This window comes from Cinclus cinclus, chromosome 4, assembly GCF_963662255.1.
Source record: "Cinclus cinclus chromosome 4, bCinCin1.1, whole genome shotgun sequence".
Taxonomy (NCBI): Eukaryota; Metazoa; Chordata; class Aves; order Passeriformes; family Cinclidae; genus Cinclus; species Cinclus cinclus.
The window spans coordinates 69604919-69677007 of NC_085049.1; the positions used below are offsets into that span (position 1 = coordinate 69604919).

General features: G+C 39.2%; 1 protein-coding gene across 1 annotated transcript; it reads left to right on the plus strand.

Annotated features, from left to right (window-relative positions):
- Positions 1–20057: 20057 nt before the first annotated feature.
- On the plus strand, positions 20058–53295 carry SYT10 (synaptotagmin 10). The gene is made up of 7 exons (XM_062491515.1): positions 20058–20208; positions 31895–32252; positions 38381–38945; positions 49869–49989; positions 50330–50501; positions 52000–52129; positions 53224–53295. Exons 1-7 carry the CDS (start codon positions 20058–20060, stop codon positions 53293–53295), a joined length of 1569 nt encoding a protein of 522 aa, XP_062347499.1.
- Positions 53296–72089: the final 18794 nt, after the last annotated feature.

The following is a 72089-nucleotide window of genomic DNA, read 5'->3' on the forward strand; positions in this document are numbered from 1 at the left end:
CACACAGCAACGACCTGTGGACTTTCTTGAAGAAAAGATAAACGAGAAACAAAACAAAATGAAAACCACATTTATATATATGAAAAAAATAGAAGCATTGAACTGCCCAGCACATAAAAAAAGACCACTACGCACTGACAACATCATTGCTTCAAATGATAAAAACATGAAATCAAGTCCTCTGTGAACAAAAGGAGCTAAAAAGCAAACAATTCCCAGTCCAACCAAAAAAAGGGCATGGTACTGAACAGATGTAGGGAAGCAGGTAGACTCTGAAAGTCAATAATAACTTTAGTACAATTTTGAAAATATTCGTTTCTAAATTGAAAATTTTACTCCGTTTTAGTAACCTTTTGTAGCCTATACTTCCACCCATATTTAACCCATTGTGTGCTATCTGATTCTGGGGCATCCCCTATATACCACTGTACATAAAAAGCAGCAGCAGGTCAATGTGAACTCTTCTGGTAAGTTTGGCACTTGGAGGTGAAACACTACACAACTGCCTGTGCTTCTCAGGAAAAGAAATCACCCAGGAGCAAATGGCAGCCCAAAGATGCCTTCCTTTCTTCAGCCTGGAACCGTCAGGGGAAGAGTTTTATGCGCAGACACATAAAGCAAAGTCTGCAAAGAGCTGCTCTTCCTGTAGCGGTTAGATTGGTAGGCAGCTTGTCCAGAGGATGATGCTGACCTGCAGCACTCTGCAGTGTCTGAAAAGACAGCAACCTGGTCACAGAGCTGCCAGAGAGTTCCTCGGGAGCCCTGCAGAAGGCTCTCAAAGCCAATCTAGACCCTGAAGAAGTGCCCTTGCTTGCTGGGTGGCACTTCAGAAGTTAATATGGTTAATGTGCCTTCCTGGCTGTTAGAAATATTTGAGTGCTCTTGCTTGCAGACAGTGCAGAAGGTAAGGACTCCCCTTCAGATCCTGCAGGTTGTCTCAGTGTGAGCAATTTTTCTGCCAAGAAGATCACCTTGCCACCATGAACTTCTAAATCTCCAGCGTTTAGCTATCTTCTGGGAAATCTCCAGATAATTAGTTATCTTGACATTCCAGGTTCTTTGTTCCACCCCAATCCTTCACAGAGAAGTCAAAGATCAGATCCCTGAACCACCTAACAAAGCTTTTTGTGGTTTTTGTGTTCAGACTTGGCTCCTTCACTTTTCTTACTGGAATTTTTAGGAAGTACTCTTTTTAATCCAATTATTAAAGTTATTTACTTGTTTATAAAACCTATTTCTATTTTAAAATTTAAAGTTTTCCAGCTTTGAAGAAATTAAATAGTAGAAGAATCAGTTCTTTATTAAAAGTCAGTCTGACATGTTAGGTATGTTCTGGACTGCTAGAAAGGCTTAACCATACAAAATTTATTTAATTCTTGTGTTTAATGCCTTACACAAGCTCATAGGTCTGTCTTTTCTCATCTCTGATAATACATTCTATTCTATCCTTATACTGCAAAATACAGATTACACTGCAGTTCTTTCATTACAAATCTAACAGGAACAGTTTTTAAAACTGTCACTTTGTTAGTCATTTTACAGAATCTATAGCAACTGAGCGAATACTTTTTGTTTCAGCTGATTGTGACAGATATTATATATTACCATTTATGTATAATCTTTTCATCATCAGTATCGCAGCAACTTCAAATCAAGTGATTTCCTATAACAGATTATCTAATACCTGTACCTGGGATTTTGGGCAAATCTGTACTGATCACTCATCATTTGTAGAAAGCCTTAGATGCAGAAAAGTTCCCAACTCAACTTTTTCCTGTAATCATGCATAGACTGAGCATAATTACTTGCTATTTCCGGTTAAAAGGATTTAGCCCAGATATGCAATTGCATCCTGGGCAAAAACAAAACAAAACAAAAACAAAAAGACAAAACAAAAAAACAAACAATCGAACAAAAAAAATTGCATAGTCTGCTCAGTAGGTGAAGAAATTTCACAACTGGCTAAAAGTTATTTTTTCTGGGTTTATTATACAGAAAGTGTAAATATTTTTGTAGCATTCATAAATCCTAATCAAATCAGGTCTTTTTTATACCGTTGCATAAACGCATTATACTACTCTTATCATTATTATTATTATTTTACTAATATTATATTACTTACATTACTTAGATGTAATTCAAATACTTAAATTACTTAAATTTAATTTTTAAAAAGTACTTAAAATTTGCCAAAATGTCTGATGAAGAAGAATGCAGCTATATTGGGTCTTCTTAGAGAAATTATATAATGAGGTTAAATCAATTTTTGCCAGTTCTACTTTTGTTTCCAAATACTCCTTATTGAAGCTCTCAATCTGCCACCATGTCCTATCTGTAATAGTTTCTTTTCCCACTGCAGGTCACAAGCAAACTGGTTCATAACGTGGTGTGATGGGCTGACCCTTACTGGGTACCAGCTGCCCACCAGAGCTGCTCCCCTTCCTTTGCTCAGGACATGGGAGAGAAATATCCAAATTTACCATGCATTTGCTCCCACTTGTTTTGTGTATGTTGTCCTGTAATTTCCTGCCAAATGCTGCAAGTGTTCTGGCAGTCTCATTTTCACAAGACAAGGTCATTACTCTTAAAATGGTCACATCTATTTCCTCATTGCCAAATCTGTACCTAAGGAGCTACAGAATGTGGTGCTTCGTATGAGTAACCAGGAGTAGCCTTTGTAGAAATCCTGCAGAATGGAACAATCATTCCTTCAGTCTGGAGCAAAACACTGGGGTGGAAGATGAACAGTGGAAAGCTGATGCTGTTTAATGGATTCATAGATAAATGGATTTTATAGTATTATTTAGCAGGTATTGCATTTGGATGGACCTAAATTTGGGGCAAAATTTGCACATTGGTATAACATTTGTCCAGGGATTTATATCACTGCCCTGGGGTGGGCAGGTCTAGTCCCAAATCAGAAGTCACAGGGCATCAAGGTCCCTGCTGGGCTCCTCAGAGCTGGTCTCAAAGCCAGTCTCACTCCTTGTTCCTGGCATTATGCACTCAACTACCTTTCAAAAATGTGATGACAGGCTTAGATTTTCGCTGCCTTAACTTGTTTGGTATTACATACTTATAACTGATTTATTCACTTCAGTGCACTCCTGTCTGTCCCTAACTGAAGTATTGTGACAATATTCTCTTTTCTAGCCACCCATGACTGGTGGTTCAGCTGTTTTGCTAAGCTGCTGTTAAGGTAAGCAGCCAGACAGCTCATGAAGCCACCAAGCTGCCAGTCTCCTCTAGTATTTATTCCAGCTGCAAAAGCCCTTACATGATTTCTTCATTGTGCCAAAAATGGGCAAGGAAATATTTTGCCCCACCAGAGTGAATTGGTTTGACTGGAGGTTAAGAAGCCCTCCAAAGCTGCTCACTTGCTCGCTCATGGTCCTCTCCTTGTCAACAACACTTTGCAAATGGAGACAGATCTACAGAGAGTCCTGATCATTGTAAGGCTCAGTGCAACAATACTCTTATTATTAAGGGACTTGGCCTACACTGAAGGATCAACAATTCTCCTTTATGCCCCCAAGTTCCACTTAAACAAAAAAAGGGAATCAAATGCAATAATTCCAATTTAAGTTATATAAATGTTTCCTTTAAAATTATTGTAAGGAAAATTAATTTTCCTTTTTGTGATGGAGATCTTCTGTGAAAAAGCAGGAACTAAAAAATTTTGAACTTTTAAGTGCTGCATTTGTAGGAGAGTTTTACTTTCTTCACATTTCTGAACTAGAAACTCCTGTATATGTCCACACTTCTGAAGGTATTGGAGGAATGCAATATTAATAGAGCTGGAAGTCTCTAGGTAAAGTAAAAACAAGTTTCAAGAGCAAAAACCTTGAAAACTTTTCTGTCCTGACTTTGGGAAAAATTAACCTCCTACAAGCACTGCCTAGCTCAGAACGTTCTCCTGCATCTATAACATGTTTTTACCCATGCAGGTGCACACCATTCTTGTCTCTTCTTTTCTGCAGCCTGATCAGGGTGGCATCCACCTGATCACTAGCAATAACAAGTACCTCACCTAGAAGAGCACATTTCGTTTCTCATTCTTTTAAGCATAGTAATTTGTTCCTGTATCAAATAGAACAGTGGAAACTCACGTGAAAAATCTTGCCATTTCTGTAAAAAGAAAATCTCATTCTATCTTGCCAGTATGCATAATAATCTTGCTTCATCAACCCAGAGCCAGAAGCAGTAATTTGACTACAATTGTCAGCAGCAGAAAGGATGGGCGAGCTTTGAAAGAACTTGCTGCACTAGTTTGAGGCATGACAATGCCTAAATATTTCACTCAGTCTCTTCTCTTTGCCTTACTGTTTTCTAGCCCCATGGCAGGGGGCTGGCCATGATTCCTATTCTTCCAGTCATTGTTTACCATGAGCACTGAGGGTGGCTTTGCACTCTGCCACCAGAGTGGGAAAAAAAACCAAAAAAAACAAGGAGCCAGGCTGTGAGCGCACAAGAGAGGGGTGACATTGCTCTGCACCAGGAAAAGGCTGCATTGCATTGCTTTGGTGCTGTGATTTAAAGTTTTATTTAGGAGATATGCAAAAAATAATGTATATTATAGATTCTGATTCTGAGCCAGAAATATGAGCTTCTGGAGAACAAAGGGTTTTGTTTTGTTTTGTTTTGTTTTGTTTTGGTTTGGTTTGGTTTGGTTTGGTTTGTTTGTTTGTTTGTTTGTTTGTTTGTTATTAGAGGTATGGTCCTACTGGTCTGAAAAATCCTGACTCTAGACCAGGAGAGAAATCTTCTGGCAACTATTAACACAATTAATTGTCTATAAATCAGGAAGGCTGTTAGAAGCTGGTGGATGGAGAAGGATCCTGCAGCCTTTTTCTGAAGAAAGTGCAAAGAACTCTCCATGTTTCTTGCACCCTTTTGAAAAGCACCAAATACTGCCCACTGTAGTAGATTAGGAGCAGGGTGGACATTGTCATTAAACAGTTTGACAACAACACTGTGAGTGTACTCCTTTGTTATCCTTATCAACCCTGTGCTGGCACCATTAGGCTAATATGAATTTGTACAAAACAATGTTGGGTTTGGGGCTTTTCTCCAGCTGAAGTATTTGCAGTAATCTGTGGAAGTAAAAACGTAAAATCTTACACCATGGTCAAATAGAATTCAACCAGAGCAAAGATTAGAAATGCCTAATAGCTACTCTGGAGGCATAAAAAACCTCAGCAGGCTCAACCCCTTGAATCATAGAGCTGTTTGGAGGGGGCCTTAAAGGTCATCTTATTCCAAAGCCCTGCCTCGGGCAGGGACACCTTCCACTAGAACAGGTTGCTCAGAGCCCCATCCAACCTGGCCTTGAACACTTCCAGGAATGGGACATCCAAACCTCCCTGGACAATCTGTTCCAGTGCCTCATCATCCTCACAGTGAAGAATTCATTCTCTCTTCTCCAGAGACAGTAAAAAGCATAAGCTTTTCTAGGACCAATGTTATTTTAATTCTGTTTTAGAAATTAGGAAACAGGACAACTAGTTTCCCATGCAACTGTTAGATAAAATTGAAAATAAGGTGCTTATTGGGATATATCTCATTTGAAATCTAATTTTTTTGACCAGTGAAAATGTCCTAAAAATCTTTCTTCCATAAACTGTTATTTTAAGGCAAGCTCTAAATAGAATTATAAAAGATAAGATTAGAAAATATATGTATATGAGTAATTAACATGCTCATTCATTACTCAAGAACTTAAGGTATGTATTTTCTTGAGGTGAATGTGAGCACAAATTTGATGTTATTAAAGTTCCATCTAAGCATGGGGAAATAAAAGGTGCCAGACAACACATGGCTGGTTTGCCTTAGCTTGGTGATTGTTCTTCTTTATGCTTGCCATAAAAACTGAGCCATTAAATCTCTAAATCTCCTAAATACAGATTGGATAAAGCAGTGCAAAGACTATAGTTCTGCAGATGGCTTTGTGCTGATGGTCTTCTGTACCAGCAACAAATCTCATGTAGAAAAATAAGCAGAGTAAAATTTTTCCTCTTTCACGATCATATTTTCTGTAAGAATTAGGATAAAAATAAAATTTACCATATAATGAGTGCTCTTTTCAAGTTCTGTAATTCTTTGGGAAGTCCAAAAAGCCCATGATGTTGGGGAATCCATCAAAGCTTGAGCACATTCAGAAACTTCTTTTAATGAAACTTGCAGGTAGAGTTTCTTCTACATTCACACTATTATTCATATATCTACACTGGTGTGGCATCTTGGTGTAAAAATCCACATAAGAGCATTTAGAGCTGTGCTTGGATGAGGGCAATGGCATATATATTTAAGTAGGAATAGACATCTTGAAAAATCATGTTTGCAGTAGTGTAAAATGTGTTTTGTTAATAAAAAATAGATAAAAGTCTTCTCTTTTGGTATTTTATTGTGTAGCTACAGTAGATGCTATTATGCAAAACAACGATTCCTCCAGTCATCATTAACATTTTATTTTTCAAGTGAAAATAATTAAGTTCCTTGTAGTTATTAATATTTTAATATTATAAATGTGTATTAAAACAATCAAAAACTATGTTATCTGCTGTTGAAAGAGATACAGACCAAATTAATCCTGGGCAAAGAGTGTAAAACCATTTCTAAGATTAATTTACTCTCACAATGCTTATAATCATGAACCTTTTTGTGTTTGACTTTTACAGCAAACATCCTTTTGGAAGAAATACATAAAACACTAAACTTTAAGTGACCACTGGAGAATATTTGTGAAAAACAAACTGAATCTATAAACATAAATATTCCAGTCCTATCCTCAGTTAATCAGGACACAAAGCTTCCCATGTGATCCAAATACACGTTTTAAATCAACCAACACAGTGCAGATTCCAGCTTTTGAATTCTCATGATAAACTGCTTCTTCATGGTTTATGGATCAAGAAATACTAATGAAAATTGTTAAGATATCTAAAGTACATAGATTTTGGGTTGTTTTTGCACTGCCTGTGTTACAAGTAGTAGAACACAAAAGAAGAAGGGCAGGATGAAACCATTGGTGTTGAGAGCCCCATGCCCCTGTGACATTTTTTATGAAGTTTAACATGGCTCCCTAATGAATGAATGAATGAATGAGTGAACAAATAATGAATAACCAATAGTGGATATAGGGTGTTAGGCACACTCCTGGATCTCTTCTTCAAGGTTCTTTTCCTTAGAATGGAATCCAATTCCTGACTCTGAGAGCACCCCAAGATGCAAAATAAAGCACAGAACAAGGGAGCACCTGGGATTTCATAGGTGATCTGAAACACAACCAGGGCTGCAGGTCTGTCCTGTGTGTCCAGTGCTTTTTGTCAGAATTTATACTGTAAGGTACTTCCATGAAATATGGAAAAGAGCACTCAGTGTTTCCATTCAGCATTTATATTTCTGAAGAAGTCCTAAGTATTATTGTAGGAGTCTAAAATGCTTGCACATAAACATAAATTACTATACACATATGGATGTTTCAAAGAGCATAACCATGTGCATGTATTCCTTTTTGGGTCGCAGTGTTCAAACATAACACATAATTTTATGAAACACATTTAAATTACTTTGTGATAAAGATTTCACACACACACCCCCTCCAGGTCAATACAGAGCAGGGATTATCTTCACTTTATGAGAAATAATGTGTTACTTTAATTTCACAGTATGTACTTTTCTGACATGGAAGAGAGATAATATAATAAAATTTCTCCTATGATGATCTTTAAAGTCAATATCTAAATCACCAGGGTTATATATTTGAAACAATAAAAGTCTTGAATTATGACACACAGCAAGAAAGGACTGGCTAAACTTTTTGAGTTAGCAGTATGGTAGATTAGTTTTCTAGCTTTTCACCTCTACAGCAGCAGCCTCATATCCTGGTGACAATTTAGCTGAGAAATAAAACGAGTTTGCAATTTTTCTGCTTATTTGCAGTGGTTAGTCCCAAAGAACTGGTGCCTGGCTCTGGATGATTACCATTGCTAGTTTAATAAAAATTTATCACTAGCATAGCAGGGGGAGTGCCATATTAATAACACACCAAATATCAGTGCTCCTCATCCCTTGGTCTCAAAAATAGTGTCAGGAGATTAACCTCAGCATGGTGAATTTTCAAGGAGTTATGCCCAATGAAGAATTAACATGCTGATGAAATTTCCTTCTTCTCCAGCCCATAAAATTTGAATCACACACTGGGAAAGCTATAAGAAAATTTGCTGTCTTGGTGTACATAATCTGTAGATAATCAGCAGTTTTAGCATTTTGCAAGGATTTTTTAAAATGGTAAAAATATGTATAAAAAGGTATAAAATTATCTTTGGAAGAAATAAGTAAAACTCTGTGATTCATGTCTCTTTCAATGAAGATACAGATAACACACCTCCATTTTTTGGGTTTGATCAGATGTAATAGATGGTAGACACACATTTCCATGTAATCATAGAAGACATTTGTGAAGAAAAACTAAGTGTACATGAAACACTTTATGTGTATAAATGTTGTGGGCGCATGTTACTAAGTATTAACTCAAAAAGTGCCCATTTTATAAAGTACAGATTCATAACCTAAGTTTAGATACCCGTATAGAAAAAAGAAAACAACCCAAACCCCAAGAAATATAGCTTTTCTTTCTATTTATTGACCAAAATGGAGGTCTTATATAACAATGAAAAATATCAAAATTTTCATGCCTTAAATTTGGTACATTTTTTTTGTTAATTGTAACATCGCCTTGTATGCCTTCTAAATGACACGGGTTGATTCTTTTCTTGAATTTTATTTAAAAGAAAGTTCATTCGAATCTGCATTTTTCATTATGAAAGTCAACATAATCAAATTGTTTTATCCAGATTTACACAGCGCTTCTCTTTCTATGATGGTGTGATAGCTGCATTCATTAGGGTTACTCTGGTATAAAAGTTAGATAAAGTTAGTGAGGAATCAGGACCCTTTTCTTATATACAGATCAGTTTCTGCTGGAAACAAAACTCGCATGTTTTCAACTTTGCATATTTTAAATTATGTCTACCAAAAAGGGGAATGATGCCTACTTCTAAGGCCTATACACACTATTCATTATATCAGGAAAGAGAGGACAGGCTTAGTTCATTACAAAGTTGTTAAATTTTTTATTAGACCCTGGCTAGTTAATCCATTAAATGGAACAAACTGCTTTTTCTCAAAGTTTAATAGCTTGCTTACATCATGCTGTGAAACACATAAGAATGTGCATAAGAGACAGCTCAAGTTTTGAAAAGTTTCATCTTTTCACAGAGTTGCTTATCATATGAAACAGATGTAAATATATAGTAGCCTTGTTTAAGACACAGGAGAGTTTTCAATGAATACTTTGCATTATGTTTAGTGTCTTTCATACATTATTTTGATCTACGATTTGTTCTGAGTGCCCTCTACTGAAAAGTAAGATGAAGTGATTAATTATTTAGTACGCAAAGATACAATGCGAACAAAAATCAGTAGAGAGTTGCACGTTCTTAAAAGACACATGTATTGATCCATCAAAGGCTTTAGAGAAAATTTACTGCTTCAGAGATCAATGCATTATGTGAATGTGTTTATGTGTGTATTAAAATGTGGTGCCTTTGTGCCTTCTGCTTCCAACACTCTGAACACATTTTTTATTATTATCATCTAATATTATATAACAGCAGAAATCCAGTGCCACCTGCTCCTGAATCACAGCTCAACGCTTCTGAACTTTATTGGCCACCTTCACCAATTCTCTCTGGAAACAATGTTCACAATGTTCTCTCTGGACACAATTCTCTCTGCTCACTAATATTGAGGTATCAGCCTCCCCTCCTGTTCTAGCCTGCTTTTCTTTTTTAGTTCCTCTCTTTTCTTTTAAGAAAGTTTTCTGCTTATTTGGGGGGATGTTTTGCTAGTCAGAGCAGGCATAACTTTGAACATTCACTTATCTTTTATTTCCCCAGTTTATCTATATTTTCTTTGATTTTAACTTATCCAGTATGTTTCCTTAGTTCCCCTGAAGAACTTCTTGTTAATTCTCACCACTCAAGTGACTACAACTCATATCAGGACAGTCTTCTTTCTATTTCAGACTCAATCTTCTTTAGATTTGTTCACCAAATATCTTATAAATATTTTGCACTGCAACTTTTTCTAATTTTCTTTTAATTGATCACTTAAATATCAGTCTATTTTGTCTTCATGGTCCTTCTTTCACAAAAACCACTTTCACCATCACTGCCATAAAATGTATTGACATAAAATGATTAGCTCACTAGCTCCCAGCCCTACTGTTCTCTTTAATGAGCTGAGATTACCTTCAGATTCATCTTCAGAATGTTATCTTGTTGATAATATAGAAAAATTGTTGCAAGTATAGTTGTTATTTAAGATTGTTCCTCATATGGAATGTGTATAATATATACAAGTGTATTTGCAAGTGTGCAGACACACACATTTACTTTATTCTTTTATGAAGCATGTACCAGTCCAGTCTATTTGAGTTCACTTTCTGAACAGATTTGCCACTTCACAGAGGGCACATCTGTATTCATTGTAAATAATTCCACACATCCACATAGCAATATCAGCTGGATCTGTGCATGTTTTGGGAGTCATATTCTCATGCAGGAGATCAGCAGAAGGGTCCTGGCTTCCCAGAAGATGAGTAGCTGAAGGAGAGGGTTCTACAAGGAGACTCCAAAAGTATTTTGAACTATGGCTTCCATCATAGATGATCCTCACAAAAAAAAATCCAAAAACTTCCATGACATCAGTCTGTGTGAGAACTGGAAGGCTAGTGAAAGGGGAATGACATTCCCTAGAACCTCTTTCTTCCATTGTTTCATGGAATATTACAACATCTTGATGTTTTCTGTGAGTGTCATTATCTTAGAAGATTGAAATTCTGAATCTGAGTTGGACTTATTCTCCTGCACTGCAATTCATGTTCCTGTTTGAGCTGGCCATCCTTCCACAGACAATGGAGAATAGGTATGCTAAAAGAAAAAATTATCTCATCTTAAGATAACAAGTAAGAGGGCTCAGATAATTCACAGTACAGTACTCACTTCTGTCCATAAGCTATGAAGAGATGGCAGGTAACACAGCTACACTGTAAATAGCTAAATGCAGGTAAGAGAAATAAATTCTTCTGCACTCATCTTTTATAGGCTAGGGCCTTCAGCACTCAAGAGCTCTGACTTCTAGCTGATTATAAGCTGATGGACAGACTCAATGGATTCACTATCTATTAGTGTATATTAAAAAAAAACTTTTAAGCTGCTCTGAAATAGAGCAAAAGTATCAAATCTTCATCAAAATGTGAATATAGTACTAGTCTCAGAGCTAGATCTAAAAGTGAGTTCTTTTTGAGCTTCTTTCCATTAAATCAAATGACAATTTGGTATGGAGAAGAGTGCAGTCGTATATTTATCCTTTTTGGACAGAAGAAACTGATGTTTACAGTGCTTGACACAGAATTTACGCAAAAGCTTTTAAATTTACAAAAAAGCTTGCTTTTATTTTTTTTTTCCACTTTTGCTTTAAAACCTGCATTTTTAAAGTTAATCTCAACTTTTCTCCCTTTTCACAGTAAGGAATATGAAACACTCCATGTTAGCAGTTATTTGGCAGTGATTCTCCCCTAAAACCATGTCTTGATTTCTGAATTTTACAGTAAATGGAAGATGCTGTAATTGCAGTACTCCAGAACTTAGCTCTCAGTAAGTTAATATATGACTGATTCAAAGCATCATTACATTATTTTATCATTTTATTTGCTGCCTTTGACTATGTACATTGTAAGCCATTCGGGAAAAACATTTTTATTAGAGAAAGTACTTGTGAGAACTAATTCTGAAAAACAAATGCAGCAATGCCATTTTGCAGGCATAGATTTTCTTTTGAAATGGTGAAGCATCCTCTACAGTGCTATCATGTTCCTTCTCAGATAGTTCTTTCTGGAATTTAAAAAAACACTGCAACAGCTCCCTGTAAGGACACAGAGACAAGATATCAGGAGAAACTTCCCATGAAAGTCAGTGAATCACATGTTTTAGAGACTCACATGTCCTACCAAGAATGATTGAAACTGCTTCCACCCCTTTCACTTTGTGCCTCACCAGAATTAATTTATTTATTTAAATATTGTTCCTATATATACACCATGATCATATGACAAGTTAGAGACCCATGGTATGAAATCTTGATGAAAAGATTCGTGATTTATTCACATTTGAGACATGATCTTTACATGTTTGGGCTGTTCCTGTGGGTATATTTCTCTATACCCTTATCCTTTTCAACATACACATATGAATCCCAGAACTCTTATCGATGTGGTGGGGTAATCTGAAAGCATTTTCAAACAAGCTGAAAAATATTTTCTTTCCATAAGCATTAAAAAAAAAGTATACTTAAAATAAAATAGCCCTAATACACCCTTTACAGTTATTAATCACTGTGACCTTTAGGCAGGTTCTGCTGCTCTCAATCTCCCCAGTGCTCACACACCAGATCAAGAAATTTGTGAATACTGTACTTTGTGATATGATTACTAACTCAAGATGCATAACCAGACTTTGTGGTGGGGTGGAAGGCATCACCATTCCTACCATTTATTTGTGCCATTTGCAAAGCCACAGTTGTTGTGGGTCTCCACCAGGAAATCTCACTTCCTCGAGGCTGAGGAAAAAAAATTGCAGCACACCTTTCCCAGCGTGGCAGACTTGCCAATTTTGTCAGCCTGTGCTGGAAAAAAGCCTGATGCCATGGCCCTGTGTGCTCTCTTCCCATCCCTTCTGGGATGCTTTGCACACTGCCAGCCCTCACCCCTTCTAAAGACTCCAGTCAGTAGCAGCCACACTCTGCTGATAGAAAACCCCATAAACAGTTCTCTGCATGATACCAATACATGCTCTTTGGGTATTGTGTCTGGCTTATTCCCCTGACTGTAAACAAAAGTGAGAGCAGTGATTCAGGGCTACAAAGAAATCCCTGAATTGAATGCTTATGCAAAATCGAAGTTGTGTTGATTAGAATTAACAGGGATTTGTTCCTTTCTGTCACTGCAAAAAAAAAAAAAAAAATAGAGAATGGAAAATGACATTTTAAACCTAACAGATTTTATTTACCAGGATCCGGGTGGGAAACTGGCTCTGTTAGAACCAGAACATGAGATATCGCTTTATGACTGGGCACATTGCTAAGGTTCCATGACCCAGCCTAAATATCATGCAACGGGAGTTATAAGTGCAAAAGGTATAGCAGGGACAATATGATCAGTTCTCAATTACCTAAGAGGACTGCTCTGGTTTAGGATGGTCAAGGAGTACTGTGCTCTTGCTGCCATTATCAGACCTTCCAAGAACACATCTCACTGTGCAAGCAGCAGACCTTGCTTGCAGGACGTGTCAGACACCCCTCAGGCAGCTCTGCCTGTCCCCCAGCAGAATGTGGGGCAGGTGACAATGACAGAAGGAAGGGAGCAGGGTGACACTCATCCGTAGATGTGTGAATGGCACCTTCTTACTCTAAAAGTTACTTTTTCTGTGTTTATTTTCCAGCACCTGTTGTGAACAAGGAAAGTGAACCATGAGCCATTGGTTAAGAGCTGAGAATTAAGCAAAGTCGTGATGCAACTGAACATAATTTCTCTTATGGGTAAATGACACTGTACACACTTAAGTCAAAGCTGAATTTGGCCAGTAACATATACCAAGCTCCAAACTAGTGATGACAGAGCTAATTAAGAAATAATGACAGTGGAATAGAACAATGTCACAGGATAAAGGTCTCCTGCTCTCAACGAATGCAGAAATGAGTCTCATTTATCATGAATGAATGTTGAGGCAGAGCTGCTATCTTCTAAAAGCATACAGCTTTACTCTTTTGACAATGCTGAGTAATAATTATTTGTTTCTTTTATGTAGAACTTAATGATTTATATATCTGTAATAATTTTATTATCTACATGTACATCTCTACAGTGGCTAATGATAGTGTGTAGGTGAGCCGGTGTTTATTCAATAATAGCTGATCTATTTTATTCTAATTATCTTAGGATATGAATTAAAAGTACTGCAGCAAAAGTTTTGCCCTTCAAAGCAAATGTTTTTGCTGCATCTGCACTACCACAAATTATTTCAATGAGTTCTGTGCTGTTCCATTAGGACCTAATTCTACATTCACTAAATAGTGTTGCTGTGAGAGAAGGATACAACCAAATGGGCCACAATAACCTTTATTTATCAGCATTTTTCTAATTAAATATTTTTAAGCAGAATAAATTTGGAGCTGTTATAGGAGGCACTCTACCATGAAAATCAAGCACAGAAGAACAAGACCAGAACAAAAATTATATTCACCAAACAGACTCCTTGTGTTTGCGTATAGGTTGATAATAGAGCTTGAAAATCATTAAGGAGCATGTTCACAGCCATCTCACTAGAAGGCACACAGAGACAGAAATTCATTAGGTGCAGGGGAATAGCCCAAATTAATAATAATAATAATAAAAACCCTGACTGAATTGAACAATTCTAGTAGCAAAAAATACCTCATTTCACCAAATCTTAGGGTTGGCTTGTATTACCAGAGAGTATTTTAAGAAAGTTGGCTTTCAGGAAAAACTTTGAAGAGTGTTCTGAGAGAAGAAAAATTATTTTTTCTCTTATTCTATTTCTATTATGGGTTCTTCTAACCAACCAACTTGGGAAATCATGATATTATTTCAGTATGATATCTTGTTGATATCTTGAGGCTGAAGAAAGCCAGTCACAACCTCATTCCTCAGTAAGTGCAACTAAGAGAAAGAAGGGAAGGTAAGAGGAAGAAAAATGGCAACAGAGATGGTTAACAAGCTAGGATTCAATAGAATTTGCCCTTTTAAGGCACCATGTCACACATACATGCTCAAACACATTGCTTCTCTGTGACCTTGGTTTTTTTTGCTTCAAAAATTGGGTGAGAATGATAAAAAATGAGAGGCTGTGTGGGTACAGCCACAGAGACAAGACAAAAAAGCCCTTCAACTGAGAAATGGTGGATATAAAATATTGATTGGACCCAAAAATACTTAATCCAGTTAAAAAAAAAAAAGGCAGAGGAGGAAACTGTCTTTAATCTGCCCTTCTTACCTCTCCCAACAGTCTGTCCACTGGACACACCTAGTGAGGACCAGTTACATCCATTCTCCCCACTGGCCAGGATGAGCTCTAGGGATCAGCTGGCTTCCCAGCTGCTTGTCCTGCCATTCCTCCTGCACAAATAGCTGTTAAAAACACCATGCCCCATACTTAGGATTTTGCAGTGAAGAAAAGGATTTTATGTAATTACCTGCTAGTAGCTAGAAAACAAACAACTCACAGTTAGATGCAGGGCTCCAAGACACCAAAAATGTGTCAATGCCATGTATCACTTGCAAAGCACGATTTGAAATAAAATGGAGCGGTAATCATTTTGTTCTCTGTCCCTAACCAACTATTCTGCAGGATTTATCTTAAATCTTCATAAATTATTCCATGCCATACATCTTTTAAAAAGAATGTTTTCACAAAACTGCCAACATTTTTAGCTGCTGGCTCTCAGAAGTGGCTTCATCTGTTTGTGCAGGTCCTGAAGGATTGTCTTTGCTCAGATTTGTAGTCTCAAGTACCTGCTGCACCAAAACAAGTGGAAAAAAAAAAAAAAACCCCAAAGTAGCAGTTGCTCAACATTTCTGAAAATTGAAGAAATGTCTGTTTGGACAAAAGAAGGCGAGCTCTCTTTATGATTATGACTCTTATTCACAGTGAATTAGAAGTTGGAAAAAGCAACCCAGAGGAGGATTCTGTAGTACCTTAGTTTCCTTCTAAAACTAAGGTAGAGTCCTTGTTCATATGTGTTCATGGCAGTTTTCCTGTCTAATTTGCAGGTTAGGAACACCCAGCTTTGACTGGCTCCTGGACTGTTATATGCCTTTTTTTTTTTCTTCCGTTTTTACTCAAAAGTATAGGGTTAAAAATATGTAGTAAAACTTTAATGCTTGAGGGTTTATTTTTCTGTTTACAAGGAATTTACAGAGATGTTTTCCAGGAAAAAAATGTGTTTGCAACTGTTGCAAAGGCAAACCCTCTTTGTAAGCTATGGTTTTGATCTTTTCTTCTACTCACAGCTTCTTAAAAGCTGAATGTTGAAATGCCTCTTTTCCCCCAGCCCCAATGTGGTTTTTTTTTGTTTTTGTTTTTGTTTTTTTTTTTTTTGCATCCTTATTGGGTTCCAAATCAAGAGACCAAGTCCAAAACTTTTATCTGCCTTTATATATAGGCTACCTGTATTGCCTAAACTTCAAAACCCCCAACGCTGTCGTCATTAAAGGATACTTCTTACAAACTGAGAATTTTTGCCATGTTTTTCCTGCCCAGAGCATAGTACCTCTGGTTGCATACTTCATGGACAACATGAAGTTGGGAATACCTGCAATTAATGTGAAATAAAGAGAAATTTTCTCTCTTAATCAACAGGAAGCTGCCAGGCCAGTATGAACGTGGCAGTGGCCAGCAGTCAGTACAGCAGGAGCTGGTGTGGTCTGGTCTGATGGCACTGACTGGAACCCATGAGGCAAGAGGTTACTGTGTCTTAAAACACCGTGTGAGATCACTCCCAAAGGGAAAATTAATGGTCTTTGTGGATACCAGGGCACACGATGCAGCTGCACATTAATTTTAAAATTGCCAGGCTATTGAAAACCAAAGCAGTGGGAGTTGTAGCTTGAAAACAAGCTGTTAATGTCCTTCCATATGCAGAAAAAGTAGTTTTCCACTGAAAGAACATATTGGAGAAAAATGCCGTGATTGATAATCTGAATTTAACTTCAAGACTAAAATCCTCAGTAGAAGAGTATAGCATCTTCTTCATTAATAGCTTGACTCCAACAATAAGAGTTGTTTTCTGGAACTGGTTTAGGACAGGTTAGTCAGTATATCTCACCAGAAGAATAATTAATCTCCTAGTGAAACTAATTTCTTATTACTTAGTGCTTAGACTGAGAAAAACTATTCTATTGATTAATATAAGTTTATTTCCATGCTACTTGCTGAAGAACAGGATTTAGATACTTTAGATGCTTCTGATAAAGGCACAGTAATACTAGTTAGTGCAGCAGGTGTTTGCTGTATACCTAAAAGCATTTTTAAAAATTATTTAGGACATCTAAGAGAGATGAGTTGGGTATCCACTTCCAGATACCTACCTGAAAATCTTCAAAAGCAGGGGCTTTTTCTTAAAATTTACTGTCGAATACACCTGTTTTTGCTTTTCTGCATCTATGTATATATCAATAATATCAATAACACCAAGGTGGTGTGATTTTCACTGAAATGAAGGTCTTGTGTGCAAAGACAAGCAACATAGCTAAAGACAAGCAACATAAATTAAGAAGTGGGATAGCAAACTGCTCTATGTGTGGGACTTTATTGTAATCAGTGACAAAGCTGCCATTCACTCCAGAGACAGAAAATTTCATTTGTGGAATGTGTGATACATCCATGGGCACAGCCTGCAGAAAATTTCTGAAGTGGAGGAGCTTAGGTCTCAACCTAATGCAGCCTTTGCTCGCATGAAATCCGATTTCTGATTAAGACCCTTTCTATTCGGATGCGTCTCCGGTTAGTTTTTTCTGGAGCTCTGGGTATGTCTCAAGGACTCAGAAACAGACTGTTTAATTATTAGTTGGTGATGCATGACAGAATTTTGGGAACAGGACTGTAAATCTCACACAGACAGTAAATATGTTCATATTTTGAAGTTTGGAAGGAGGCAGCCGTTGCCTTCACTGTAGTGAAAATATCTCCACGCTTTTTTTTATTGCAAGCAAGACTATTTTAATAATTATACAGATTTAGGTCCCTATGAGGGTGAAAGGAGTCTTCAAATAGACCTCCACAGTTCTGTGCCCTGACTAGTTACAGTCTAAACATTTTAAGATTTGACAGAGCATTTTGCAGCATTAACGCAGAGTTTTGACAATGCTAGTCTCAGGAAAAGTTGAATGGAGAACAATTTCTTTAGTAGCATCTGATATTTCTGAAATACATGTTGTATCTGTGAACAAAAGCTCTGTTGAACAGATTTTGTGTTGATGTTACAGCTTGTGTACAACCCAGTCTATTACATTCCTAAGATTTTGAAAACTGCATGAACATGAATTCATCCGTATAAATGCATGCTCCTTCAAAACACCAAAAGGCTGGGGTTTAGAAATGTTTTCTTGTGTTTTTAACAAGTATCTATGCTATATAGAGAATTTCAGAATTAAAACTGGAATAGTAATTCATATTTTTATCCTGCAATCCAGATGTCAAAGGGTGGTTATAAGGTTTTTAACTGCTGAACTTGACAGTTTGTTAGAGATATTTATTTTCAGGTAATAGATAAAAAAATTCTAAATCCAGAGGGAAAGGAAAGCACAGCAACAAAAGTTAACTTCTGGTTCCCATGAAACCAAGACACCTAAGCAGCAGACTGCAAACTGTGCTGCTAGGCAAACTGCTAGCAGATATCCTTCCAGCTGTGCCTAGTTAAAATAAAACATTGTAATACATGTATATGCCATCGAACTAGAGGAATTTTCCCTCACAAACATAAAACTGTGTCAAAATTTCAGTAAGTAGATGAACATATTAACAGATTTGTTCTTGTTCAGCTCTGAGGCCAATAACTGAAGCAACCACTCGTGGTATATGCTGTGCTGATTTTTAGAAGTATATTCAAACATACTCTGCGCCTCCAAATTTTTATCTATAAAATAACCCAGCTTTACAGAATTTGTTGAGGAAACAGACCGGACAACGGTAAGGTTCCTGTAAATCCTTCAGAAGTTAAAGAAATGGACAAAGTCAGCCGTCCCGCTCCCTCTGCTGCGGAGAAGCGGAGTGGAGATGGTGATTCGGTCAATGAAGTCATTCGACGCGGCTCGGTAGCCCGCGCTGCACATCACCCTGCCGGGGTGGCCTCGGAATAAACGCTGGGGAGAGAACGAGGGGCGGTGGGGACCCAGCTCCGCTTGGTGCTGGGCAGCGCGGTGAGCGGCCGAGGAGCTGCGCCCGCTGCCCCAGGGGGACGGGGGTCCTGCGGCCGGGAGGGGACAGCGCTGTGCCCCGCTGTGCCCCGCTGTGTCTCTCTGTGCCCGCTGTGCCCCGCTGTGCCCCGCTGTGCCCCGCTGTGTCTCTCTGTGCCCGCTGTGCCCCTCTGTGCCCCTCTGTGCCCCGCTGTGTCCCTCTGTGCCCGCTGTGCCCCTCTGTGCCCCTCTGTGCCCCGCTGTGTCCCTCTGTGCCCGCTGTGTCCCTCTGTGCCCGCTGTGTCTCTCTGTGCCCCGCTATGCCCCGCTGTGTCTCTCTGTGCCCGCTGTGCCCCTCTGTGCCCGCTGTATCCCTCTTTGCCCGCTGTATCCCTCTGTGCCCGCTGTGTCTCTCTGTGCCCGCTGTGCCCCTCTGTGTCCCTCTGTGCCCGCTGTATCCCTCTGTGCCCGCTGTGCCCCTCTGTGCCCCTCTGTGCCCGCTGTGTCCCTCTGTGCCCGCTGTGTCTCTCTGTGCCCGCTGTGTCCCTCTGTGCCCGCTGTGCCCCTCTGTGCCCGCTGTGCCCCTCTGTGCCCCTCTGTGCCCGCTGTGCCCCTCTGTGCCCCTCTGTGCCCCTCTGTGCCCGCTGTGCCCCGCTCCGCCCCGCTCCTCGCCCGAGCGATGCCGCGGGGCGGGGAGGGAAAAGTTTCCCGGGGGATGCGAGGCCCCCCGCCCCCCGCGCCGGGCTGCCATTGGCCGAGCCGCCTGCCGATGCCCGGAGCCACAAAAGGCGTTGCTAAGTGGATGTTTATTTTTTTTTCCCCCTCTTTTTATTTTTTTCCCTGCCCCCCCCCCCTTTTTTTTTTTTGCCTCCCCCCGCTCCTTCACTACTTCTTCGGTGCACTCGCGCCTCTCCCGCCGCCGCCGCCGCTCCGCCCCGCTCCGCTCCCCGCGGGAGGCAGCGCGGGTCGGGCGCGGAGCCGTCCCGCACCGGCCATGGCCTAGCGGCGGCGGCCGGGCCACAAGATGAGTTTCCCGGCGGAGGACGGCGTGGGCAGCCTCTGCCACAAGGCGTTGCAGATCATCTCGGAGCTGTGCCTGGGCGGGCAGGTGGAGCGGGAGAAGTGCGCCGGCATCTTTCCCCTGGAGAGCGCCCGGCAGGGCATCGGCGGCACAGGTACGGACCGGCAGCGGCCCCGCCGCCGGCTCGTCCTGCCGCCGCCGCGGGGCGGACAGCGAGGCGTGGGCGGCCGGAGAGAGCAACTTTTTCCTTTGCTTTCCCTGCGTGCGGAGGGGGCGGAGGAGGGGGGGCAGGCACGCAGCCCGCTTTAAAATCCGCTCCCTCTCGCAGCCCTCAGTTGCTGGGGAGCGCCGAGGGGAGCGCCGGGTGGGGACCGGCGCTGCGGGGCAAACGCGGGGGACAGCGGGCGAAGGTGCGGGCGCGGGGCCGGGGAGTACGGACGGGTACTGCCGAGGGGACAGAAATCGCGCCTTAGCCCCGCAGCTCGCTCGTTCGCCACCCGCAGCTCCGCTTCGGCAAGGTTTTCCCCACGACGGGAGTTTGCCCGTATGGAAAGCTCGCCCGGGCTGCTGCCGCATGTGTTCGCGGGGCCGTGCGGGCGGGGAGCGCGGCAGAGGCTGCGTCCGATGCTCTTGTCGCGGGTGGGCAGGGGTTCCACGCGTGGGCTGCTCCCTCTCGCCCTCTCCTGTCCCCCGCCGGCCCTCTGCCTTCGCCGTGAGGCGCTGGGGGCCCGGGCAACAGGTTGGGGAGGGAGGGGAGGCGGCGGGGAGTGCGGGCAGCCGGGGCTCGGCACCTCCCGCCTCGAAGTCTCCCCTTTATGAGCGGGGCTTGAGTCTTTTGCGTCCTCTCCGTTCGTCGCTGGGGGAGGCAGGAGAGCCGTCTGACAGGCAGTGGGAACCTCTAGAGTCAGGGCAGAACTTCGGTCCGGCCTAGGACACTTGCCCAGGAAAATTTGGCTAGGGTGGAAGGAGAAAATTCGGGTTAATTTAAGCGTTCCAAATTCAGAGAATTTGTCGTACTGAAACTAAGGGTTTGAGTCCTAACAGTGGTGTCTTTGGTCTCGGATATCTAGATTTTCTGAGCCTTTTGGAACCGACTGCACTTTTACATTATCCTGGGTGGAGCTCTGCGGACACCTAGCTCTTCTTGGCACTTACATTTAGGACGGGGCTTGAAAACTGGTCGAAGTTCTGTGCTTAATTTCTCCTAGAAGGGATTGATAACCTCTACCGTCTGTCCGTAAATGCAAATGAGCAGCATGCATTATGGCCAGCAAATGCCAAGGGTAACAGTGCAAATTAAATTAATTAACACTGGGTCATGTAAAGCAGCAGGTTCTCAGCGTGTGCCCCAGATGCGCTGTCGCTGCCACCGCAGATGATGGGCTTTTTGTTGTTGCTTTATTTTCTTTGAATACCCAGAGATTTTACCACAATCTCGGGTTATTTGTAGTATCTCAGATCAAAATCACTGCTGCCTGACTCTGCCCTACTCAGCCCAGCCCGACCCAGCTGTCAGGACAGGACAGCAAGGTGAGGAGGGGCGAGGGGGCTGCAGCCTTTTCCCCAGCACAGATCATGAATATTCTGATCATGAACTGTGTTAATCTTCACAGTCTGAAAGGTAGAATGGTAGAAGGCTGAATGAAAATAGCATTACCCTATGGAGCCTGGAAAATTTGGCTCTGCAAAGTTGGTGTATAAACAGATGGGATATGAATGACACAAAAACATTTCATGAGGTAAACCAAGATCTGCTGTTTAGAAAATGTGAATCTTCAACACTTGGTTCGATATTGCACTGTATATAATAAGAGGAGCTCCTTTTTAAACATTTCTTTAAAGTCAACAGTCTTTTGGGTTTCCATTGTAAACACTAACTACAGTTGTTGGATTAGGGAAAAAAATATAATTAACAGACCGGGAGCTGAAACCACTGGGTAACATCTCAGTTAGATTCACTTTTTCCCCCTTAAAAGAAAATCAATAATAGATGATGGGTGTCAGCTTCATTGAGATGCACGGTATATTGAGTATTATCTCATTAACAACACTGCTAATGAACATGTGTTGGTACTCTGTCTCCAGAGGAGAAGCAGACGCACTGTCATTGTTGATAATTGACAGTATTTTAATATGTAAATGCTTGTGTAGAGAAGATATAAATATAACTTGCATCGATTTTATGAGCAGAAATAGTCTAAATACAGTTTAAACTGAGGGAATTGGTGTCATTGAAAGGTGAGCCATGCACATAGAATTCCTTGTCATCTCTATGGATAAAGCTAATGTTGTCCAGAGCATTGAACAAGCATAGATCCCCTTCATTAAAGGTGGAAATTAAGTTCCTTCAGCTTTCCTCATCTCAAAAAGATACCTAAAAGTGTCACAAAGGTGGAATAGGCAAAAATCTCGAATGAGATGTCACTAAAGGAGAGAAATCTAAACAGTACCAAGCTTGAGAGAGCTCAAGAAACATTTGGACTATGCTTCCAGGCACATGGTGTGATTCTTGGGAATGGTCCTATGCAGGGTCAGGAGTTGGACTAGATGGTCCTTGTGAGTCCCTTCCAACTCAGGATATTCTGTGGTTCAGTAAACCACGAGGAGACACATGTTTGGAAAGGAAAGAACAGTGAAAGAAACCTTTCAGAAAGTAAAAGAGTAGATGGTAAATGGAAAGCAGACCATTTCAACAAGGATAAAAACATGTTCTGGAAGTTGAAAACGCTGTGAAGTGCAACTAGAACTGCATTGATATGGTTATGTTAGTGAGAGTGGTGATAGCTTTGTGTTCAGCTAGACCATGAAAAGCAGCCAGACTTCTCAGAGGAATCAGCTACTTGAGGCAGAAGATGCATTACCCAATCACAGGCTCAAAGCAAAATATGAGACAATATTGACCCCATGATCCAAGAAGTTTCAGAGGGAAGCAGAGATGCTGGGCAGTGAATTTTTTTTTATGGTATATATGCCTAGATGGGAGAAAGAAGAATTAAAACAGTAACACAAAAAAACAAAAGATGAAGCCGGAGACATGATGAGAAGAAAAATAAATGGTGAGTGTGGCTCTGAGAAGGCAGAGTACAACAAAATGAAGCAACAAAGCAGAAAGGGGAGATATTCAGGTTTTCTGCCTGAGGAACAGATAGGATTGCCTCAAAGAAATGACTGAAATTCAACAGTGTTTTTCCTCTCAGTGTCAGCATCAATATCTTAGGACCCTCAATTACTGCTCACTACTTGGGTCAAGAATGGGCTATCATACTTAGTGTAATGAACAATCAATCCACAGAACTCATAGCAAATAATCTTCACGAGACAGAAAAATTTGTAAATTTCTAAGAAATTTAGAAAAGTGAATATAGACATCTGTTGTTATATTTTCTGCCCCAATAATTACAAGAACTATTAATTCCCTCATCTCAGGGGAATGCTCAAGTGAAAAGATTGGGAGGCTGTTTAGGTTTATGGTACCTTTGTATGATTAGATGACTCTGAGCTTTCTTCTGGAAGTTACAGCATTTTTGGCAGAATGCTCAGTTAGATGTGCAGCTGTTTTGTTTTTATTTTACACCTCCAGTACATTTGGGCAAAATTATTAAGGTGTCAGTTATAAGAGTTAAGGAGGAAAATAATTGGGAGCTGTATGTGCAGGATTTCACATGATAAAATTTATCTCTAAATCTAGTAAATAATTAATTTTCTGTAACTGTCCCAAACTCATATATGCAGTGTGCTTATACTGGTATCTAGGCTCAGGTTATCTCATTAATAAATGACTAATTATTTTTTTCTAGCTAAGCATCCCTCCTCATTTTCAAAGGAACCAAGCACATCAAAGGTCCCAGTTGTGAGCATTTCTGAAGATTAAGCCAATTGCATACAGCATAATAAGAGGAGTTTGGACATTCTGCTCTAGGGACACATGTTTAAAATTCATTTTATGTCCTCTGCAAATGGTGGGTACTTTGTGCTCTTTGACTTTTTTTAGGCCCGCTGGTCATGCAAAACTTTACTCCCTCATAATCAGCTCCCATGGGTGACCAATGTTTATTACAGAGCTGAAAACCCAGATCTTTTATAAACACTGAGGTCAGATTTTAGCCCACTAGAGTGTCAAGATAGTGAATATCTTGAGAGTGATGTTCACTCTTGATCCTTTGCTTGTCAGACAATTGATTTTTGGAAGTTGGCCATGCAAAGAGCATCAGCTTCTAGGGGATCATTTGTTATTCATGCAAATATTCTACTGACAGTTACTCTGTTAACATAACAGTTTAACCTACCAGGTTTTTAACCCTACCCCTGACTCACAGTTCGCTATAAAAGTACAGAGGGAGTAAGAAAGCGCTGGAGCCAGTCTGTAATACAGACTCACTCTTCCACAAAGAGCAACGTTTTGTGTGCTGAAGCTGGCATGTGCCTCCTGTTGGCTGCCAGGAGCTCTTCTGACAGCTCTCAACCTGCTGGATGGCAGCTGGTGGTTTGCGTTCAGTCCTGGCTCCTGTGAGCGCGTTGTGCTCACGCACACAACGTGCAAACATCCACGAGCAGTGTGAGCTGTGGCTATGCTTGCACTGCCTGGATGTATTTAGGGGAGGGGAAGAACAGATTTACCCCACAGAGCGCTTGTAAATTGTTCTCAACTGTGCCACACAAGTAAGCACAAAGGGGACAAAAAATAGCTCGGACAAATGTGAAGGCTACTGTGACCAGAGTAGGACTGTCATACAAGTAAGGAGCATTTTTCTTTGTGATAAAGTAACTGTTGTGTCAAACAAGTGAGCATTTTGTTACAGAGAAATGAAACAGTGTCTCTGCTACAGGGGAAAGTAGGGGAATATCAAATAATAAACATTTTAACAGCTAACAGACCGACCAAATTATTTGCCATACAGTTCACCTGGTTAGGTCGATGTTACTATCAGAGAAACAAGGCTTGGTGGGAAAAAAAGTGCAGGGTTACTGAAAAACATAACTTACAAAATCAGTGTTGGCGAGCTGTGAAAACCAGAAATGCATCCAATTCAGCAGCATAAAGGCAAAACTGGGGGGTAAGTGTACCATTGAGACCAGATTTATTTACAGCAAATGTGAAGGCAGTCACAACAATGCAGATACACAGTAAAAGCAAGAGGTTTACAAAAGAATCTCCCTCTACACACATTTCTTAGAGAAATACAGGTGGAAAATGCAGAAAGATTTATACCATCTGGAGGACATATCTGTAAAGATGATGAAGAGACACAGTGTTTTCCTGGGTCCTGTCATGTGTGTGAGATGCTTGTTTTATAGTGCTGGGTAAGAATGAACATAGCCATGGCAATTCAAAGATGACACTTCAGCTGCATGAACCTCCTTACAGCTTATGGCATGCTTGCACTGAACAGCAGTCCAGTGAGCTTATGATGTGCTCCAGTTTACTTGTCTCATCTGAAAGAGGATGATGAGGGCTTCTTGTAGGCACAAAGAGATCCTCAAAAGTCTGAGACCTGCACAGGACCAAACTTAAGGCTCTGTTGCTTTGTTGTTGTTTTGTTTTTTGGTTTGTTTTTTTTTTCATTTAATAGGAAGCAAAATGGGTCGGTGAGGGTCTAGCAGAGAGTCCCTCCAGTTGAGATTGAGAGTCAACAATCAGAAAAGCATGTATGCCAGAAAAAGCCTTGAGAAGGAAGACCAATAATTGACGCACACAGCCAGGCAAAAGTGAGAACCATCATCTCTAATATAGCTTAGATAAACGTATTTTGACAAGAGATTAATAATTCTGTGTGCTCTGATCATGTAGTAAATCAGTGATCCCTGAATTCATTTGGTTCGCCTCCTGTCAGGAAAAAAAAAAAACAACAACAACAACAAAAAAAAAAGAAACTATCATAGGTTTCTGCTAGAGTTAAGAAGTGATCTACCATCCAGAAGGTGGTGGTGGCTGTGTGGAACAAATTCAGACAGCGGAATGAATTAACAGGGAGGGAACACATTCACTGCAAGGCCAGAGTAAAAGTTCGAAGAAGACCTTCTAAGGATGCTTCTCCGTGAGTACAGGAGAGGAAGTCACACCTACTCTCTTGAGAGGTCTTTTTTGCCATTTGATATCTAAGTCAGGTATTTTGACAGGTTCAGATTGAGAGAGAAAATACAACTCTGCACCTGCCACTTTCTGAGGCATGCTAGAGCATCATGTCCCCATCTGAAGGCATTTGGATGGGACAGAGGTAATTGTGGAAGATCTGCTAATGCAGAGTAAAAATTAATACCATCAAGGTTTATGTGCTTAAAATTTCCCCAAAGGGAAACCAAACAGCAGAAATTATGGGTTGAACCAACTAGCTAATGTACATGGGGATAGGGGAGATTTATTAGCCCCAGACCTTTTATAATTTATAAGGGCCCTGCTTCCCTTCAAATTCTAGAAAATCAGAGACATTAATTTATCTGATTGAGCTGACTCCTGGTTATTACATACACAAGAGTTCCTTTATTGTGGAAAGGATGAAGTTCCTTATGGCTTAATGAACAAGATAAAAAATTCAAAGTTAAAGAAAAATATGTTTGAACACACGTTACAGAAATTGCAGTTTAAATATTTAAAGCACCAAGATCAGATATAAACAAATAAATGGCCCAGAAGAGACTAGAACCCTCACTTTCCCCAAGTGCTCCTTTTACCTCTGCTTCTTTTCTAGGAAGAATCCATTGTCTTTCCACTCACATCAGGTGTGCCTGACCCTCATACAGCCGGGCATCTACATCACAGCACTGTGTGGTGTTTCTGTCTCCAGTCAAGATCATGAATTTGTGGAGTATGTTTTTCCAAGTTCAGCCTCATGAGGCGTATGTTGCCTAAAATGTAAGTGACCTTAATTTGGTTTTGAAATGGAAGGCTGCCAATGTGCATGTTTGCAAATGGATGCACGGGCAGAACTTTTCTGAGGAAATTTTCAAACAAAACATTTTTTGGAATACATAGTACTGAACCCAATGCTCAAGACATTACCAAGCACCCAGAAAAGAAAAATAAAAAGCAACACATGGGGATGTTCCTGAAGTACCTGCCTGACACAAAAGACTGGCTCTCGAGGAGACTTTTATGATAGAAGCATATCAGAGGATATTTATAAAAATGCAGAGAATTTTTGAGGCTTCTCAAAAGACATGCCTTTCTTAGGAGAAATAAAGAAATGAGAAACATAAAATTGTCCAAAAATCTGTATCATGAAAGAGTAGTTTTAAATACAAAGCCATGAGGAAACATGATGCTTTCAGTTATTGAATTTTACCCAGACTAGAAAGATGACACTTAGGACAGACATCAGTAAAGGGAGTTCACCAGGAGTGAAATGAAGCTGTTGGAAGATCTCCCACTGACCAGAAGGGGATGGTATGAGAAAAAAGATCTTGACGTTCCTGAGTATGCCAAGCATGAGAACAAGAATGGGAAATGCATCATTCTGAAATGTTTCTGAATTTTCAGAGGGATGTCCTGTGCAAATCTAAATCATAGCAGACAAGCTGCAATTACCAGTTCAGAAAGAGTGGTTCAAGATGGTTTTTGTTTTCTTTTGGACCAGAGACCAGTGAAAACATTATTCACAATGCTGACAATTAATTCTGTCCCAGCAGTGTCTATATCTCCTTCTGCCCTTAAAACCTTGGGCAGTCTTTGAATTTGTCACCTATCCTATATCTGTAAATAATATTTAAGTATGTGAAGTCCAGCCCTACTCTGATGACAAATTCATCCTTCAGTACCCATTTTTCTTCCCAGCCAGGACTCCTTGGCAGGGACGTGAAGAAGCTCCAAGTCTGCAGAACTTTCTCTTAATGTTTTACATTCATCAACCAAATTTCCTATAGAAACTTAATATTAGAGACATATCCAGCCTAACACACAAAAGGTTTGTCTGCTCTTCAGATGTTTTCAGTCTTCACGTAACAAATCTCTTGCAACTGCTCAACTGAATGACTGACAGAAGGAAGGGCATGAAACAATATGCTTTTTATGTCAATTTTGATTTTATGGCATAGTGATTGCTTTTTAGCAATTGTGGCAATAAATGTAATTAAGTAGCCTTTTGTAAAGAACTATTTTGGTCAACTTTCTTGCAAATCAAATATTTCCTGTGTTTGTTGCACTATGAAATTCAATATGTGAGGTTGTTTAATTCATTAATAAAATAGCAAAATTTAAGACTACAACTGTTTAGAGAATTAGTTCCTTATCTCCACTTGTGAGAGTTTAGATGTTTCATAGGATTACTTTATGGATATAAACCATACCTTTTCTGTAAAGATTTTTGGAGCTTTTTCAACTTTGAAGTAGTTCAATGGAAACACAGAAAAACTGCTTAGAGAAAGTTGAAGTACAGGAGTAGGTGTTGAAGGGAGACAACAAGTTTTTTGAAGGCTTGAAAAATGTCTTGCAGTGAAAAACTGAAATTAGAATTGGCTAGAAATGCTTTGATGCAATGTTTTTCAGCTGATAGTATCTATTCATCAAATTGAAGCTCTGCTGGAAGGGATCAATTTTTATATTTCTGGTTTTGAAATGTTTCCAGCAGCTTCAAAGATGTTAATACACCCTCCTTCAACATTTTCCAAATGGAAAAAAAAAATAAATAAAAAATCAAAACTACAATTTTCAGTTCTAAAAGTCTTCCTCTCAAAATATAACTTAATTATGCCAACCGTCCCTAAACTGAGCCGGAAATATTGCAAATTACCCAAAACTGAATTTATATTTGTTTTCTTCCTTAATTTTTATTTATTTCCGGCAGACCACCAACATTTCCAAGAGTTCTACTTTTTGTCACACTTTGAGAACAGAAAAAAAATTGGCCAGGCTGCCTGACCGTTTGTCTGGTTCAATCTATCAAAGAAAGTTCTTCAGTGAGGAGCCCTACCTCTGGCTGAAAATATTAAATTTGCTTTTGACTGTGCATTGTGTTTGCCTGGCCAGATTTTGGTAGCAGGAGGGGGTTTTCTGTGAGAAACTGCTGGAAGCTTCCCCCATTTCCAACAGAGCCAAGGCCAGCTGGTTCAAGGATGACCTCGGCGAAGCTTCTCAGATACTGGGGTTGCAGGAAAACATTTTTAAGAAGGGAAAAAAAAAATAATCTGCTGCACATCAGCAGCTGGAAGAGGGGAGTTGTAATGTGTGAGGAACAACTCTGCAGACACCAAGATCTGTGAAGAAGAAGGGAAAGGGGAGCTCCAGGCGTGAGTGAGTTACCTCCCACTGCTGGTCTTTGCTGCAGCCCAGGGAGCATCCCAATCCCAAAGCAGGTGAATTCCCAAAGGTGACCCTGTGAGGAGCTCACCCTGTAGAAGGCTCCTGGCAGGATCTGTGGACCCATGGAGACAGAATCCCTTACTGGAGCAGGTTTCCTGGCGAGACTCATGACCCTGCAGCGGGGTCGTGCCGGAGCAGTCTGCTCCCCAAGGTCTGCTCCCAGAGGAAGGGGCACTGGAGCAGTGCATGAGAAGGACTCACTCCCCCTGGAGTTTGTGCAGGACTTTCTCCTGTGGCAGGAACCACACGCTGGAGGAGAGCAGCAGGGAAAGGCTGTGAGGAGTACTGAGGAGGATGGAGCAGCAGACACAGTGTGTGATGAACTGATGCAGCCTCATTTTGCCCATCCCTCTGTGCTACTGGAGGTGGGGGGTAGAGAAAGCAGGAGTGAAATTGAGCCCCAGAAAAAGGGAGGAGTAGGGGAAAGTGTTTTATGGTTTAGTTATATCAGTCACCATTGATTAGATTGGTAACAAATTTATTTCCCCAAGTTAAGTCTGTTTGCCCATGACAGTAATTGCTGAGTGATCTTTCCCTTGGGAAGGATCTTGACCTTATCCTGACCCACAAGCTTTTTGTTACATTTTTCCCTTAGTCCATCTGAGGAGGGGACTGACAGAGCAGCTTCGGTGGGCCTCTGGCATCTGTCAATCCACCCACTACAGAGCATTCCCTGGCACTGAGGTCAAGCAAGAGCCTCTCTCCTTGCTATTAATGTCTGTCATCTGCTGAAACAGAAGGGCCATGTCCAAACCACCCATTAAGAATGATCATTTTCCTATTCTAATTCCCGATCCATGGTTAGGAATTGACTGGGAGGGTATGATCTCCACACCACAATATTTTCTATACATCTTGGCCTTTCTCACGCATTTTCACGAGGAGTGGTCTGTAAGTTCAGTGTTTGTTACTGATAGATGCCCCTGGATATTATATACCAATAAAGAAAATATTCCCAAATTTTCATTTTCAGCTTTCTATATCGTCATCATTCTGCTTCATCTTTCTATCTTCAATTCTCACACGGGCTGGTGAGGTACATACTTTTTCATGGAGCTTATCCATAATTTTTGCTCGTGTGAAAATCCATACAAATACACTCAAACACTCTTTGCACTTTTCCAGCGATTCAGGCCTGTAGCCTGGAGTTATGGATACAAAGTATTAGCTGTTAAACTGTCAAAACTTGTTGTAACAAAGAGCAGCAGCCCTTACTTGAGGGACATTTAAGCCAGGTTTAGTGAATGATTTTAAGGCATAGAAAAGATTCTGTTGAAAAAAAATATAATTTTTTTGGTTATAATATTTCAGGATACTGGAAAAATCAAATGGAAGCATGTCATATAGAATAAAACTCCTAATTAGGGCTCAACTGGCAGTCCTCGTGGTCCACCATCCCCTAAAATAAAAGTGTCCATGGAATTTTGTTGGTATGAAATCTGTTTTCCCATCTTTGGCCAGGCTATTGGATATTCTAAGCAGTTTTGGCAGCAAAAGTCAAATGCAAGGCAGCAGGAGTAGCTCAGTGTACAGCATGATCTCTGTACAGCTCGGGGCATTTCACTATGTTCTCTGAAGCCAGCTGCATTTTCACAGCTGAAATTTAGATACTGATATATCTGTGCTATCTTGGTCTGATAAAGTCTTGGTCCAGAGCTGACAATTTACCCACAGAAATCTCTTATTTATGACAGACTTTATCTTGTTCCTATTTATGCCTAAATGTTAGGTTTTAAAATGTTTCTGAAGCAGTTGGTACAGAGTCACAAGTCTGGCAAATTTTTAAGAAATTTGTGCATGAGCCTAGCAGTTTAGATCTAATCTGTCTTCATGTGTACTGAGAGAAAATGTTGACTGTGGCTTAACTTTTCACTGACGTGTTCTTGATATCCTAAATATATGTTCTAAAGGACTAATCATCAATAACCTCTGACTGAAATTAAAATTGTTGATGTTTCCAGGAGCTGTGTCCTCCGCCTGAAGCCCATAAGTTAAGGGAAGTGTACATTATGCATAAGGAGAAGGCTGTCTACATAGGTGCTTGTTTTCAAAGTCAGAAATCCAGATTTGTGAACAGAATTCTCATGTGTTTGGTTTAAATCTCAGTGGGGGTATTTGTTGTTTGACTATAATAACTTTGCTTTAGCAGAGCAGGTCGGTGTTTCTTTCGCCTACTGATCTCAAAGTCCTTAACCAACAATGGCTGGGAGTTTTTTGGGATTGTTTCCTTACTTCCTGAGAAGGGAACTTCCTGAGAAGGATGTCTGAGTATGTGGTGAGTGGTACACATACTGGCCCTTGGCCTGAACAATTAAAGGAGTGTTTGTGAAGCAGAAATTAGAAGATAATAACATCTTTAAGGTACGGGCTTAGATATCAAAGAGAAGAAATAAAAAGAAAAACTCACAACCTTAAATAGGACTTTAAAACTCTACACAAACATAATAATAAAAACGCTTCTATCTCCTTGCCTTCGTCATTTTTAATTATTTTTCTTTTCTCTGCATGTTTGTCTGTCATGATGTTTTTTGTTTCTAATTCCTTGCAGACGTCTCAGTCAGTCTCTTAGCAGTCGTCGTCAGCTTCTGCGGGCTTGCCTTGCTGGTGGTCTCTCTTTTTGTCTTTTGGAAACTGTGTTGGCCCTGCTGGAGGAGCAAACCTCTCACCTCCAGTGCCAGTAACGTCCCGCAGAGCAACTCCAGCGCTCCTACGGAGGTTTTGGAGAACAGCGAGAAAAAGGAAGTTAAAGAAAATGGGAAAGCTACCACCAAGGTACTGGAAGCTGCGCTGAAAATCAGCCACACTTCACCTGATATACCAGCGGAGGTACAGAACGCGCTGAAGGAGCACCTGATCAGACATGCTCGGATGCAGAGGCAGATCACCGAGCCCACGTCCTCATCAAGGTGAGTGAGAGGCACTCCCACTCGGGGCACCTTTCCCAGGAACAAGTAGAGCAGGAACGCTGCTGAAAATTTCCAGGATCCTGGACTATTCACAGGTTTCTTAGAAGCTATGGGTGAAACATCAGTCACGTGAATGTGAAGGTACATTGTTCTTTGGACAGAATATTCTGAAACATTTCGTGTACCTTCAGTTGCATAATCATTTTAACACATGGGAGTGAGATCTACATCTTCTACTACTTTGTAAAGATAGATGTTGCTACTTTAAGCATTTCCCTTTTGGGTTTTGATTACAGGAAAACATATTTCGGTGTTTTATAATAGAACTGCAAATCTAAATTTTCACAGAGATATTTTTTATAGATAAATCAGTTGGTTTTGCAGATGAAAGTTTCCCTCTCAACAAAATAAATGATAGACTCATTGTTGATGGCACATTTCCTTAAGACATGGTTTGTTGATAATGAAGGAATTAAAATTCCAGCCTAAAAAAATAAAGATCCTTACGGACTGACCTAAAGGCTGTACAGATTCCACATAGGTCTATAAATACATGACAAGCACACAGCATTCCTTAGTGTTTACTTTAGTATTAAAGTGGAGGACACAAACTTTAATTTTGCATTAGGTGCCACTTTATATTGAAAAGCAGTGAAGACATGCAGGGACCTATAGATTCCAATGGGATTTTCTTCAAACACTGTCAGCAAATCAAATGTAATGCAAGGAAACAAACAATGAACTGCAAAGATCAAATCCTGAAATAAAAAGGGGATTGTTTTATAAGCAAAAATTGGGAAAAATTAAGGATAAAAGAGGCACCCGAAGTATTGTGTAATGTCATGAGCTACAGTACAGATAATGTGTAGGAAGTAGCTTTTTTTCTCTAAATGCCATTTGCTAAGGAAACATATGTGGAAAAAAAAATCCCAAAGCCAACCAAATTAAAAAACCCACTAAACCCAAAGAAACAAACAAAAAGGCTCACATTCACAATAATTAGAGGCAAAAGGAGAGGACACATGCTTTTCACTGAGTGGGCACATACTTTGCTGGCCTCCTGGGAGCCCTAAGGACAATGTTTTGCCAGCTCAGTGCACTCATTGTGGTGGTGAGTGCTCAAGTGTTTTTCTCAGCTGTTCCAACCTCACAGAACAGGCAGTGGGAAGCCACAGGAAGCTCCCAAAATGAGAGCACTCCAAGCAGAGGAGGTCTGACTGACTTTAGCAGCCAAAGCATCTCCTGAATTATGAATCTGTCCAGCTGGCCTTAAGCCACATTACCCTGGCTATGCCTGGTTCCTGCTACTGTATCCATCTGCTCAGAACAGCAGCCCAGCATCCAAACCACCGCTGAGAAACATTCCCAAAACACTCGGGTAATTCTGAATTTGTAACTGTTGCACTAAGCACAGAGGAACAAAAGTTGGTAGACATGCATGACAGCCCATTACCCAGCTCACTGCTGCCTGAAAGGATATTAACTGAAAGAGTTTTATCCATCAAATCCAAGAATTCAGACTGCCCGACCTCCCGAATAGACAGAAGAAATAGCTGGCTGGCAAATGGACTTGAATAGTCCCAGAGGGGGGGAAGGAAAGTTCCAGGGATATGCTCCAGATCTACTTCAGGCAGTGAATATATCCTCACAGGTTGATGATTTGGAATGATTTGGACTGAGATCTAAATGAATACAAAATATTTGGGAAGCCAAGGGCAGTTTTACAAAAGCAAAACCTCCTATCCATACCAGTCTTTTCTGTAACTTTGGAGGTTTCTTTTTATCTTGTCAAGATTAGCAGGGTTAAATCTCCTCTGAAAGGGATAGTTCCTGTCCTCTGAGTAAGTGATTGTCCCACCACAGCCAATCAGTAGCAATCAGTAGGTGTTTGGAAACATTACCTTCTTTTAGAGCTTGGTGAAAAATTCTGCATCCTTTCATAAAATGTGTTTAGAATGTCATGCGCCTTAAAAATGACCAAGAAATGGTGATCTTTCTGTTTGTAACCACATTTTATCTAAACCCTGCCTGCCTTAAGGGAGTCCTAACTTAACAGCCCATATTAATTGCTGCTGCCAAGAGTATCACATACAAGAATAAGGCTGGACATTTAGACCAGGTTTCTGAATTATTTCTTGTTGTGTACTAACCCCAGCTGGCAACAACGTACCAGCAAAATGATTGATACCTGACTCTGGTGTCCTTGACTGGGGGTCTCTAAACAAAAAGGAGCCAATGGCAAATGCATGGGTAGCATCTTCTCTTGCCCCATCTTCAATGCAGCACTGCTTTGTTGTCCTCAGGAGTCCTGAGGGATTCAGATGCACCTTCTCCTAAATGTATTCCATTGACAAAGGATCTGAGAGAATTGTTTGCTGTCTGGATTGTCTCCTGTGCACTGATCTCACATGAGCTGGGGCAAATTAAAGCATCGTAACCAGTTCTATGAAGGGTTCTTGCAACCATCAGCTCTTATATATATATATAAATTCTAAAAATAAAATTAAAATAAACATAAAATAAATGAAATTATATTAATTCATTGTAATTGAAGCATGAGGATTTTAATAAGCCAATCAGTACAACAATCAACTGCGCCGATCACATTTTTTAGACTGTGCATTTAACAGAGACATGTTAGGATGGGGAAATGATGCATTACTGTTTAGTTTTAACTACATATTTTTCGTAGTCCCAGATAATATGAAAAGACCTGTTTGCTAAGAACTCTTTAGTCCTTGATACCAACTAACCAGTACACTACAGCAGAAGAGCTGCAGCAGTGGTGCTCATTTGTAAATAATTTTGCTCTGTGTTACTGACAACCACCCTTTCCCATACCTTGTGATAGTATTTCACTGTCACAATAAATACATTTTATTGCTTCTGTGAAAATCCATTCTTCAAACACTCACTTGTATTTCCCAAAGAATATGTTTTTTGCTCTTTAGCATCAGCTGGAGAGGACTATGTTGAACCAGTCAGTTCCCAGGAGGCACAAAGGCAAAAGTGAGGTGCTTGAGTTTGTTAAGGTTAAAGAAAAATAAACTTATCTGTTGATTTTAGTGTTTGCAAGGAGAAATGGGAAGCTTTTGTTCTGTCTAAGTACCACCAGTTATCATGCCCTTTTCTGGATTTGGATCAAAAGATTGTTCTAATGCCATCTAGGAAAGCTAGACCTGAGTCACCCCTCATAAATCTCAAGTCGTATCATAAACCACCATTTTATTCCTCTATTTTATCACAGATGTGGCACTGAGTTGGAAATCAGCTTCATAATGCCATTAGGCCCATGAAAATACAGTTTACATATTAGATTTATATACAGATTTGTTATCAAAATGAGTTTGCTACTCAAAATGAATTTGTTCTGTTATGGAAGGAAAGTCTACTGTAGGAGCACTGCATGTAAGAGTCAGTAGAGGCTGAAGTACCTGGATTTGCAGATGTTGGTAGCTCTGCCACATTTTAGCAACCTGGTTTTCTGACATCCTTGTATGTCATTATCACAGTCATTAGTCCCTTTGTTACTGCAGAACAAAGGAAGATAAATATGTTGCCATGACAACAATGAAACATCTTAATAATTAACAGACCAATTAGCTGTCTTGGTGAAATGCTGTGACTCAGAACAGATACTAGGCACCATGTAATTAGGACTTTGGCTTACTAGAGCAAAAGCACTGCTGATTCCCACAGGGAACAGCCAAATAAATGCATTCTTTTACTCAGTGACATCTCGCAACAATTCAGTAGGGGTTCTGAAGTGCATGAAGTCTGAAAATTTAAAAGTAAGCAGGCACCTTAGAAATCATAGAATTTTGGTCTTATATATTGCTTTGGCTCACATTAACCCAGATTGTCAAAAATGCAAGAGAATTTGAAGAGAAGAGAATTTGTCACGCGCCTGGTTTTGCTCAAACGGATGTTGTACAATCAGCTTCACTGTTTCCCCAGCAAAGGCAGTTTTAGCTGCTGCTCATGTACAACAGGGTTTGAACAAGACGCCCCCATGGCAGGGGGCCTGGAACTGGATGATCTCTAAGGTCCTCTCCAACACAAACTATTCTATCCCTCTGTGATCATCTGGGCATCTCAGTAGTACAGCTGCAGGTGTGAGGAGCACTCAGGGAGTCCTCTCTGCACAGCTTTCCTCAGCTCTGACAGAAGTAGCAGTAACACAGCTCTTCCTGGACCTCATGATGAGTCAAAGATACTAAAAAGATTGTCCCTAAACTGCTGCCTGCCCAGGAATTTACTGCCCTACTTTTTGGGTAGAGTTCAGCTCCTTCCCTGTGTTTTGGCACGCCTATGGAGTTGCACTTCTTGGAGGGAAAAAGCACAAGAACACCTGTGAAACTCCCTGTGGACAATATTTTACTTTTCTGACCAGTCAGGGCCTTTTCATTCCCCATTCCATTCCAATGTGGACATTAGACAGTATGAACTCAGGGAGTTTTAACATTTAAAGGTGAAGAAAATATTTCAACTTTTCTCTCTGCAAAGAAAGGCAGTGTGTTACAAGAGAGGTGTATTATTCACCTCAATTTGATATCCAAACACCTGGATTTTTTTTGAGCTTTTTTTGAGCTACTTCAACTCTAAGCTGTGAAGCTCTCCCTACCCTGTTTGTGTGTTGAGCTAGGTCTCCTCCCTGAACCTAGCAGGACTGAAACAGCTGAAAGGGGAAATGTTCTTGTGTATTATTTAATAGCTGCAGCTTACCCTCTTGTATCTCTGCTCAGCTGAACTGTGGCAGTTTTGTGCTTCATGCCTTCTGCAACCTCTAGTCTTACAGCAAAAAATACAACTAATATCTATGAAATGAGTCCTGGTTGCTTTCAAATGGACAATTTGCATTTCTGATTTAAACAAGGAAACATGCAGCTGTGACACCTCTTGTTTTCAGAACACAACACCACAGGGAAACCAAGCAATAAGGCAAGGCTACATGTGGCATTAATAAGCAATTGATTGCAAAAAGCAGAGGAAATTCTGACAATCGGATTGTTCTGTAATGGCAACTAAGTGTGCTCACAGGAGGAGGTGGTAAGCTTCTGCAGCACAGATTGTTGGGGTAGGGAAGTACCAAGGAAACGTGAAAATGCCTAAAAAATAAACTGGAGAGTGTAGTCATAATGGCATCTGCTGCTGATAAATGCTGTGAAGCTTTCTGACCAGTGTTTTTAAGCTACTCTAAGGTTGTATGGCACACCAGGGATTTGATTTCACTCTTAGTAAGAATGGCACAACTTCCCATTCAGATTCATGAGCCAAGATACGCCCAAAAATACAATGTTTATGCAGCGTTGTATTCAGAATTGTAAGGAGTTTAACATAATGTTTCTTGTTAGTGGTGCAGGAATCAGCCGTTGAATACACTGAACAGCAGACCATGAGAAGAAAAGGGGAAAAAAAAAAAAAAACAATGACAGAAAATTGTTAACAAAACTCTGGAATGTATTGCAAGCAGAACAAAATATTCCCGGTGCTTTTGGAGAAGGCAGCCTGCATCTCAGTGTAGCAGATACCAGGCAGTTATATATAAAATGTTGTAGGATGGCAAAGCACTGTGCTAAAAACCTCCAGACACAGCTCTGCATTTCCCTTTCAGGCACCTTTCATGGTGACCAGTGTGAAGGCTGGTAAATATTTAATTGGAAAAACACCATGGAATACCTCTGAAAACCAGAGAGTACTGATAAAAATTCTGCAAGTGTTTTTTGTTTTTGTTTTTTTTCTGTTTGACCATACTTCACCCAGGGCCTAGCAAAGTGGGATCATGCCATGTTGGAACTGTCAACTTGTTCTGTGAAAGAGCATGAATTCAGTTTCAGCTGCATAGTCTGAAAGCAAAGTTATAAATATTTTTAGTTCTGGGACACTGGGTGTCTCCTGGGTCAAGAAATTAATTCTTAATGATCATTTCCTCTCAAGGATGTTATAACACTTGCAAAACACTGAAGGGGGTGTGGAGAGGATTATTTTTTCAATTCTTTTAAAGAGAGGAGCCCTCATTAATTTGTTCTTATCTTTTTTATTGAGAGATAGTATTTTCCCAGAGATAACCATGGCTTGTTTTGTGTGCCTGTGTGTTTGTGTGTCTGTGTCTGTGTCTGTGTGTGCAGGCACAATTCTTTCAGGAGGCACTTGCCAAGACAGATGCAAGTGTCCAGTGTTGATTTTAACATGGGGACAGACCCAGTTCTGCAAAGGGGAGAGACCACAACCAGCATTGGGAGAATAAAACCAGAACTCTACAAGCAGAAGTCTGTGGATTCTGATGGGCAACAAGAGGATGTGAAAACATGTGGAAAACTTAACTTCACTCTCCGGTATGATTATGAGAATGAACTTCTGGCTGTCACAATTGTCAAAGCCTTAGATCTGCCTGCTAAAGACTTCACAGGAACATCCGACCCCTACGTTAAGATTTATCTGCTTCCAGATAGGAAAAAGAAGTTTCAGACACGAGTTCACAGAAAGACATTAAATCCTGCCTTTGATGAAACCTTTCAGTTTCCTGTAGCCTATGATCAACTCAGCAACAGGAAATTGCATTTCAGTGTTTATGATTTTGACAGATTTTCTAGACATGACATGATTGGGGAAGTTATTCTTGATAACCTTTTTGAAGTCACAGATCTCTCCAGGGAAGCCAATGTATGGAAAGACATCCACTGTGCCACCACAGTAAGTAATGTGTTGCAAAAGCATTAACATCATAGTTTCCCTTCTCTTTTGTAGTTTTTGGCAGTGTACCCTGTTTATCAGCAGAGTCCAAAAAAAAAAAAAAATTAAAAAGAGGGAGCTGTCAATATTTTCCTTTGAGCACAGAGAATAATGCTTGGGAAGATATAAAATTTAATTACTAAAAGATCTTCTGGGAGCATACTGTCATCTTATGGCTCACTGTGTGTACATAATTTACATTTATTAATTAAATGCTACATCCTTTAAGTCATTGCTTAGCCAGAACTAATAACATTTTCCTGTTAGCAAAACACCCTGTCCTGCAAAATGACCATCTATTAAGGAAAAGTGTATTGCTCTTGTTAGGAGATTTTCATAGGTTAGAAAACTTGGTAAGGAAAAGAGTCTGAAGGTGCTTGAAGTGTAAAATGTACTTTGCTGACTGCACTGTGCTTAGGGTCCCCAGTAGCTGTACCTGCATTGCTGCTGGTTGCTAAGAAAACTCAAGAGGCACAAGCAAGAAGAATTAGGAAATAGAAATTAATTTGTTTATTATTGCAAGCAAGAAAAGCAGATCTGTGCACAGGTGACAGGATGAATAACATGCTACCAGGGATCAGCAGTCTCCAGATATTGCTTTGCTCACCTTGAGTTCCAAACTCATCGTCCCTGGCCGGGATTTAAATAGGGGGATAAAACCAACAGTTAAAATAGCAAGGTGTAGGGTGTTTTGGTTTTGGATTTGGTTTCAGTTTCTTTTTAGCTAGCATGGTATTTATATAGAAGTTTTCCCATCCCTGGTTCTGTGGGTGTATCCAAACAGTGTGACTCATCCCAGGGTTTCTGCATGGGCCGGATTTCCGCACAGGGATGAACGGAGGACAGAGCAGTGCTGCACTTGAGTGGCAGGAGCTTCACACCACCCCTTCTCTGCAGCCAGAGACTTCCCAAGCCTTTTTCATGGTATTCATACCTGCCAGACACACAGGCCTAGCTCCGCATGATTAGGACAAGGAGCACTGACATGGCCCCACCAATTTGTGCATGAGCCCTGTGACCCCTGAAAAAGGAGAAATACCTGAGAGTGTAGAATAGTAGAGGCAGTTTTCAAATGTGCATTCACAACAGCAGCTATTTATTTTGACTGCTGGGCCTACCAAGCTGCTCTGAACAGTCTTCAGCACACCTCCAGAAATCTGAATCTGTGTATGCTTAGTTTGATGAAGCTCAGATTAAAGGTAATTTTAAGAATCGTGTTCTCAAGCTTAAAATTGAATCTGTTTAAGGTCTTGGAATAGTAGTCCAAATAATCATTAAAAAAAAATTCTTCTAGCTTTGATATCGTGTTTAATACTTTTCTTAAAATCTCACTGGTCACTTGCAGCAGGTGTGTCTATGAGATTTTTAACTGATAACTAGAACACTTTCAGCAAATAATAATCTCTGGACTGTTCATCACTGGTTTTGAGCAGATTGAAATGCCATACCAGATGATGCATCTGGGGTTGATACTAATGCACATATGGATGAAAATGGTTGCTAAACTTGGCACTGGATCCTAATTCAAGTTTCTTCCTCCCTAACAGTGCATGCAGTTTTAATGCCTAACTCACTCTTATGGTGTTTTCATTTCTGTTAAACTTAAAAGAAAGCATGAGGATTTTGGATTTCAGCCTTTCAGCCAGTATAGTTTGAAGTACTGCATGTGTATGAAAAGGTTGTCTCTACTTAAACCATCAACAATAGGCACATAAAATTGGGATTATCTTCCAGTGTTGGGTAACCTTATCAGCTTTCACAAACCTTACCCTATTCTCAGAGAATCATGTAAGAAACTGGCAATTGATTTTTTTTTCTGGAAAAATAAAGCCTTCCTAGAAGATGTCCAGAAACTGTATGTGCAATGTGCTGCCTTGTGTTTGAGCTGATTTCTGAAATAGTAGTACAGGTTTCTAGTTCTGGCATTTCAGAAACTGTAAATTGAGACAGCCAAACCTTCACATGAATAAACACTCTGAGATATTAACCAGTGAGGACTTACTGTCTCAAACACCAGATATAAAGTTTACCAGAATCACTAACTAGCAGTTAAATGACTAATGTTGGCCAGAATCAGCTGAACTTTGACAAGCCTTGAAAAAGATCCAGCTGGTTCTACAACTGGTGGAAAATAACTCTGATCCAAGCAAATATGCTTTGGTGTTCATAAAGAATCTCTGCAAATCAGGCAGGGTGTGTAAGTGGAGAAGGCCATACCTACCCTGGAGAGCCCAGGAACCAAGATACCATTCTGCAAATATATTCCTCTCATGCTTTTTGGTTCTTCACTTTTGCTCTGTTTTGTTGCATGTTCTGAAAAGTTTTTTTGTCTCTGTTCAGACTTAATTCCTACACCCAGTGGTCTGCTCGCGCTGCTGCTAAATGGTAGAGATGGAAAATAATAGAAGCAATAGATCAAAGAATTAGTCCAAAAACTTAAAAACACCATGGAAGCAGCCTTTCCGCATCTGTGAATCTTCTACATCTCTTCCACAGTCAAGAATTTTCTACTCAGAAGTTAAAATTAGGGTAAAAACAATTCCTATTACCAGTGTGAAAAGAATCTATTCTTATGACTCCAAACCGCAGTCTTAAACACTGCTGGAGAGATTCACCAAGAAAATGGATTGCAACATTTTGCCTGTGAAGGAAATTACCACATGAGATCAGGAGCTTCTTTGTTATGTAACAACCCTTTGTCAGTAGCTAACAGAGTTTTTAAAATATTTGCTTGCACAACCATAAAGAGTTAATTTGGTACAGGAGATGCAGTCTGGGAAAATCGACTGGATGGTTGCACTGAGTCCTTTTGGCTCTAAACCCAATGACTCTCTTTCTATTCATACAATTTTTTCTCTGTTATATGTGGTGTTGAAAACATGCCACATCTTATAATATGTAAGATGTACCTGTTCTAAGTGCTAAAGTATATTAATTTCTTAATGTTAGATTATTAATGTCAATTTAAAGCAAAATCAGTAGTGTAGGAAAAGTATTTTAGATATCTGATATACCCTTAAATTCTGCTTGTACATGGATGATTGAATTTTCAATAAATAATCCATCATTTGCTTCTGTTCACCTGATAAATTAAAAAAAAAAGAAACAAGAAAGAAAGAAAAAAATCAAGAGGCAGCTTTGGACTACCTGTGAAGGTTGTTCAGTATATTGGAATACTGAAGTTCTTGAGAAAATTAATTCATAAGATTAGGGGCAAAAAAATAATATCAAATGGACTGTTTAATCAACATGTGAAGCTTCTGTTTTTGTCAAGTGCTTTTAAGTTTTGTATACATTTCTGAGGTTTTGTTACTATCAAAATATAATGCATACTGTAAAAAAAAGATAACACTTTTTTGGAATTGCTAACAAGCACTTCTAATATTCAGTGTCTTAACATTTTCTAGGCAAGAAGTCCACTGCCAGTGATCCAAAAATTTCTGCATGTAAATTTTGATTAAGTTCCTATAATGCTTCTAAAAATTATCACCTGCTTTGGAAACTTCCTCTAATGCTGTTGCCTAAAAAAAATTAGCAAGTGACTGTCAGAAGGATTTTTTTTTTTTTCTGTAGGTATCCTGTGAAGTCTGTTAGGGTAACCAATTGTAGAAAACTATGCAACTGGGAAAAAAAAAATCAAAGCTCTGAATTTAGAGGAAAGCCATTTCCATTTCCAACAGTGGTAATCTCTTGGGGATCTCAGTCATCAAATTGTTCTTGTAGTCTCTTGAATTATCTCATGTAGACAGATGGAACTTGATTATTATTTAGTTCCCCAACTCAAGGCATTTCAGTGCTGTAGTTTGCTCATTTGTGAAGTGGAATGTAAAAGCAGATTTTGTAAGGACATGGTCTTCGTGCAATGTCCATGGTGCATGATTTCTGTTTCCAAAGCACCTGGAATATAATTGACTAACATCACTGGGGAAGACAGAAGTGCTTAAATGTATATATTTTTAAATAAGTAGGGCAGCAACATTTGTCTCAGTTCATCTGTATCAAACACTTGCCAGAGTAGGAAATAACACAGGTCATTCTGCTGGCTGCTGGTCTCTGTTATGGAAATAGATTCTTCTGATTTCCTCATCAAACAAGAATGAAGCCAACCTCTGAATTTCACCCAGAGCATAATCTTTGCTTTGTTTACTCCATATCCCCTTTTTTGTAAGTGGACAAAGCTTTAGACCTTTCCTTGAGTAAAGCAATAATTGTAGAGGTCTGACAGATGTGCCTTTTGTAGCCCAACTTTGAGGCCACATTTTAAGGATTTTCCTGGTTCTTAATGTTCAAAGAGCAGCACTATGGGGAAATGTTTTATCTCCAGAAATCCAGTGGGCTAAGCCCCACAGGTACCCACCTTCATCAGGATGCACTTATCAATGTTTCTGGAAATGCACCTGAAAGTTTTAACAGAACCTTGAACAAGTGTGAAAGACTCAGAGCTTATCAGTGTAGGAACATTTATCATCTCTCTAATGGGAACAGCCCCTTCTAAGCCAAGAACTGCTGGCATTTGTCATTTCTGTCCAGTGTTAAAAGGGATCCATGGGGCTGCTGCTGCTGCTGCTGCTGCTGCTGCTGCTGGGCAGGTGAGAGAACACTCTGGATCAGTCTTTAGAGGAAACATTTTGGAGACCTTCATTTTTGTTTGGAACTGCTATAAGTCTGGTTTATAACTAGAAAAGATGATGGAGATAGTGTGGGGTTCTGTCGTGTTACTGAAGGCAGTGAAGTTTTCTACTACTATTATTATTATTATTATTATTATTATTGTTATTGTTATTGTTATTATATGTTTCTTTTCATTTAAAACAACAAATTACTTGAATATTTTGATTTTCTAAGGGCAAACTGCTACGTTCACTCTACCCAGAGAGTAATAAATATTAGGTAAATGAAGGGCCTGGTTTCCTCAAGGGATTTTAGTATCTCTGCATCCAGACAGTGCTGTGGGAGCAGGTGCATGACTTGTCTGACCTGCTGTGCCCTGAGAGCTCTCTGAGTTTCTTTCTCACTGCTAAGTCTCTCTGCAGACATTGCACTACAGCTTCAGAAAAGCATCTTTCTATGGGAGGCCATATACGTTTTGGTTCACTCTCCTGTCACAGTTAGTTCACAGAAGCACCTCTGTTCTCAGCTGTTCCTAGGCAGGAATGGGCTTCCTTGCATCCTGGCAAGATGTAAACCCCCACCCAGTGCACAAGACAGATTGTTCTGTACAGAGGGAGCAGCACAAGGAGGGCCCAGGAGGCTTCCAGGGCACTGCTCTGGGCATTCTGCAGTCTCACAGAGTCCTCCCTCTGCCATCAGGGCTGCAACCAGCAGCAGAGCTTCCCCATGGCATTCAGTGTGATGGGTTCAGGCAAGAATTAGCCTCTCCACAAGCAGAGGACTCAGTCAGTACAGAGCAACAGCCACCCTCCTTCCATACTGTCTTCCACAGAGGCAAGAACAAACACAAACTTAATTGATTCATTTCCCAGGGCAGCAGCTCAATCAGGAGCTGGTGATGGCAGGAGGAAAAGAGCTGGGTTTGATATGCAAAGAATAACAGAAGACGAAAATAAATATTAGAGGAGGGGACAAAGTTTCCAAAGGAAAATCCCCTTGAGAGGTGGTAGAATTAGCTCTCCAGTTTGAGCCTCACTGAACTTTTAATAATTCCTGTGATAGCAAGGGTATCATTGGATTCTAAACTCATAAATGAGAAAACAGACTGGTAGATTTCTGTTCTGTTCTTCACTATCATTCTTTTAACTCTTGATATATGCCTCAAAAGCAGAAATACCTTAATACATTCTAAGCTAATTTTCTCAGGGCACATGTTTTCTTTCTCTTTCCGTCCAATTCCCAACATTCCTTGTTATATTTTATCCCTGATTCTTTAAGCTTAATATCAGTAGCTTTTATTGGAAAGTAGAAATACATGTAATATGTTTCTAAACAGAGAAAGAGAAATCTGTGCTATGGGGGAATTATCTTCCTGCAATATTCGAGTAATCCAAAGGTCTAGCTCTGCCAACACGTTTTGCTTTAAATTTGCATGCTATATCGAAAAACAGTTTTCAGAGTTACTAAAGGAAACAGCCAAAAGTCTAGAAAAGCAAATGCCTGAATACCTTCTTAACTAACTAGAAAATTACTGTCATTATTTATTACAGCGGCTTGCACAAAATATAGCAGGAAAACTGAGAGTGAAATTTCCAAATAATCTGTTTAGAAATCAAGTGCAAATGGAATTCACGCTGTCATTAGTATTTTTGTTATGCTACTCTTGCACAAAGTCTTTAAAACATCATTCCAATTACAATTAATAGAAAAGTAGTTCCAGATATTAAAACTGAGATTAAGAACTGAAATTGTTTCTTTGGATTATGATAATCTGAATAATAAATAAAGTACCAACAAGTAATTTTTTGAGGGAATCTAATTTCTACTGAACTATTAATTAAGCAGATACTTGTTATTTTCACCATGTAAATTAATGACAGGCTAGTAACAATAAAAGCATGCAAATTTTCCAGTTTGAGTAACATTTACATAGTTCATTGTAAGAATACATAGCAAGTTGCCATTAAAAGATTTTGCTTGAATTTCAAAATTTGAAAAACTAGTGGAAAAGAAGAAGAAACAAACATCAATGGGAAAATGGTCTAAAGTTCACTTGTGACTTGAGAAATTACACCTTTTCTCACATATCAAGTCCTTATAAGCTTTTTACCCTTGCTATCATAGGAAATCAGTTAAAATGTTGGCATAGAGAAGGGAGACAATGAAAGACTATCAGTACAGGCAATGAACAGTTTTCCCGTTCAGTTTCAGAGTTATGGGGTTGGTATGTGAACATGGAAGGCTCTATAGCCACCTTTCCCACTGAACTTGTGGAGGTTCCTAGTTAAAAGTTGTCTCTTTTATTGAATTTAGTGGAAACAACTGTGAAAATTAATTCAAGTAAGTGGCAGCACAGATTTTTCCAGCAACAGCAGTTTGAAAACCTCAATTTAATTGATGCTCCCCTACAAGTTGTCCAAACTCCTCCTCACATCCTTTCCCTTTTAGCCATATTGTGAGTGGGGAGCACAGTCTCTGTAGAAATGCTGCAACTTTTACAGGCATAATTGTGAAAATGAGAGCACTGGTGTCTATTGGGTATGATAACAAAGAGAGAGAATAGAATCAGGAATTTTGTATTTCTGACTGTGCCAACTCCTGGACTAATTTCCCAAGAGCCCACAGAGCAGAGAATGTGGACAGATCCTAATGGATCCATCCTAATGGAAGTAATGGAAAAATATTATTAGCACATCCATTCATGTAGTTACTGATGTGGCATGAGAATTATGCTCTTTTAAAAAATCTGCATTCTGTAGCTCAAAACCCACAAAGTTCATCAGAATAACTGGTGTGAGACCATTGTTTTCTTTGTTTTATTTTGTTCTAGACCCACCATACCAGAAAATGGATGGGACAGGTAAAATGGTAGCTATGAAACTAGCTGAAGCTGGTAGAGTGCTGGCCAAAGTTTCAGGCCCTTAATGCTGTATGATGGCTGGTGGGTACAGGAGGGAAATAAAGGAAGGAGAGATGTGAGATGTCAACAAATACTTCCATTTGCATAAGTGCAGTTGTGCTCGATGCTGCATTTTCTGTACCTGTGATTGGAAGCCAGTGGGAGGCAATCATTACAATTATCCATAAAGCTAGCTGTCAATTGAAACTCAAATTTAGTTTAAGAAGAAAAAGAAAAACTCAAAATAGGTCTGTAAAAGAGATTAGGTGTCGCGAGAGCTATCTAAGTCATGTGCAATTTTCAGAAAATATGTGATACATGTAAGGCAGTCTCAGGACTATTTAAAAATACGCACAAATGAAAATTACTGGATTGTGTCCTGTGAGTAGTGTTTTGTTTGAGTCACTGAAATGCAGATGTGATTGTTGGGGGCAGTCTGTGCCTTGGTTTCTTTGGGTTTGCTTGTACTGAAGGGTTCCTGTCAGATTACTTGTCTCAACTTAATTATCTAGTGTATTATAAAGTGAGAAAAACATTAATTTTCCACGGCAATGAAATTCTAAACTAAATTGAATCCTATATTTAAATCTCAACTAAAATTGATAATGTTTAAGATCCAGGGAATTTTAAAATATTACTCATGATAATCAATGTGATTAACAACTACTGCCATGAGGAGTTTAAAAAAAGAACAAAACAAAACAAAGTTTTACTATGTTTATAATCTAGGTCTGAATCTGTGTTTTCAGCTCCAAATTTATGAATCTCTAGTGCTCAAATTATCAATAAAAGTGTATGTGTGAAAATGGAGATACCTTGGACATTTTATGCAATGTCCAGTTTCTTATACTCTAATATATATAGGAATACTGTAATTTTAATCTTAATTGTTCAAAAGAAAATTTAGAACGTCACACATTCACACTCCTGTATGAAGAAAGATCAGAAGTCTTGGCAAGTACTCAGAGCAGAAACTGATTTTCTTTGCTCCTCAAAAATGTACTGTAGAATAACAATGGAATGAGTTTGGCAAGCATTTTGAGCAATGCTTCTTTTAAAGTATTTAAGTCATAGTACATAGTCCTGTCTGTATTCTTATTTATCAGCTGAGGTCACACAAACTTTGTGTGAGTATCTACCCAATTTCTCTTCAAAAGGAAATAATAAAGCTTTCAAGTTCATACTCCCATCTTCAAAAATTGCTTTTTCTCTGTTCACCTACACAAGCCATCTCTCTGTAAAAGAAAAAAAAATAGATCTTTTTATGAGCTACCCATGGCATTTCATGATCCAACCCATCTTCGTCAGCTTTTTCAACATGGACCTTTGGTAACTTCGAAGCACTGAAACTCAGGGATCTCTATTTTCGTTTCAAAGAAAACAGTGAGATCTATTTGATATATGGATATGAGAAACAACCATCAGACTCTGAACTCAGAGAGTAATTCCAGTAAGAGAAACTCTGCTTGAAGCAGTGTTCAGATATGTCAGAACTATAAAAAAAAAGACATCACTTGCCACTGTAAAAAATCAGTGGAAATAATTGCTATTCATTTGTTCAAGTTTTATTTGTTTTCTGAAATAGAAAATTGAGATTGATAAATTACTCTGTGGCACTATATTCTGCACTTTTTGTGTTTAAGAAAGGGAGAGGTCAAATAGCTGTATTTGTCCTGTGTGAACTGAATGACCTCAATTATTTTGAAATTCTGAGAAATCTGAAATTCTGGCAAGCATGAAATTTGCCCACAGTGCATGTTCACATGTTTATCAAACTAGTAATTTTCAAAACAAAATCCTAGGAAAATGACTGAACGTGTGAATTGACCAACCTACACTAAAGTCAATATTTTATTACCACTGCAACAGAGATGTTAAAGCCACTCCAGAACTGTATTCTTCAATCTAGTCTTCAATGCAGGGGGGAAAAAACAATAACAAAACAAAATACAAAAACCCCATACCCCGAAGCATGTGATTAAGTCCATCTTTACTCAAGAAAGATGTGAAATATTTGTTTCAATTTAGACAGAGTAATAGCCTGAAGGAAGTCAATAAAACTGTTCACATAAGCAGCTGAAGAATGTGAACAAGAAACCCAGTCTTGTCTTATGACTGTAAGCAATATATTTTTCATCTACACAACAATCATTATTTTAATATGTTTCATTTATAAAAATATTATGCTTGCCTTCTGATGCTAAAACAGCTGTACAATAGATCCAGCAGCTCTCAAGTGAATTTGTACTCTCAGGGTAACTGTAGGTTTGATGGATAAAATATTGAAGCTGAGGTGTTAAAAATAAGCTTTTTAGTATCAGATTTTTTTTAAAAAAGTCCTTTGAGATCACATGAGATGTTTGAGAGTGGTTGCCTTACACTGTGGCTTCCTTACGTGCCCCTTGCAAACTTGTAGCCTAAGCTCTTAATATGCAGTTTTTTTGGGGGGTAGATTGGTAGCAAAGGTGTATTTAAAATTTAATGCAGGAAGAATTTAGGACATAACTAATATCCCAAAACCTAAAGTTTTTTGCAGTGATAGGATAATTTTATAACTAAGAAGAAGAAAAAATAAGAACTGGTAGAAGGTCCCTTTCTTAGGTTGCACATCTCAAGTATATTAGCATCTAAACAGTATGGCAACATCCTTTTGCAGGAGTGCTTAGCACAGTGTCTCAGTATAGAACCTGCCTCTTTATGAGGATTATTAACATTCATGTGGACCCCATCCATCCTTCTGAGTATGTTATCCTCCCAAAAATTGCTGTTGAGCCAGGAGAGCCGTAGGTGCTACACCTTTTTTTCTGAAACAAAGCAACCTTTCAAAGCACACTGAGAGCTGTAAAGAGAGCAAATTTTACAAGCATGTTCTCCTTTTTGAAGCACTTAAGGCAGGATTAGCTTTTTATACACATACCTGTGCAGAAATTATTCTCCTACATAAATCGCAGTGTCTAAAGGGCACATAAATGTGCATGACCTAAATATTTCATCAGACTTCTTTCTATTTGGGCTGATGGAGTATGAGTGTTTTCAAGAGCAGAATTTGGCATTCTACTTTCAGCACCTTTTCAATTTGTGTGAATTCAACACAAAAAGACCAGAAATCCAGAAAGTTTTGTCTCTGTTTTTTTTTTTAATTTCTCAGTTTAATTATTGAAGATCTTGGCCCTAAAATATTTTTTTTTTTTGTTACTCCTCCTGTACTTTATGGGAATAATTTTTTGAAAATTGCTTGTGACCTCTTCAGTAGCATCTGTGACTGTGGAAGAAGCCTCTCTCCTTGTTAAAAAAAAAAATATTACCATTTCACATGATCTGAACTGAATTGTGGTAGTATTATCAGGTTTCTAATAAATGCTTTTCTTTTTCAGGAAAGCATAGATTTGGGTGAGATCATGTTTTCCCTTTGCTATTTACCTACTGCTGGGAGAATGACTTTGACGGTCATCAAATGTCGGAATCTCAAAGCAATGGATATAACTGGTGCATCAGGTGATTCTACATCTTTTAAACAAGGCACAGTCTGTTCAGGAAGGGGATGAATAAGAACTCCTTGGGTTTTTGTGTGTTTAACATGGCTGTGGGATGGAAGCAGCAGGAGAATGGATACAGACCCTGTTTAGATGGGCTGGCAGCCAGTGCGTCTGTTTGGAATGCCTGTACATTTCCTTTGCACTTACAGCGTGATGAAAGCAGTGCTTGCCAGGGTCACTCAAATCCTTGCAACCTTTTACCTTAGCAGTATAACATTCCTACCACAAGTATTGCTCTTCTGCTACACATCCTGAATTGCTTTGAGTCCTAATGCATGAACTGATTATCTGTTACTTAGATCCATATGTCAAAGTGTCGCTGATGTGCGAGGGACGGAGACTGAAAAAGCGGAAAACAACCACGAAGAAGAACACACTGAATCCCGTTTATAATGAGGCCATCATCTTTGATATCCCTCCAGAGAATGTAGACCAGGTCAGCCTCTCCATTGCAGTGATGGATTATGACAGGTAAGCACAGTTCACCTTCTGACCATTGAGACAATTCCTCATCAGTGCAAGCGACTTCTTTCTGCCTTCTTGAGCTTACAAGCAGCTTCAGTGTCACAAAAGACAAAGCCTTGGGGCCTTTTCCTGAAGAGGTTTAAAGCTTCCACACCTTTTTATAGCACATGGCAATTTTATCTGTTTCATAAATAACTGAGATGAGGAAGAAATACAGCTCAATTTTCTTTCAGGCCACTAACCCTGATATACGTTCCTGTCCATTTCTGGGGGCTGGGCTATGTACAAACTATAAATCAGGCATGTCTTTTTGCTTTAAAGAGTCCCTCACTCCTCTAATTTCTATTTAAATAACAGGTATTTGAACTTAAAGACATTTTCAATCGCTAAAAAGGAATTAAATGCTAATTACGTCATTGAATTAAGTCATAATTAATTCTTCAGTTGATTCAGAAAAATAACATTCCAGTATGTAACTTTCAATATATAAGCTTTGGGTTCAGCCCTCACTGATAACATATCTAAGGCTAGCTATCTATGGCTCCAATGAGAATTGACAGGAAGAGTCTCCTGCTTGGAGTGGCTCAAGGACTGCCGGTTGATCAAGACCGTGACTGACAGAATCCTGCCCAAGACAAGTCTGCTTCATTCAAGAGCTATTAGTAATGACCTCTTGAGATTGCAGGGCAAATAAACAGTGAAAGTCCAATTTAGGAGCATCTCCCTTCAGATTGTTTTCCCTTGCCATCAGATTTCTGGTTGTTCTCCAAGTTCTGCCAGGAAGACTTTCTCAGTCAGACGTGAGTGGCACCATGGTGCCATTAGCAGGGAAAGAGCACAGTGGCTTGTGCACTTCCAGTCCTCCTCAGCTCCTCCTCTCCCAGCCCTTGCCAAGGAGAAATTGGAAAGCATTATTCTGAAGTGCATAGAGTCAAGGCACAGAAAATTATTTTCTGGTGCTCCTCAACCAGTTTATGGCACTGTGAGGAATGCAAAGTATTAAGGTATAGCCTATTACAGCTATGATTCTTACCTTTCATATTAGTGACTGAACTTCCAAAGATCACAACAGCTAAAGCTGAGAAATAGTTTATGAAATTATGTCTGAAACATTTGCAGCAGGAAATGTATTCCCCACCATTTTCCTTCACCTTCCTCTCCCACAAAATTCAAGCGTGTTTTCCTTCAGATAAATTTGTGTATTATGATCCTTTTCTGTCTTGTGTCTTTTGGGTTGTAACCTTTTAATGGCAGGGGTTACGTTTTCATTGTTATTTTTATTGCTGCTAGAAGCACTCTGGCAGTGGCTGGAGGTTTTTGATTTTACCATTACAGAATTTAATATTACTACACTACCATCAAAACTAATATCTGCAATAAATGATGTGAAAACTTTGGCCATTAATTATGTGCCACGTTAAACCAGTAAACAGAATTGTATATCAGATGTTATTAAAACCACTTTTTATTAAACATAAATTTTTTCTCTCTCTACAATTCTCAGAGTAGGGCACAATGAGGTCATTGGAGTGTGCCGGACAGGAATTGATGCCGAAGGCCTTGGAAGAGATCACTGGAATGAAATGTTGGCTTACCCACGTAAACCAATAACTCACTGGCACCCACTAGTAGAGGTAAGGAGTAGCAACATTTTCTCCTTGATCTTGAATGTTCTTGTCCCTCACTTTTATGGGCTTCTGAGAATCATGAAAATTGGTGCAGCACCTATAGATCAGGTAGAAGATCATTAGCACAACCTAAATATAGTTGCATGAGTTTCTCTCTCAATTAAAAGGGCCTTTTCAACACTTCCCATGATACTCTGATGGCATTGTAAGATTACATTTAGACATTGAAAATATCCAGAGATTATGATCAAGAACTTACAGCTAGTTAGAAGAGATCATTTGCAAAAATTTCAAAAACAATCATTTGCTATTCAAAAATCTTTAGCATAAGATGCTGTTGCTAAAACATTATTCTGGAACTTGCCTGCAAATCAGGCTAAATTGTGCCAATATACCAGCAGCTCCCTCCAGAGTTATTCAACAGACATTTATTGGAAGCTTTTTCAAATGTAGGAGTGATTATATCTACAAGTCCCTGGGCTTGGGCTCCCTCTGGGATCTGCTGTGGCCACACATTGTTAGTGCTCCATACACAAAATCCTCACAGCTCTGGACTAAGAAAGATACATATTGAAGCCTTAGGAAGCATCAGGGTACAAAGGCACTGTTTAGCCCATCAAAAAGCAATATGTAGAAAAATTAGTTGCTACCTGAGGCCATCTGATCTCCCCATCCTGTAGCACATGGCTGCACAACATGTTCCGTGACAGGCAGCAAAAGCCTAATATCAAGGCTTCAGTAAAATGCCAAGAAGAGTGTGGGGACAAGGAAACTGAGTCAAAGCAGCAGAGAAGTGTCTTTTAGAGGTTCACTGCACTGTCTGATTTATGCAAATTAGGAGGCAGAGGTACCATCCCTGTTGGTGAAATAAACCCATTCCTGTGAAACAAGTCAGAGGCATTTTTAGAAGGTCACTTCAGAAATTTTCTTTCCATTATTAGTTCTGCTGGAGACTTTGACACCAGAGACTTTGATTCAGAGACTAGAAGGTGTCTAGATGTGATCTGGGTTCTTTTTTGAGGGAGTCTCTCATCCTCTGAAATGAGCATGATGCACTGCCAAATACGATGACATTTGTAAAAATAACCCTTTTCTTGCAGCTACCTGGCCGAGCAACCAGTTTTGATAGCCAGGGATCCTGTTCCTCACCCAAACCACCTCTTACGCCCTAGGGAGCAAGAGTGGATCCATCGTGGTCAGTGTCCAAAGCTCCCTCGTAGCTCACATCCACATAAACAGAAGGTTTGGCTTCCACACATGAACTGCATCCATGTTGTTTTAGCAAATTACATCTTTCCTATTCTAAGTCTTATATGACAGTTTCTAATAATTTGTTAATGTGTGAATGAAGTTGATTCGAGTCAAATAGAACCCTTCCTTGTGTAAATTCATTCACCTGTTTTATCTCGGGTATATTTCCAGTGTCATATTTAAGTAGTGTTTTGATGGCGCCTGTATCTTTTCATAGGCAGAGAAACCAGAAAAAAAGATCCCTTAAGCAATTCAAAACTACTGCATCTTTCATCATCTAATTCTTTTGCGAGCAAATAGTCGTATATAGTTCACGTAGTAAATTCCTTTTAAATTGCACTAAATCCTCTATGACTACAAGGTAGCACTTCAAGCTGAATGTTGCATGAAAAAAAAAAAACAAAACTAACTGTTGTCATGTTTTGAATATCTGGAAAATCAGATAATTCCTTGGACAGGGAGGAAGAGCTGATTTAAAGCCCACTGGAGCCAATGAGGAGGATCTAGTGGCTTCAGTGGGTTTTAGTGCAGGCCTTATGAAGCAGGTATGAGAACTGGATCTATGCAGTTATAACCTTCCAGCACTCATGATGACAGCTGCATCTCCACACAAGTCAAACTGCAGAGGAGAGAATGCTCAGAAGTAATTGATTTAATGTGATTTATATCTTTACAAAATTGACCAAATATTTCAGTTACCCACAACATTTTTGTGATTCTTGTTTTAATGTGACAGACTTGGATATCTTTGAAGTTATTTTGGCTGAGTGCACAGCACACATGGAATTTAGTTTCTGGTTGCTGGCTGGATGCCTCTAGACATATAAGCTAAATATGAATTTGAGATGTGTTTTCTGTCAGATTGTGGAGAAATTGAAATGTGATTATTTTACAAGCATGTAAACTCATTTATTCGAATATACAATGACAGCAAACGCAAAAATCTGATGGCTGTAGTCAGATACTTTAAAAACTAGAAGAAAACTACATATTATTTTGTGGATTTATCTCTAAATACTGCAGTTTACCTCAGTAAGATAAATCAGATCGTACTTTCTTTTTTCCTTTTTTCTTTCTTTCTCTGAAGAGTGTAGCACAGATGGCATGATTGGGTCTGAGCTTTTGAAAACTGGCCTGTAATTAGAAAAAAGTTGGGTGGTGGCACATTGTGTATCTTTGCAATATACGTGAAGAAAGCTGAGGAGACAGTGTTTTCCACAGCAACATTTTTACAGAAGAGTCACGCAGGAGAAAAACACCAAAGGAAGATTGACTTATGATAATGAAAGAAATTTTGAGAATTAATCTGGATATGAAGCGAAAAGGTTGTTTTGGCAAATTTGTGAAGAAGCACTTTGAGCTGGTTTAGCCTGGATGACGCAGAACGTGTTCCTGAAGATGCAGTCCCTCCAGGCCACTGACTAATCTCTAAGACAGACAAAAATCTCTAAGACCTTGAAGTGTCTTAACTGTTCCAGAAAAGCTGGCAGGGCTGGTCTTAATACTACAGGTGTATCTAAGTTTAAAAAATTAAAAAAAAATTAAAAAAAAAGAGGCAGCTTTTGTACCTTGCCTCCTGTGCCTATGAACACAGCAAGCAAACAAATATAAAAATCAATCTCTCAGACAGTCTTTACAAATAAGAAAAACAAAGGGGGGAAAAAAAGGAAAAAAGGGAAAAAAAGAAAAGGCTCCAGCTCAAGTTTTTGAATGCCTGTTTCAAGTTGTTATTTATGGCCTCTAGGCAGAAATGGTTTCTCTCAGAGAGGATTGATAATGCTGAATACTGATCCTCCCTCTCCCTGCTTAAGACTGTATTTGCATCACCATAAATACAGAGCAGCCTTGCAGAATTTCATTCCTCCATTTGCTCTGGATGGGTAATTTTTTTTTAATAGGAGAACAAACTCTCCTCTGTGAGGTTTTTTCCCCATCATTGTTTTCCTAACAAAATTCTGTAGCCTAGATCATTTTCAACATGATTCTGCAAGGCTGATATAGAAACAGACATATATACATATATATGGAGACAGAAAAACTATTTTATGTATACACCTATCTTCACATAAATTATATCAACAGTGGCCTTTGTGCCCTAGAAAATACTTTTTGTAATGTGGTACTGTAACAGTTAACTAAATATTCTTTGCACTTTTTTGTACCTAATATCCAAAAAGCTAACAAATTCACAATCAAATGTAGCATAAATGTTCAGCAATGAGCAACATATTTTTACCTATTTTACTGTTCTCCATGAGTATCCTGTATGTTTCATCATAGGTATTAAGGTATTTCAAGATTCATTTTCTTAAATTTTAATTGTGGTCAAATACCAAAGGCTCGGTTTGTGCCCCCTCATTGTGTTATTTTTGGTGTTGTTAAAAACAATTGTGAATGACTTCTGTGTCTTAACTTGATTGATGGGTGCTCTGCATCTAGGAGAAATCAGACTGCAAAATCATCTGGACATCTGACTTTAAAAATGATCCCCTGAGTAATTATATTTATTCCCTTAGAAGTGATTAATAGAATTAGTGAAAAAGGTTTTTCCCCATTGTTTCCTTAGCTATCTCAAAAGACAGGATATGTACTTAGTATAACCCAACCATTGGCTTTATAGCCTGGTTCACAAGTTACTCTCAGAGACATCACAGAACCACCAAGGAAGAACTAAGCACAGTTTAAGTCAAGGAATATGCTGATCAATACATATGTTTACTAAGGAATTTTAAATATTTTCATTTGGAAATTTGGAGAAGTTGCAAGTTACCTGCTCCCATCCCGATTAATATTTTTCTCTGCTTGTCCACATTTCTCCCATATCTTATGCATTACCCCAGTTTGGGAAAAATCAAATGTGGCAAAAGGCTGGTTTAAAGTGTACTGTAGTACTTTTACATCAGTTAAAAAAGCTTCCCTTCCTAAAGGCCTGAGTTATTATTCTTGAAGCAGTTAAATTGAAATGGTGCCAGTACTTAATAAGAATTGTATTTGCATGGCCTGGCTTTTTTTAATGCTTTCACACTGCACAGGTGAGCACAAGCTCACCAAGATTTAAGTCATGTACTGGACTCCATGACCTCAACTTTGGATCACAGCATTTTACAGTCCTGCTGACACAGCCCTACTCCTCAGCCCCCAGCAAGCAGCCAGCTCTTTCCTCACCACCTTTGCCTATGCTGGGCTTAGGAATATGAATATTGGTCAGAGGTAAAGTGGCCAGCAACTTGCCCTGCAGAATTTCTTCTTCAATAAATGCAATTTTTTGGACTTCTTACATTTAAGTAACTAAATTATGCATTTTTCTTAAAGAATCACCACCACTTTTAGTATTTTTTAAGAAAATATTAAGCCAACGATAAATGTTTTCATTGGATTGATTTTTTTTTCAAGGGAAAAAACAGTTATCTAATTTCTTTCTGTGGATGCATTTTTAGAGGAAAATTATTTAGAGCAAAATTATTTAAAAGACTCATGTGCTCCATCCTTTTCTCCTCTTTCTCAGATTTTTAATTGGATTCAATGCAATCCTTTTAAAACTTTTTAACATGATGGTGTACAACATGCACATGATAGCCTAGTTCCAAGATTACTTTGCTATCTCTTTTTTATAAACTTTTATATGTAGTACATTTTTATTGTACTCTATTAATTTCACAGGCTTTATACATCAGAAATAACTTGACTGTATTTTTGAGTGAGCAAACATTTAAAAGAAGGGTATTACAGAACTCAGGAATAGAGTTCCTCTTCTACTGAAAATGTAGAATTTTTCAGAAATCCATAAATGTGCCTGCCAAATTTGAAAATCACCTTACTTGAGCATGCAAAACCTAGGTTTGCACATACAAGTACTTGCACTTGCTGGATGTACAATCACTATTATTTAGCACTTCTGTTACAACAGAACACCCACACCTAATTAGAAATATGGTTCAGTTCATGATAAACACTTGACAAATCCGTACCAAATTGTTCCTTGACCTGAAAAGTTCATATGACACTATTTCTACAAATGAACGTGCTTGAAAATGCAGCAGGTGTTAAAATGTGACATATATTTTAATCAGACAGTGGGGTGGCTTTTGGATAAAGCTCATGTAATATGCGTTGGACCATCCCAAACATGGATAAAATCTACCAAATATATATCAGAAATATGAATGCATATTTTGATGGGACATTTCCTCTCTCATTCACACCACAGCAGAGACTCAGTTTCACTCAAGATTCACTTTCATTTAGCTTCTGAGCCTTGCCAATCTAAACTGAGCTCTCTGAAAACAGCTAAATTTTATGGCACAGAGCAGACCACAGAGCAAGGAAAGAGGAAGGAAAATGTGGCAGTAGACACAAAGCTGTTCCATGCAACTGCAAATGCCCTGAAATGGAAACCTTCTTCCTGAAACTGATAATAATTCCAATAGTTTTACCACTTGTCCTTTCTTTCTCTGCTGTAAAACAGGACAAAAGAAGCACACTTCTGAAGAAGCATCATCAGGAAGCATAGGAGTTAATTGAGGTGCTGATCACAGCCATTTGCCTTTTCCAAGGCAAATAATACCTTAACTTCTAAAGTGTCTTTTGTTTACTCATCTAGATGAATAAATATCTCCTTCACAATTTCGCTTTTCCCTTAAGGCTAGAAAATGGCAGGGTTTTAGCAGCATGCAGGAATAAGAGAAAGTGAAGCTGCAGGTGGGATTTGAATTTCGCAGGGGAATCTGGTCAGAAAATGGAACTAACACCTTCAGCCTTGTGCTGAGTGCTAAGGGATGCTTGATGATGGCAGGTGCTCAGGGCTGTGATTTTGTGTTTTATCTGATAGCACCTCTACAGTGTTGCTGTTGCTGGGAAACCTCTTTGCAGGCTCAGAGAGGAGAATGCCTCTGCTATTGCCATGTGAATTTTTTTCCCCCGAAGTGTAGACTGTGATTCTCGTGCTACAAGGGGATCAGTCCCCTGGAAGGGCAGAAAGCAAAACCGATTTGGGACTCTGCCATCGTGGGGAAATTTCACTTTGTTAGTGCTAAGGACAAATGTTTGTGCCTTGCTGATCCAAGGGAGGACATTTCTTACAGCACCCTGTGGCTAAGCCTGTGTTGCTGAGCCGTGTCGATGATATTGAAGGTTGTCTGTACCAACATTGTCAAAACAAAATTAATACATATAAATACAGGTTACAAAAGTTGCCAGAACACCAAAGCTCCCTCCTGTGGAAAAGGAATGATGACTTCCTGAAAAATAAATCAAGGCAGTACGCTCTGGAAGTTGGACCTGCAGGAAGTCACAGGGCTGCTGTGATGAAAGTGGAATAATTTATGAATACAATATGTTGACTACTGGTCCTGAACTAGGTGAGGTCAATAAATCTGCTTCAGGGGAAAACAGGCAGAAAATGTTTGACAGGGGAGTGTCTCTCAGGAGCAAATGAGTTGTATAAAATGTTAATGCCCATCTTGGTGGCCTGGGAGAGTCTGCTGATGCTATAGCCCGTCTGAAAAAATGCATCTCATCTAAAATAGGGAAATCCTAAGCAGGCACAGGAAAAAAAGGCACAGGAAAGATCAAGAGATCTGATTCAGAGCAGACAACACTTATGTCTGAGCAGGCTGGGGATGCAGCTGGTACTGTAGTTTACAGAGAAAATAGGCTTGGTTGCTCTCCATGAAGCTTCAGGCAGGGCAAACATACATATAAACTTTTATTTTCAATTCCATTTATTTGAAATATTTAAGTTTGCATATTTAAGATTAAATATTTAAATACCATTCTATTTTTAATGAAGCGGAGTATTCACAGACTCCCTAAAAGAAAAGTTGCAAATCCATTCAGACTGCCTGGGTTGGCACAGTTATGACAGACAGGGTGTCCCAAAGCCCAGTAAAAATTAAAGAATTGTGAAATTCTGCCTCTCCCCTGGAGAAGTGAAGTCAGGAAGCCTAACACAAAAAAAAAAAAAAAAAAAAAAAAAAAAAAAAAAAAAAAAAAAAAAAGAACTGAAGACAGACCAAGGAAAGGATGAGGGCACAGCTATTTCACCACAACTTCAGGATTCACAAAGTCATTGATTAGAAAAGAGTGCCAAAAACAAGTTTTCATGGCAGCAATCTGCCTTTTATACAATTTTCCTCTCCTTCAAAATACAAGCATATAAGTGTTTTTGAGATATTGCTTCTAAACAGTTTGGGATATGTTCATACCTTAAAATTCAAGATCATGAAGTAAAATAAATCTATCCATGCATCCACCCCTGAGGAAAGCAATATAAAATTTAAACAAGAGTGAGGAATAAAAACTGTCAGTACAACAAATAAACCTCCAGAATATGCTTAAAATTGCTTTCCTGTGTAGAATAATGGTATAGATTGAAGACTTAATATCCTGGGATCTCTTAGTTTAAAAAGGAAATACTGTATTTCTGATTATAAAGCAATATTTTCCTGCAGGTATAGAATTCCTAGTTGCCTGGCCCTGTGTGATTTCAAATATCAAACGTTTGTCAACACCATAGACAGGAATTTTAGGAACCTAAGATTAACACTGACAAAAGGAATCTGTTGGGGTTTTTTTGGGTGGTTTTGTTTGTTTGTTTGTTTTTGGGGGGGTTTTTTGGGTTGTTTTTTTCTTTGAGACACTTTTTAGGTTAATTTCAGGAGAAATTGTCAGCTGTTGGATGTTTTTGTGAAGCAGATACATTTCCATAAAAGTAGTCTACAAGAGGGGAGAGTCAAAGGGTCAAGTTGCTTTTTTCAATATGCTATGAATTGGGACTGATAATGGGATCAGAAGTGAAGAGGACTGAACAAGAAAATATTTAAAACCTCTTGTGACGTCCAAGCCATAACAAGAGACAAGAGAGGAGGGGAAAAGCCTATAGAGTATGAAAAGAGCCCTCCGGAAAAAAAAATAGAGAAAAAATGTACGCATAACGAATACTTCCAAATAGAAAGGGATTTTTGATGTGATTCCCCTGCCTCATATCTTGTATGGCCATTGCAAGCTCATGAAGTAGCTGGGTAGTGGGAGCCAATTTCAGAACCTGAGTCTGTTCTTAAAATAAAAACAACCCTCTGCCCCACAACTCTTGCTCTCAGAGGATTCACAGTGCAAAGAGCACCAGTAGTTGCTCATGGCACATCCTATTCCCCTTTTTGTGCCTTTTCCTTGCAGCACAACTGAGGCAAAAAAATTACATTTCCCACATGTACTCAGACACACACCCCTCTAGATGCTGTAATGGCCTCCTATTTATTTGCACCTGACATAGGTTGGAAGATCTCCAATAGCTGAAAAAACATTTTTATATAATGCCACCTCTTCACATTATCAAAGCTTCTGACAAAGAGCGCTTGACTCACCAATAGGAAACATCTCTGGAAATGCTGCTGTGGTACACAAGGTACTGGTTTTGTTCTCAAGTCAAGCCTCAACTAACACCACAAAATGGTGGAGAAGTCATTGGGCTGCTGCAGGTGCTAATTCTCTGATGATTCAAAAATATGAAGTCATAATTATGGTGTATTTCTCATTTATTACCCCACAGGTGTATGAATAGTGTCCTGGAACTGAGGTTTCAGCCAAATCTCATCTCCTCCTGTTCTTCCTATTCATGGAGGTTCAGCTGAATAATGGATGCTCACCCCTTTGTCCCAGATTGTCACATAGTAGTGGGTGTATTGTGAATGTTTCACCCTGGGAGTGGCTGCCTCATACTAAAAATCATAGAGGACCACTATTTCCCTCACCACAGTTTTCTGAGTCTTAATTGTGTAATAATAGTTATAAGGGAAATGACTGCATAGCTGAGCAAGAGGATTGCCAGCTGTAATTATTTTTGTCAAATGGGTATGTGGGGATGGGTGTATCTTTCTTTTTCATATAAATGGAGATTTGTCTACCACAGAAAATGAAAAAGGAGATTTGTGGACTCTCCAAAGAGCACGTCACACTCTTACATCTATTCCTTTCAAGCTTCATGTATTATAAGCGTTTAATAAGCGTAATTATCCTTATAGCACAAGAACCTGATTAATTTGTTTAAACCTACAACCTTTTCAGTTCTTAGTCCACAAAGGTAACTTTGGGCTAGAGAGTCAAAATCACTAACGGGCAAGTACAGCTTTATCTTAGCCAACAGCCAAAATCTGCACAGCTGGACCTTTTCTGTGTTCCTCTGAAAGGGAGCCTGGCACTATTGCACTTTAGCTACTTGCCAGTAGCAGACAAACAATTGTAGGTCACAGCCAGGTTTCAGAGAAGCTCTGAGGTTTAATCCCTAAAATCCCTCCAGGCACAGGGTAGTCTATGAAGTCAAAGAGCAGTCCTACCCAAAGAGGGCTTGATGATGAGCAATCTGTGCTGAGAAAAGAGATTTCATTCAAATGATACCAACGTGGCTTTTAATTTTTTCTTTCCCTTTTTTCACGTACTGTTGTTAAAAATGGACTTTTTCTCAAGACAGAAGGTTATAATTTAAACTCTAGAAGGGCAAAAAGTGGTACCAAAGTACCAATCTAGTCATGCACTGAAAATAATATTGATGCAAAAAAAAAAAGGTAAAAAAGCCTGTCAGCAAAAAATATCTGTGGCAGCAAAATATCAAGATGTTGACAGAAAGACATTTTGCTTTTTATGGAACTTTTTCTGACTAGAATTAGAATATTATATTCCACCTCCCTTTTTTGGCTGTCTCAAGAAAAACACAAAACCATAAATGTATCTAATGTAGTTTTAATAGTTATTGGAATAATATAACACAATAAAAGTGATTCGATTCAGCCTATTAAGGTGTAAGTATTAACAATACACATTCATTTATATATTTTGCACTCTATTTCAAATATCAAAGAATTCTAGCACGCTTTCAAAAGGAGCTTTCTTTTGGGCTAATCACTTGGTACTTTACACACCAATTGTTCTTGCATTAATTCAAATGAAAATATTTTCTTGATATCATGACAATAGAACATTAAACGTATCCAGGAAAGCCACTCTGTAGATCTTCTTAAGATGTCATTTCCTCTGAAAGCACAGCACTACGTACTTGGCCAGGCCAACGTTGAAATCCAGCAGGAGCACTGCTATTGATTTCAGTGCACTCTGCATCAGGTTACACGTGAGGATGTGTCATAGCATCTTATGGAATGAGCCCAGTCTCAAGGCAAGCAGAATTATTTGTCTTACATCCACCATGGATTTTTGTCACTTTATGGCTGCTCAGACTGTATTTGAAGTCTTCGGCATATCTCTAGGGTATGAACTATTACTGCAAATGCTGATTTTACTGATACTGGTAGGAAAGATGAGCCTCAGTTGCCTGACTTGGAAAATAAAAATGTCTGGGGTATGTAGTCAGACAAGGAGGCGATGTATTTTTACAGATTTTTCCTGTTTAGTGGTGGCCTGCAGGTATCCACAAAATGCCATTTTGTTTCGAAGCTCAGATGCTGTGTGTATAAACTAAACTTTTCATATGGAATTTTTAGATAGTCCTGTTGCACATCAGATATAAAGCACTTCTTTTCAGTCTATATTTCTATGGAAAAAATATTGAACAAAGTTTAATTTTGTTAAATGAATAGAAAGAAATTTATCAATAGAAGGAAAAAAACGTAGATATATATTTAGTATCGTTTCTTGTTTCTCTTTCTTCCAAGTGTAGGTCTAAATTCTTTCTGTGCTTCTCTATCTAGGTTTCTGTAGGATATGTTTGACTTAAACACAAATGTCTAAGGAAGGGATTTGGGTAGTTTTATATCCTAGAAGTTGGCAAGCTGGCATCCTGATGTGAAAAGGCACTTCTGACCTGTGCTTTCTGCACTTTCTGGGGGACATCAGGAGGGTGTTTGCTCGGCAAACCGTGTGAAATACCATGTTAACAATGACATGTTAATCAAAGCTCCCTCCATGTCAGTACAGCCCTGGGAGTGGGCAAAGCCAGGTGGGCTCCCTGCTCTGCCCAGCACCCACCAGCTCCAGCAGCAGGACTGCAGCACTGGCTCCTCTGAACCATCTGGGTGCTCCTCTGAGTCACCCGGGTGCTCCTCTGAACCACCCGGGTGCTCCTCTGAACCATCCAGGTGTTCCTCTGAACCACCGGGGTGCTCCTCTGAGCCACCTGGGTGCTCTTCTCAACCATCTGGGTTCTCCTCTGAACCATCTGGGTGCTCCTCTGAACCATCCAGGTGTTCCTCTGAACCACCGGGGTGCTCCTCTGAACCACCTGGGTGTTCCTCTGAACCATCTGGGTGCCCCTCTGAACCACCTGGGTGTTCCTCCAGCCACAAGGGGAGACCCAAAAAGTTTCTCCTTGCTTTCCATGAGCTTGCAGTCCAGTCTGCACTCGAGCTGACTGGCTTCAGTGCACTCCTCATGAAAACTGAAGCAGGGGGAGGAGAACAGAAATTAGCCACATCTTTGCTTTAGCACAGGACATCATGTTTTCCTAGTATATGCTTGGTTGTGGGGAAGGCATTCTCCAGTGCATATGCTTCAAAAGGTAGGAAGTTAAAATGGAGTTCCTGGCCACAGAAAATACTGACAGCTAAAAAACCCCCACTTAATATTTGAATGCTTAATATCTTGATATCTTAAAAGGAAGCACCCAACACAATGCCTGTCAGGATAAGCATCTTTGCTGCGACAGTGAGGGCTCTGGATTAGGTCATAACTGGCCCAAACTCTCACAGAACTCCCTACCTTTAAAATAATCTTTATGATTAGATCAGAAATGTTGCCAAGTCTATGTAGCTTACAAAGAACTGCAGAGTTCTTCTACGATTTTGTCTCTTCTTGCTATGTGGTGTTGGCTGACCAAGATCTAATATTAAATACCTGACTGTCTTAGTACCCTTTATTCAGTGTTCATGATGTGACTTTTTAAATGAAGTCTGTGATTTGATACCTAGACATTGTTCAAGTCAATATCCTTGGCTTCTGCGTTATAGAGACAAGAAAACAAAACTTTTTGAACTTGTGTTACTGGCTTTTTGTATGCGCTAAATGGCCATTTGTGAAACTTGACCACATAAATTGTACTACTGATAGTAAATGGGTTTTTTTGCACTAGCCTTTGAGAGCTGTAACACATTTCAGTATTTTTACAATGTATTCTCTAGGAAGTGTGAATCTATTCGTCAGTTCTGAAAAAAATACGTAACAATGAAACCTCAAAAGATGTTATGAAGTGTACAGTTTGTGATAATTTTATATTTTAAAAAGATAAGAAAAATAAAAGAATTCATTTGAAAAATTTTATTCTAATTGTTTCATATGTATTTTGAACAAGAAATAAAGTGATTAAAATTATTCACTTTTTTCTGTCCTTCTTACAAAAGCAAACTTTTCAAAGGTAAATAAAGATCAAGGGATTACAATGGCCCTAAGTTGAGCAGCTCTGTCTATATCCAAGGGGGTTTCTTCTCATGAAACTATTAGTTTAAAATTCTACACCCTGAGGACACAAAGGTTATTTTTGCCACCAGATTTGCAAGGTTCAAGACAGAATGCCTTGGAGTGTAAAACAATTAAATCAAGCAGCTCCATTATTACTTTGTGCAATTCTTTTCAAATTATCTTCCATTTCCTGCTATGATATTGTTTACTGTAATCTTCAAAGTCATTAGACCATGTTTTAAATAATGGATTAACTATTCAATTTGATTTTTTTGAAGTATTTAAGAATATTTAAGTATCTCACTAAAGAGACTCAAGCCTAATTGCCATCTTCCTTTTTTCTAGTTGTGCAATCATACAGATCAAACAGACAAGAACTTTACCACCATTAATGGGAAAGAATGGCCAGATTTGAATAGGGTTTACATTTAAACTGAATTGGTACAAACGACAACACCTTATGATGCAATGATGATCCAGGGTAGACAGGTTCAAGCATGTCAGATCTCTGCTGGCCCATTCAAGGATTGTGTAAAGAAGAAAACCAAGCTGAAAGTGCTCAGTATCAGCTAGATGTGATCTATTCCCATTCTACTGATACAGATATTTAAATTCCATGTTATACACACTGGGGGAAAAAACAGCATACAAGATATTGACCTGTGGAAGAGTTATACGATTCTCCTGAAGAGAAATTAGGGATATATAAATATAAATATAAATATAAATATAAATATAAATATAAATATATATATATATATATATATATATTTATATATACATATACACATATATCTGAGGTTCCCGTCCTGTTTCTTATCTCTATTGGCTGAACATTAACTTATCCTAAGACAAGTTTTTGCTAAGATATTAAATGCAATTCTGTTCTCTGCTTCCATTCAGGGACTTGGTCCACATCTGTGACTGAAAGATCTGTTTCCTTTGGAAAACTGCTTGTCTTTCTAGGCTAATGTCATTCCAGTTTGCCACTGCCTTTAGTCGTAATACTCTTATTCTCTCACATATAAAAGGTTAATTTTCTTTAGAGTGATAGGTTCTGAGGGTTATGAATATTATAGTTTATATTGAAAACTTGTTTGTAATTCACATAGAAACAACATGATCATCTTTAAGATTTCACTGCAGTATGTGGATACAATTTCTGCATGAAGTCCTAATCCTTTTGCTTCAGTCATTCCTGAATATATCTTCATTCCTTACAATAATCAAATTTACCAGCCTGCAGAGAAGATGAAGAATGTGCAGCTTAAAATGGTGCAAGAACCAGAAGGGAGCAGATTTGTCAGGAAAAGAGGAGACGAAAGAAAGGTAAACAAAGCCCAGTAAAAAATACACATGGTAAAATCTTGAAAATTATTGACTATTCTTGCACACATAGAAGAGCATGAGCTTTCAGTCACTGCATAAAATGCTCAACACCTTTAAAAGCGATGCAGAGAAAATCAGGGATCGGAAGTAAATCCAGATCTCCCATCTTCTAGATCATAAAACTCTCATTACTCTGCTTGCATTTGTACTTTTTATGGAATATGTGAGAGTCTCCCAAAGGAAAAGCTGTGATGCATAAGGAGGCAGCAAATTATTATATATAGTAACCTCTTATCCTTCTAAAACACATTGGTTCAGATAAGGAGACAGAAATATGATTTTCTCACAATATTGTTCATGTCATTCTGAAAGTTGAATAAAAGCCCTCCTGCTGCTACTGCTGTAGATAACAGAACCTGTTTTTCAACTCAAAAGACAGACACACGTATTTTCAGAACAAAAGGTCCTGAATGGACTTCCTCCTCTGTGCTGCTTGGATGCAGCTTAATTGATTACAATGCTGGTTACACTAATACAAAACATTATTTTAAAAGCTCTATGTCGATGGCATAATAAAGACAGAAATCTTTATCACTCGTCACGTTCTGAAAAGTGGCATTTTGGGAGCAGTGCAAGTGCTCTGATTTACACATGCATTGATTTTGCTTAACATGCCCACCATGCTTAAATTGATCTATTACTCTCCCCTTTGGAATTTTAAAATGCAGCAATCACAGCCTAAGATCTTGTGATGAGCATACTCACACTCAGGTGCTTTTTTTGCCTTCTCCAGGATATATTTTATCTCCTCAGCCTTCAAAAAAAGCAATTGTCTTTGTGTCTGTGTTATACATCCCATGGAGAGCATTTACAGTTAAGGTGACCAGCCACAGTTTCCCATTTTAATTTCTTTCATACCTGTTCAGTATGAATTCTCTTTGCTCTAGTGCTGTTTCTCAAGAAAAATGGTGAACACAATTGCCTTCCTCCAAAGAGTGAGAATGACCAGAGTTTGTTGCATGTCCCAACTCTAAGATAATTTCCAACCCAGAGCATTTGAGGATCAAAATCAGAGTGACTGAAGAAGACTTTCTGTGAGGCTTTCTGATATGACATGCTCACTGAGATTCAGTATCTGAGACTTTGCATATTAAATGCTGTATGTGATGTTATGTAAAAATAAATTATTTCTAAACTCTTAACAATAGTGGGATTGTGCAGACATATTTTATGCAGAAATGACAGTGTTTCACTCGTGGAATATTAATTTTGTTGGTATTACCAAAAAAAAAGTCCCAAAAAATATTGCAATGTAACAATTGTTTTGTACTTAGTTATAGGTGACACTAACAGAATGGAATTTACCTTTGGGAATTCCTGACTTTTCAGCTCTTTATTTCTCTGAGCCCATTAAGTCCACAAATGACCTGCCTAAAAAGTTTGTCAGGCTTTTAGGCTTGTCCTATAGAATGCTAAATCCATCCAGATAAAACCAAGTCATAACTATCAGTTCTGGACATGTCTGCATGGTGTAATCATTAAATAGTTTTGTTAAGGAAACATCCAACTCAAAATCCCTGTGATACCAAGTCTGAAGCAATCTGGATGACCATCCTAGTAACCCAGCACCTTCCTCACCATTAAAAAATTACAGCCAAACCTGTACCCAGCTCCTTAAGGCTGGGGCCCTGACCAGCACAGCAGCCAACCTCATCAACCTGGGAGACATCCAGAGGGACAGCATCAGGCCCTTCTTTGCTTTTCTCCTGAAGCTTGTGCCTCTGTCTGAAACGTGCTGAGGTTTAGACAATGCCAGGTCTTCTAACTGCTAAGGTGGGCAAGGGAAACACCTGACTGGAGGGCATCACCTCCAGGCAGCACACTAGGATAGGGAAGCAATTGGCCTTTTCACAGGAAAATGTTGCAGCAAAACTTTGGTTAGGAGTTGTGGCTACTGGCTAAATTGGAAATGTACGTCTATTTTTTATTTATAAAATTTTATTCCTAAGCTACTGATCAGTTCCTTATTCCTGAAACATGATAAAACCTATCCACTAAGTTTAGAGTCTGGGAACTGAACCTGTCACACAAGCACGAAATAGTGGCAAGCATCAGGAGAAACATTTGCTTATCTACTTCTCAAGCTCCATGAAATAATTTGTATTCAAATTTGTATTCAAAATTACACATCCACTGCAATATTATGAGGGATCGTTATTGTCTCACAAATATTTTCACTGGCAGCAGAAACTGAGTCATGTGCTCTAGCTGTGGCACAAAGCCTCTTAATGACATCAGCATAACCATAAATTCAACCACTATTCAGGAGGTCAGAAGCAGCCTTTGAGGTGAGACAGAAGGAAGAATTCCAGGGTAGATAAGGGAAAAAAAAAAAAAAAAAAGCAAAATATATTTTGTGTCAAGTTCCACAATGTTTGTCTGCTTTCAGCTGGCTCCCATTATTCCCTTGGCCTGATCCTAAGTGATTTTACATAAGTATCTCCAACAGGAAAACAAATGTTATTTAGGCATATAGAGCCATTTATCTGAGCAGCAGTAGAGCTTGGTTTCTAATTCTTTCAACGGAAAGAAGGAAAGCTAGCACTGCCCAGCCATGCTGCCACACAGGGTCTTAGCTAGAGGATTGTCATAATCTGCCTACAGCATGATAATGCAAGTTAATTTTGGTATCCATTTAATAGCATAAGGCACTCACAAGCTCATATAAACTCTGATTGTTTTTCAAGTGCACTGAATTATGTGTAATTTTGACTGACATTGTAGCCTGGTAATATTTACCCGTGTGCTTGTCGGCTAGTAAAAATTAGATTTAAATATTTGCAATCTAGTTGCATTTGGATATTTAAGTTCTATTATGCCGACAATGCAGACTGCATACTCAAGTAAAATGATATCAAGCATAGCTTTTAGAAATCTAATTGAACATCTTCAAGTAATGTATATAAGTGCTTGCTATACGAACAACTTAGCATATTAAGAAATTAAAATCTTTTGCAGTCTATTTTTTTTATCCTACTTCAAGAATGACATATATACCAGGAAACTCACATATAGATTCTTTCCCATTTCCCAGTGAATATAAATTTATATTTTGTTCCAGCTAGAGATTGTACCTCAGCAAGCTGTGGGATTGAAAGGAAAAATTTTATTGTTCCCTTACTGGCATGTCCCCTCTGTACAAATCAGCTCCTGTCCTTCACCCTTCATGGGTGATATTTAGGTGACTGGGTTGAGCCTCACTTCTCTCCCCAGAGACAGAACTTGCAAAATCCAGGATCAGCCTGGAGCAACGTAATCTGTAACATTTCATTGTCTTCATGGGGTCTCTTTTTTGCTTCAGAAAGGAAAGCATGTGTGACTCTTCTCATAACAAGTTGTTATTCCCTCATACCTAGGTCATTTGAATTTTAAATTTACTTTGAAAAAGCCAAGCTGAGCCCTTTTCCTACCTTCTCTACTTCCCCACCTGCATGAAGAACTTGACCTGAAAACCACCCCACTCTGCTCTGAATGACTACAGACATAACACAGAGCAGTTGTAGAAGATGCTGTGGGATGCTGCTCTGTCTTTCTCCACTCTGTAAGCAAGAGCATGCCCTGTCCTCAAAGCAGCTGGCTGCACCCAGCTCCTCTGTTCCCTGCAAAAAAAGAATGCCACCAGCACAGCTTGTTTCCTACCAATGCAATTTTCAGTTGCAAGGGTGACTCTCTGCCTTGCCCATCAGTATCTGCTCTTGTTAAACACTACTTCCAGCCTGACTAGATTGATGAAAAGTTGACAAAAAAAAAAAAGACGAAAAGGAAGGGAAAGGGAAGGAAAGTGAACATACTTATTTCTAGTGAAAGTTTTGATTCTGTAAGCCTACCATGGCTGGTGTTGTTCGGTTTTGTTTATACAATTCTGTGCTCAACACTGCAGATTGCCAGATATGCCTAAATAACTGGCTTGTTCAAAGAAGTTGAATTTAAAAATGGAGCTATCTTTAAACTGACTGTGCAAGGTGATATGCTGAGGGGTAAGGTTATATTTTTTCATGTCTTCAAAAGCTTTCAAAGTTCCAGCTGATTGTCTAGTGAGTGATGACACTTGCCAAGGGCTGGTTTCAGTCCTAGACTCATGAGAGATCCATTAAAAACATTTTTCTGTGTTGAATTCAGGCTCCTTGATCCTGTTGGTATTGAATTAGTCACCAGAATGTGCTATTCTTCTTTCTGTCCACTGGCTCAGGGCTTGGTGATGTCAATATTAATCCAAATAAAATGCCCTAGGGCAAGATCAGAGGAGCAAAGGCACATTTCCTTCAGCTGTCTACCTAGGAAACAGAAAAACTCAATGAGTTTTATCATCTATCTTTAGAAGCAATGCTTAGTGACAGCAGTCAGACAGATTACTCTGAGTGTTCAGTGTCACTTTGTATTATTTAGATTTAATAGATCAATAAGGCATCTCACTTTGGAACATGCATTCAAACTGCAAGCATTCTGATTCAAATATAACTATGCATTCCAGAGAAACAAATGAGATATATAGATAGATACAGCATGCCTCTGAAAACAAAGGTGGATTTTTCCCAAGAAGAAGAGTGTTCTTACTCCTTGCATCCAAGAAGAGTTCCTGAATATGCAGATGGATTAATTGTAGTTCACAATCCTGTTTCTGGAACAATCTCATTTCCCTCTGTGATGATTAAGGCCAAGGTAACACTGTTCAGTTCTTGTTTCTGAGGAGCACTGGCACACTGGCTGCTGTATTCAATCTGTAAAGGGTTTTCAAATTCACAGATTTATTTATTGCCTATAAAGATTACTACAGTCTTGGTTTCAATCTTGAATTGGGCTTTTGTCTGTATAAGGGACAAATGAGAACACAGACCTGGTCCTTTTGACCAGGGAGTTGTCAGATATCTCAGGTTTCTTAGGAATCCTACAGTATTTTTTCTGAGGGATTTGGGTTTTATGTTCCCCAAAACTTCAGCCTTTGGTCCCACAAGAAGGTACTAGCTGCAAAGTTAAAAAAAAAAAAAGAAAGAAAAAATTCAGGTACCTGTAAATGTTGACATTAACCATCCATAAGTAAGTACCACTCAAGTTTTTAGATAGTCCTGTAAATTTAGGACTATTGGAATCAGGAGCATGGCATTTACCCTTGTGAAAAGTCTGTAGTTTCCTTCACTTTTCAACCCATCTGCATGGATAAGTATTTCCTGTTCTACTCATCCCTGAGAATACCTGGTACCCTTCAAACTCCCTCAGTCCCCCTCTGCCTCCCTCAGCTGTATCAGCTTCATGTACCTCAACCTGTTGCACACATACTTATTTTTAAGAATAAAAGTAGTGTCTGCCCTTTTTGTCACAGCAAATGGAAGAATTTCATTTTCACTTTGCTGAATCTTCCCTTTTTATCCAAACGTTGGAACAGTACAAGGACTCTGTGGTACACCTCCTCCTGCACTGCAGTCTCCTGAATAGGCATATGTAGATGAAGTTCATTTGTGTCACCAACTAATTGGTTCACCTGCTAAGTTGCACCAAAACTATACGTAGAAGTAAAGTAGATTACAAATTATAAGATCATCTTCTTAGGCAGTCCAACCAGAAAAAAAGGCAACCTCAAAAGAAGCCCAGAACATACCCCAAAAAAGCAACACAAATTAATACTAGCCACAAGTAACATACGTTTTTGTAATGTGGCATTTAAACCACAAAAAATTTTGAGATTTATGCATTTATTACTTTTAAAGGTTTTAAAGTAATTCTAAAGGCTCAAAAAATATATGAATAGGGAAAGCAAACTACTCCTTGAGCCTGCCTCACTCTGGTACTGCAGTTTGTACAGACATTTATATATGTACCAAATGTCCACTCACCTCTTCAGTAAAAAAAAAAAAAGATCTTTTGTTAACCCAGAGAAGCCCTGGAACAAGGCAGTGGGGAAGGCAGGTTGAATGTGAACAGACCCCAATGGCAG

Coding starts and splice junctions, on each gene's coding strand:
- SYT10 (XM_062491515.1), top strand. CDS start 20,058: ATGAGTTTCCCGGCGGAGGACGGCGTGGGCAGCCTCTGCCACAAGGCG. Junction 49,990..50,329: donor GGATATAACTGGTGCATCAG/GTGATTCTACAT, acceptor TCTGTTACTTAG/ATCCATATGTCAAAGTGTCG. Junction 50,502..51,999: donor GCAGTGATGGATTATGACAG/GTAAGCACAGTT, acceptor TACAATTCTCAG/AGTAGGGCACAATGAGGTCA.